This window comes from Micrasema longulum, unplaced genomic scaffold (assembly GCF_059751315.1).
Source record: "Micrasema longulum isolate JH-2025_06_02 unplaced genomic scaffold, ASM5975131v1 h1tg000920l, whole genome shotgun sequence".
NCBI lineage: Eukaryota > Metazoa > Arthropoda > Insecta > Trichoptera > Brachycentridae > Micrasema > Micrasema longulum.
In genome coordinates this window covers 167,363-231,149 of record NW_028278111.1, presented here as the reverse complement: position 1 = coordinate 231,149, position 63,787 = coordinate 167,363, and the positions used below count along the sequence as shown (strand labels likewise).

The 63,787-nt window shown below is 33.4% G+C and overlaps 2 protein-coding genes and 3 long non-coding RNA genes across 5 annotated transcripts; 2 read left to right on the top strand and 3 right to left on the bottom strand.

Annotated features, from left to right (window-relative positions):
- Positions 1–11,107: 11,107 nt before the first annotated feature.
- On the top strand, positions 11,108–13,317 carry LOC148278177 (uncharacterized). Its single transcript, XR_015823258.1, has 3 exons — positions 11,108–11,351; positions 11,752–11,842; positions 12,672–13,317. It is a non-coding gene; the product is annotated as an uncharacterized LOC148278177 (long non-coding RNA).
- Positions 13,318–15,266: 1,949 nt separating this feature from the next.
- On the bottom strand, positions 15,267–19,092 carry LOC148278176 (uncharacterized). The gene is made up of 2 exons (XR_015823259.1): positions 18,622–19,092; positions 15,267–18,532 (listed from the first exon to the last, which is right to left on the bottom strand). It is a non-coding gene; the product is annotated as an uncharacterized LOC148278176 (long non-coding RNA).
- A 15,895-nt stretch (positions 19,093–34,987) lies between these two features.
- On the bottom strand, positions 34,988–37,349 carry LOC148278175 (uncharacterized). The gene is made up of 2 exons (XR_015823257.1): positions 37,240–37,349; positions 34,988–36,771 (listed from the first exon to the last, which is right to left on the bottom strand). It is a non-coding gene; the product is annotated as an uncharacterized LOC148278175 (long non-coding RNA).
- A 4,892-nt stretch (positions 37,350–42,241) lies between these two features.
- Positions 42,242–43,389, bottom strand: SmD1 (small ribonucleoprotein particle protein SmD1). The gene has a single exon (XM_088231798.1). The coding sequence runs from the start codon at positions 43,263–43,265 to the stop codon at positions 42,879–42,881; it is 387 nt and encodes a 128-aa protein (XP_088087924.1). The 5' UTR covers positions 43,266–43,389; the 3' UTR covers positions 42,242–42,878.
- Positions 43,390–44,769: 1,380 nt separating this feature from the next.
- Positions 44,770–50,072, top strand: LOC148278173 (uncharacterized). Its single transcript, XM_088231797.1, has 2 exons — positions 44,770–44,875; positions 48,462–50,072. The coding sequence occupies exons 1-2, from the start codon at positions 44,839–44,841 to the stop codon at positions 48,863–48,865; spliced, it is 441 nt and encodes a 146-aa protein (XP_088087923.1). The 5' UTR covers positions 44,770–44,838; the 3' UTR covers positions 48,866–50,072.
- The last annotated feature ends 13,715 nt before the right edge of the window (positions 50,073–63,787 follow it).

The following is a 63,787-nucleotide window of genomic DNA, read 5'->3' as shown; positions in this document are numbered from 1 at the left end:
ACAATTTTTTTGGTGTGTGCATGAGTGTCTTACTCTAATATACAAAGAAATTGGCAATATATGTGTACATACTGTTTGTTTACCTAATAAAATAAATAAATAAATAATAAATAAATAAGCAAATTGCATAAACAAAAAAAACAAATAAGACAATCGTACGACACTTAATTCCGACATTGGCATTGTTTTAAAGTTGATTTCTACGAGCGATGTTGCACTCTGAAAATAGTTCATAAGCTCTTAAGATACCTGCTTTTGGAAGCATAGTGGAGAGTCCGTAGTATGGGGGTCGAACTCAAACTTTGAACTATGCTATGTATTTCTATCTAAGCCTGCCGGAAGTTTCTCTGCCCCTAAGCCAAGAATGTGTCAACTGGACTTGAAAACATTCCTCTTTGCATACTCGGTCCTGAAATCTTCGCGTTTACCTTGAAGAACAAAGTTATGTGTGTGAAATAGAGCCAGAACACTGGACGAGATAAGTCCGCTTTGTAGTATTGGCGTGTTCGCCTATCACATTTCATGACTGTTTCGGATTCATTTTCTTTTATTCAAGTGTCAAGCCATTCCTTCCTTTGATTCCGGTGGTCCTTGTTTTGAATCCCAATGTACCTACTCCTCCCTGACGGCGAGTCAAGAAAGCAACGCGTGACAACACAACAAAAAACCGTACCGCGAACACAACGAAAACCGTACCGCGAGCGTGACAGTGATTTCGAATCACCAACATACAAGAAAACGTGCAAAGTGACCAGTGCAAACGATAACGGTGTCTTTCTGGACCAGTGCCAAAGGGAGGAAACCGTAAGTCCTTACTCCTTTCATTAATTCCAGGATTGAAACTTAAAACCATGACGTATATTAGTTTACCTAAAATCAAACGTTCCCTGTTTTCTTTGAGCACGCGTATCGCGAGAGGACAGGCCTTGTTAACAGTCCCGAGGTCGAAGGTATCGAGCATCCAACAATGACTTTGCTTAATTTATATCACCTACATACTGAGCCCCAGTGAAATTGTTGCAATTCCAATGTGGGTGCAATACTTTTTCTCTCCGGCCCAATAACACCTGTGCCTCGATTATGAACGCTATCTTCACCTGCATATATCGAAACGGTATACTTATTCTGTATTATCTGTATCTTCCTCGGTATGTTCTACCTACTTGCCATATCGACATCATATGATCGAAACGAACCAATGAATGACCGAAAAAATTAGTCCGCGTTCCTTACTTCATTAAAATTTAAAATGGTTCTCATTTATATTTTAAACAGGCTTCTGTGATAGAAAATTCCCACTTCAAATAACTCATAAACTCCAATAAATCCCAATTCAAGCAAAAAATGTTCACTTAAACATGATTTTAAAAGACTTTTGACATTTGCCAAGACGATATGCTTTATTTCGTCTGTATTTATCTACCGAGCGACTACAAAGCCGGCTCCTTTAACGTCTCAATACGTACACTCCGAAGATAGTAAAACAGACGGAAAAATTGAAAAACTCAATATATTTTTTACGTTGGTAACATTTTACGGCTAGATGCTCTTGTATGTTAATAGGGCAGCATTTAGCTAGTCTAGCCACTGCATCTAGCCACTCGTTCCCGAAACTGACAGCTATATCAGAATTTAATTCGACTTCAAAATTGACTTATTTGTCTCTCATATTTTTAATAAGCTCTTAAGAAAAAAAGTGCCAACCTCAAAACGATTAAAAAGTCATGTTTTTAACTTAATCAATACTTGTTTACAAGATTGGTTATTTTTTTAATCAAAAAGTGGGCTATATTGAAAAGATATTTGAATATTTACTAGAGGAATATTATTTTTTGAAGCATTTTCAATGTGAAACACCTTCATTTTGTTTAACCCTTCCTCCCGGGTGATGTGTAGCTAGTACACATTGCGTCTAATAACTATAATATCTTATAAATATAATCAATATTGTGTTTAGGTTTTCAGTATTCCTCCATTACATATTTACGTATCGACTGAAATAATTTGTTGTTAAACACAAAAAAATCATTTTATTGGAAATCGGGGATAAATTACAAATATCATCAAAAGTATACTCTCAGTCAGTCACGTAGTCCAGTACTATAAAGGTACTTAGTGGCTCTCGGGAAGTGGGCGCGCGTGCACGCTTCGCCCGAGTCATTAGCGATACCCAATGGTTTTTTCATATTTTCAGCAGTTAGATTTAAAATATTATCATCTTTGAATAAAATTATGGTTAATTAAAGCCATTCCCTGTAAATATTCAATTTTTCCCTTTTTTAAATTCTTATTTTTTAATGTGTGGTGACTACTCATCACCGTAACGAGCGGGTGTATTTAGGACAGTAAGGGAAAGGTTAATTTAAGGTGTTTTTTTTCTTATTTGAATGTAAAATTGTGATTTGAAATTATGAGATGATTGGCAAACTCTAAAAAAACATTATTTTTTAAAAATCTCATGTGTTCTTCAATGCTAATATTGAAGCTACGTGACGTTCTTCAAAACCGATAGTCATAAAAAAATCTAATTGATTAAATACTTATATTATTGTATTATTTCAGTTCAAATCTAATCATGGGGTTTTACTTCTTTGTTGCGAGTCTCTGGAATTTTACGCAACGATACAAAGGCCACTTTTATTCGCCATAATTTTAATCGTTTCAGCTTCTTTGAACCTAAAAAGGGTCAGACTAATATCGCATTTTACCCTCATGTTCCAGGAAACGAGGGCCCTTGCCCAAAACATCCAATTAGCTTCTGTTTTAGTGGTTAAATCATATTAGGTTGACATAGGTAAATTCCATTGTACTCAAAAACATTTATATTGCCGAGATTTCTTGGTGAAAACAAAATTGTCAGGCGGTTTCTTCATTCAGTTTATTTTATTATTATAACACTACGAAAAAAAATACGAGTCTTTTTCACTTGGGTAACCTGTTTTAAACAAGGGGGGGCTGCCAATTTTTTAACAAGCGGCTCGCGGGGGTTGGTGGTTGGGAGGGGGAATGGGGAGGTGTATAATTTTTAACTAACTACCAAAACACTAATGCATAATAATTAAAAATACTTAATAAGCACATCAAACGAAAAAATATAGATATGACTTGTTTTTTTATGGTAGAGAATTGGCTGTGCATTTACTTTAAATATTAAGTATTGGCTTAAATGTTATTTATATGTGTAATCATTTGTGCCCAAAAACAGTGCTTAAATAATTTTAAACATTTGATACATTTTTGAAAAACGAATTCTTACACAAAACGCACCACTGTTGGCAAGTAGCGCAGTTTGACATTTGCAAAAAGAATTCTGTATTTGTAAATGAATTGTTTTATGTTTTGGAATTCAACCATAAACAAGTACCCAGATCCCTAACTAAATTCAATATTTGAAAATTATTAATTGTTAGTTTTGGAGTTCAATCATAAACAAGAACCTAGGTACCTACATATCAATGAAAAGTCTTTTTCCATTATTCGGACAGTTTTTTAGACGCGTTTTCATGACACCGTCATTTTTCTTTTCTTTTCGTCTCCAATACCAGTGTTTCTGGTCCAAGAAGATTTTTTTTTAAAATATTTTCGGGCGTTACCTAGTATGTGAAATAATTCAATCAGATGAATCTATTCACAACAATAAAGGTTTCAGCTATTAACCTTAACTAAAATCAACAGATGGAAGAAATATGAATGTTCAAACATAAGCAAAATGGTAAATATTACGCAGTGTGTAAGGTGGCCACTCAAGTAGTATATTCTTACATGTAAAAATATATATTTTTAAATGTATATTGTAAAGTGTCCTCGGCAGTGAGGTCACATTATTTTCATTATTAATCTTTGTTTACTATGTGAAAAACAAAAAAAAAAACAGCCAACGACAGGTCATAAGCCTTGTGAATGCCTAGACTTCCATATTCCGACTTTTGCTCAGAGATATCTCTCATTTATCGCACCGAGAGTGATCAATATTTTAGAAGAGCGTATTAAGCTCTCAAGGACAAAAACTATTTTCAAGAGAGGATTAAGGACTGGATTTTCCCTTAGTGGGAGGGATTTAAGTAGGAAACTCCTTCAATATGTTTATTTTATTGTTTGATACCGTGTTGGATTTGTTCTGACGATTCGGCTACCATTGCAGGAGCCACTCTCGGGGTAAACTGAGTGTTTTGTAGAAAAAAGTGTGTGTTTAAGTACTAGTAATTTGTACGGTGTCGCAGTCGGCAGTAGGCCCATTCCTATTATTTTTTGTAGTATGTAGTGCCGGGAACCATGTTGAGTTTAATTTAAGCCCGTCGTCTTTGTTTATGTTATTTGGGTGTCTGTGTACTTCAATTGCCTCTTTTATTATTCGTGCACTGTTATTACTGGGGTTTTGCAAATTTTCGGTTCAATGCGAAAAAATGTCCGATGTCTATAAAGTGTTCCGCTATTGCAGATTTGTCAGGATGCCCAAGTTTACACGCTCTTTTGTGTTTATTTTATTTTATTTACATAAACGGCAAATCTGCCTTTTACAAACATTTATAATAATAACATATTTGGCATAATATTTTTTTTTTTTTAAACATGAATTTCCTTATACACAAGATTTAAAAAAAAAATTAAACCCAAAAATTATACAAGATTTATATTTCAGTAATAAACCTAAAAATTATACAGCATATTCAGTAGAAAGTTTAAATAATAAAACATTCTAAAGTAATACAACAAGAAAATCATAAGTACTGTTTCATACAGCTGGGCAAAGTGAACAAAAAACTATATATATTATGAACATAAAAATAAACAACGAAACTCTTAAAGAACAAGAACATGTGACTTACCCAGGACTCACAATGGACAGACAATTGAAATGGACAAAACACATAGACGGACTCACTAAAGTAATGGCATCACTACATAGCCTCTTCTACAAAATAAAAAGATTTTATACCAAGAAAGGAAAAAATTATGATGTACGAAGCCTATGTCAAAAGTAAATTGAGTTACATGATCGGCTTCTGGGGAATTGGTAACAAGAATACAAAGACAACAAAATTAATTTCTTAAACTAACATACAACCTACCCTACCTGACCTCTACGACTGAACTGTACAAAAAAACACACCAGTTTGACATAAACTACTTGACTAAAATTGAGACCTTAAAAATTGTGCACAAAATAACACTGGGAAACATACAAAACGACGACATAATATTAGTCAAAAATGCTGACATACACAAATATAACACCAGACAACAACAACACTATCATATTGAAAAAGCAAAGACAAACACAGGACAGTCAAAAATACTACATTATGGACTTAAACACCACAACGACTTACCTTACTACTTGAAAACTTTTACTGGAGACAAATTTAAAATCAATCTGAAAAAGCACATGATGACTGAACTAACTAGACTAGACGAGACATAAAATGACTAGACAATATTAAATTTCTAATGTTACCCTAACGGGTTTTTTAAAATTGTAAATAAATAAAAAATAAAAAAAATGCATGAATAAATAAATATAATTACCTTTCACCATCTTTAAAAAAGTTCAAAAGGTTTGTTCTATAGGAACAATACCCTACACTAAATATATCAGATACGTGGGAATAACTATTGCCGAGTTCATGATGTCTATTTAATACGGCATTACAAGTATACACTGTCCGTGAATTGTTGCTACCAAACGGTGGCACCTGTCTAGTCATTCTTCCAAGCACCCATTTTGTACACTTTATCACATCCTTTGCAACTTTGCTACAATTGCAAGATTATAAACGGCTTCCGTTCCCAGGAAATTCTTATATTTTAGGCTCGATAAATGGTTCTTTATTTTTAAATAGATTAAATAAGAAACTCCTTGATGATTTTCCGAATGTTTGAGTTTACTGTTTACCATATTTACCAAATCCTATTTTATTTGACTACTCAATCGGTAACACTGCATTGGATTCAGTTACTGAGATGCGGGATTTGGGTGTTGTCTTTTATCAGTCACATTAATGATATTAGTAGTAGATCATTGAAGACGCTTGGGTTTATTTTGCGCATCACTAAGGACTTTAAAAATATAAACACTTTAAAAATTTTATACACCTCCTTGGTGAGAAGCATCTTGGAGTATAATTCTACAATATGGAGCCCTTATTATGCCTCTCACCAAATTACCATAGAAAGAGTTCAGAATAAGTTTTTGAGATATGTTAATTTTAAATTAGGAATACGTAAAGAATTTCGTAGCTATGATTATTTATTAAATATATTAAATTAATGGACAGGAGAACTATTAATGATTTATTAGTTCTATTTAAAATCGTTAATTCAGTATTGGACAGCCCTGAAATTTTGGCCCTCATTGGTTTTAAAGTACCAGTTAGAGTGACTAGGCTAGTTCAACTTTATCACTGCAACAATCGTATCTCAATATATTCTAGCAATTCAGTACTGAATCGTCTACATGCGCTGGGTAATAAACATTCGGATTTAGGTGACATATTTTTATTGAAATTTCCAGCTTATAAACAATTACTTGCAAAACATTTTAGTGTGGAATCAATATTTTAATTATGTTCTTTCTAAGTAAGCATTGAAAAAGTTGTTACTGTATATACTCCACTGTAAATACTTATGTATGTATGTAATGTAAAAGGTGCTTGTACCGTTAATTCTTGAAAAATAAAATATTGATATGCCATATACATATTTTTTTAAATTATTTTTTGTGTTTCTGATCCTATATTTGTGGTGATATACTCATGTGTCCGTGTCAACTAATTGCTCGACCCATCTCAACACAGGACTTTTAGTCCCATGGAGTTGGGACTTATGTCTCAAATAATATACAGTTAACTTATGAATGTAAATAAATAAATAAATAATCCCTTCTCTGGAGTGTTCTCCATCCCTGTTGTAATTAGTTGGTGTGGGTTTGTTTGTTTTTAAACTATTTTTGTGGTGTGGGAATTTTTATAATTTGTTTTAAATATGCTTTTAATTTATTTTCTGATCGTTTCACTCCCTCAAAGATGAAGATTGAAAAGGCAAGAGACGGGATGGCATTTGATGTTGGAAACAGCGCACAATGCGTCACACAGGCATCGATAATTCTCAAAATGTTTCGTGCAATAAGCCGTGAATATGATTAATTTGCCGATTTCATTCCACAACACAACAACAACAAACCATCACGCCGTTTCCCCGTAGAGGTAGGCCAAGAGGATAAAATGCCATATCACTCTGTCTTTGCATACAGACCTCGCTTCCTCCACATTCATACATCTTCTCATGCACGCACTCCAAATATTCCTACTCTTGACATGTCCATCTCCAAGTATTTGATGGACTTGATCGTGCCATGTCTTTCTCGATCTTCCTCGTTCGCTGCCTCCAGCAACATTCGCATCGCAGATCCTTTTAGACGTTATTTCGCTGTCCATTCGCTCTACGTGTCCAAACCAACGCAGCACCCCTTTCTTGATTCTGTCGATAATGCAAGTCTCAGCCTTACATAGTTTACGGATCTCGACATTTGTGCATCTATCATACAAAGTTTTACCACACATTCGCCTGAGGGATCGCATTTCGACAGCATTAAACCTACTTTCATCATTATTTTTCCAATTCCATACTTCGCTCCCATACATTGGAGTAGGCACTAGAACTCCATTGTGAACTGCTAGTTTTGCCTCCTGCGATAAACATTTGTTTGCCAAAGTATATTTCAGTGCACGTGAGCATGAATCGTGCACTGAAACAGGAACTTGCCTACTCCTAGGCGACTTCTCTTATTAGTGGGACCTTATTTGCTCTTGACTGTTTTAGTGCGGTGAACACAATTTCGGAATCAGCCATATAGTGTTCTCTTATATTTTATTCATATATTTATTTTTCTTTCCAGACTCACAAACTTTGTATTTTATTTATTTTATTTAATAATTATATTTTATGTAGATTGAATAATAACTTAGCGTCAAACAGCACCCCGAGATCCCTGGACGTCGACGCTCGTTCAAGCTTTACTCCATCCATGATATAACGGAAATACATTGTTTTGGACGCTCTTGCGTACGACGACGTGACAAAACATTGAGAGACATTAAAGAACAGTTCGTTTCGTTTACTCTAACTAACTAACTAACTAACTAACTAACTAACCATCACGCCATTTCCCCGGAGGGGTAGGCAGAGAGGATAGAACGCCACACCACTCTGTCCTGGCACACTTCCTTTGCTTCCTTCACATTCATACATCTTCTCATGCACGCACGTCGATTATTCCGACTTTTCACATGACCACTTTCAAGAATTTGTTGTACTTGATCATGCCATGTCTTTCTCGGCCTTCCTCGGCTTCTACAACCAGACACATTCGCATCATAAATCTTTTTAGCCGTTCTTTCATCATTCATTCGCTCCACATGACCGAACCATCGCAAAAGACCTTTCTTAATTTTGTCGATAATGCTTAACTCAGCCTTGCATTCTGCTCTAATTTCGACATTAGGGCACCTATCATACATTGTTTTTCCGCACATTCACCTCAGGGATCGCATTTCAACAGCATTCAGTCTACTTTCGTCCCTTTTTTTCCAACTCCATGCTTCGCTTCCATACATTAGGGTTGGTACCAGAACTCCATTATGAACTGCTAATTTAGCCTCTTGCGATAGACACTTATTTGCTACGACAGACTTTAAGACTAATAATAAATGTCAAATTATTTACGTTTCGGGTCGTATAATCCTGCTGCGCAATCGCATTTTTGAATTTCACCGGTGTAAATATGGAAAATATTCTAAAATTGCTATTTTATTTATTTATTTATTTCTTATTTATCATGCTATTTATTGCATTTAGCCAGCGTTTGGCAAGCCTAATGTCAAGAAAAGCAGTCGCCATGGTAATTGTAATTTAATTTTCACTTTTTTGTATTAGATACTCCTGTCTTTTTTGCAAATGAAATATACTGTATTATTTTTTATAGTAAACACCGATTTTTCGCCAATGAACTGTATTTATTTACGAGGATAACAAACCGACACGAGCGTTGACTAAGAGATTACACACGCGTTGACTTATGACTGCGATAACTTAAGCATGTTCATTATTCAACAATGTTTGAGTATGTCCAAATGCTTGCAGATGTTCATTGTTGTTCATTGTGATCGCTTAAATGCTTAGCATGTTTTTAAGCGCGTCTATAATTATTTGTGATTAAGCTACTGGAGGCGTCTGGTAATATCCACATGATCCACTTAGAATCGCATGTGGAAAAAGAAGAAGAATATATGTATCACACTAATAACTAAATCTTTATTTCAATACTTGCGGACCCGACAGGCATTTTCCTGCCCGAGCGTTGGCTTGCCTGCTATTTATTACCTTGGAAAAAGACTTTTCATAGATAAGTAGGTACCTCATACCTAAGTACTTGTTTGCGATTGAATTCCAAAACGAATTTAAGTAGGTACCTGGGTACTTGTTTATGGTTGAATTCCAAAACATAAAATAAATATTTTTTCAAATATGGCATTCTTTTTGCAAACGTCAAACTCCGGTCTTCTCACCAACAGAGTGGTGTACTTATGTATAAATACAATTTTTAAATGTATTGAATTCGATATTATTTTAGTATTATCAAACATCCAGTAAAAAGAAATAAATGGGAAGAAGTTAAAGGGAATTTAAGAAAAGAACCTGATTGGAATCCATAAAAAGCAAATGTTGTTTATAAACATTCAAAAACAAACTTTTTTATACACAAAAAATCAACATCTTTCCATTTTTTTGTAATGCATTCTCCTCGAATGTAACCCTGGTAGATCGATGAATAAAACATTTGTGCTCCTAACTTCTTTTTTACACATTAAATTGGATATATCTACGAACACGACAGGGCAAAGATCTATATTTCTCTGAAAACCGCACGTAGATCGGTTAAGCCGTTTAGGAGTTCGGTGACATCACACGTACAGAGGAATTATATATATAAAGAAAATATTAAAAATTAAATATAATTTGAGATTTATCTACTTGGCTTTTCGGGACTTCAGTGCGATAGCTCGTTAGTGGCGAACTAATGCTTTTTAAATTATCCCTTTTATATGCTCCCTTATATAAATCGGTTAGGCGGATTATGAAGCGTGTGCTTACGTCACAGAGGGTTGGTTTTATGGTGTGTTCGTGCGATACAATAGAGCATTATTATTTACATGAATGACTAATAATAATTTCTTTATATCAAAAACATTTTTCACTTTGTGGTATGACATTTAATTTGTTTATAAATTTGTAAAAACCACTTTTACTTTTAAGTTGCACGTCGATTGGTTTAGAGGGAACTTCTTCCTTATCATCAGGACTTGACAGGTTATATACCTAAATTAATAAATTTGAAATTGTACTAAATGAATGAGTCGAATCAATTAATTTAATCGATTGCAAATATCTGGCCGGCATTCTGGGGGGAGTCCTATAAATGGCTAGACATCTATATTCCATAGTCTCAAATGTTATCCATCTCTGTTGCAATAATATGTGTAGCTGACAAAATAAAGTCTTTATTGGGGAGGTGGCATTTCGTGTTACATATACCGAGGTTTCTACACTATGCATTATTTAAGAGGTCCCAGGAAGGGCTGCTGAGTCTATACGACGTCCGTAACAATATGTTTAACTTAATAAAACTTTTAGGGGTTCAATCAAATCTTTGTCAACGAAAATTAAAATAATGTAGATATTCGTGCTTCATCTCGACATCATTAATCGAATCCATCCAATGAATGACCCCGAACATTTAGTCAGCTTTCCCGACTTCATTAAAATTTAAAATATTTCTCATTTATATTTTAAAAAGGCTTCTGTGATAAAAAATGGCCACTTTAAAGCGATTATTAACTCCAATAAATCCCAATTCCAACAAAAAATGCTCGCTTGAACACGGTTTTTATGGCTTTTGACAATTAAGCTATGGTTTCCTAAGACAGCGGTACCGTCACAAAGCGGCCGTCACGGGACGGCGGATGACGTCATTAAAACGTTGACTATGTAAATCAATGGCGCCGGTTTCCTAGAGAGCGTTGACCGTGAACGTAACGTCGAAGCAACGGTGCCGCCATTTGCAGGACGGCCGTCACAGCGGTGCGAACTGTTTTCGAACGGTTTTTGTCGCGAAGCGGTTACCGTTTAGCTGTCAAAATGAGTGCAAACGTGGTGCGGAATGTTGAAAATGACGAAATATTGATTAATTTTGTAAAAATCATGACGATTTATGTAATGGAAGGGCAAAGACTATTAAAAAGTCGAGTTGAAACAAAGTTCGTGAAGAAATATCGGGACAACGCTTGAAATATCAGGTATGTACTAAAATGTAAATAACAATAGAATCATATAAAAATAACAGAGCAAATGTTTATAAGCTACAAGAAAAAAGCTAAGCATCTATCATAATGTTATTTTTCTAATTCAAAACATTTATTATAACATTGTTTATAGGTAATAGATTCCAAGGAATCCTAACCTATTTATTGTGTCTGCAGATAATTGGTTGAATTCTATAATAAAATTTCGTAAGGTATCCAAAGTAAAATGCTTTTATTGGATTCAATTATCCTTTTATTTTTTTTATTTACAAGGGTGTAAAATGTGACGCATTTTGTCTTGTAAGGACATTATCAAACTTTTTATTAGGTTACCTTACCAAATCCTAACCTATTTTGAAGTTGACATTTTATGAAATAACACAAAACATTTCAGATTAAAAGTCACATGGGTGTGATTTAAAATAAGGAGTTCTCCATGAATATTAAAGAGCCAAGAAAAATGCCTGGAACATAATCTTAACAGAGTAAGTTTGATGAATTTTAAATAAAATATGCCCTTTGAACATGAAATGAATACAACAAATTTGTCGATGGATACAAATAAGTATACCAATGTAATTCTTGTATAAACATTACTATAATATTTTTTCTGCATTAATTATTACATTTATTTATTCTAGAAAGCTACAAACACCAAAGAGTAGTCACCAATATGAACAATTTTTGTTACAACTGAGAGGGAAAACATTTTTGAGAAGGGAATACTGAATTTGCGTCGTAGGTGAATTGGTTCAGGCGAATAAATCTCACCCAAATGATAAAAGTTTCAGCTCTTTTACTTCACAAAAGAAAACAGATGGAAGAGTTGAGGAAATGTGATGTTAAAACATAGGCAGAATGGAGAATGTTACAATGTGTAAAATGCCTACTTAAACCAGCCTATGACAGAGCATAAGCCCTGTAAGTGCCTAGACTTCCATATTCCCTTCTCGAAAATGTTTTCCCTCTCTGTTGCAACAAATTTAGAACTAGATAACTCCCTAGGGAGGAAATCCAGCCTGTCTGCAAACATTTGGACATACTCAAAACATTGTTTTTAATGAGTAAACTTATGGCACAGAAAAACGATTAAATGTAGACATACTTGGGACTTATTAATACATTTGTTCCAGGATTCTTATCACCGAATTCAATTAAATAATATGGTATGTAAATAAGCTCCCATTTATATTTGAGACAAGTTCAAACTAGTTTTATAGCAACTCCATAAACACCAGTAATAAGTTCTTATTTAGATACATAAGGTAGGTTGCAATAACTTTCCTGTATATTCATTGTGAATTTTATTTTCAGAATAAGTACATACTACAAAATTATTTTCACCCAAGTGCAGATCAAGATACGAGTAGTGAGAGGGTAGATACTCTCCCGATAGTACTACTAGATTTGCTGTGCGAGTCGAACTCAAATGTTTGCCAGCAGAAATTACTAGGCTCCCGAGCGATTTCTTCACTGCCTCAACATGCAAGGACAAGGGGACATTCGTCAACGACCTACGACTCAGACTCGCAGACATCAGACATACACCAGGCATCCACCACAGTCCAAAGAAAACCTTTATCCACAAAGAACTTCTCAACACGAGCCACGTATTTATATTTACTGACTGCCACAGAAGACCATTCCAGAACGCCATACAATGTAGAACAGATGGGAGACAAGACTTTCTGAAATCTACCTTCACTATTGTGATGGAAAAATCCAATGACACCATACCCACAGCAGTACTTACTTCGGACTCACCAGATCCACCTCCAGGAAGGCAGACACTCCCCTGAAATGAACACTTCCCAGAATAATACTGATCATAAAAACAAAAATGTACTAATAAATATGAGCAAACTATTTTTACCTGGATGCAAATTATGTTTTAAATACCTCTTATGAATGTACACATTATTGTAATTCCATTTTGTATTATAATTTTATATGTATTCTTCTCCGTTTTTTAGATCATGAGAAATGTAGTTTATACTCACATAATATATTTTCTATTACATAATATTTATGTAAATTTAGGATTATAATGAAAAATCCTCAAGTATGCTATACTAAAATGATTTCGTGTTTAGCATTAGGTCTTATACTCATATATATACATATAACTCATAAAATATTAGTTCTTTATACAAATATGAACCAAACTTTTCTTCTTTAAATATCTCTTTGTAAAAAGAGATATTTAAAGAAAAAAAGACAATAAATTTAAGTTAATTTAAAAAAACATCTTAAAAAAATAATAACATATTGTGGTAAAAAAAGCAATATATTATTTTTAAATGCTATTCTAAAAGTAATTCAAATAAGTTTAAAAATATAAAACCAGCAGTGGAAAAAGAAAGAATAAAAGTCTTTCAAGTGAAATGTAAAAGAGCATCAGAAATTCAAATATATTAAAAAAATATTTTGTACTTTCTCCAGCCTGTCAATATAAGTAATGTATTGTGGATTCCAAATTATGGATGCAAATTCTAGGTGAGTACTTACATAGCTATAATAGAGTAATAATGAATTGATTACAATGTCTGCTTTGTAATGACAAATGTATTCTTTATGTTTGTTGTTACTATGTAAAATACTATATTATATTTTGACAGACTAATAAAATGAATTTAATTATGATTCAAAGAGGTTGGACATATACTTGTATGATAGGGAGCAGATGATATTCCTAAAGAGTTAAAAGTTATACAATACTGTGTTGTGGGGTACATAAATTATTAGTTAAACGCTGAAGACATTTTGGTTTCGAACTTACAGTTTGTAGTTATGTATATTATTACATATGAAAGTTATAAGTATATATTATGGTGTCTGTAAGAAGTAAGTGTATAATAATTGTAATTTTTCAGAAGAAATCTGTACAGTTTATATATAGTAAGCAATATTAAGTTCTGATGTTCCAGTATAAATTGTTACTACAATTATTACAAGTTTATATATGTATATTAAAGAAAACGTAAAGTAAAGTGAATTCTGGTTCTTTTGTTTTACAAAGAGATATTTAAAGAAGAAAAGTTTGGTTCATATTTGTATAAAAGTACAAATATTATATGAGTTACATATAATAAATGCGTATAAGACCTAATGCTAAGTAATCTCACGAAATGTAAGAAAGCATCAGAAATTCAAATGTTTTAAAAAATATGTTGTACTTTCTCCAGCCTGTCAATATAAGTAATGTATTGTGGATTCCAAATTATGGATGCAAATTCTAGGTGAGTACTTACATAGCTATAATAGAGTAATAATGAATTGATAACAATGTCTGCTTTGTAATGACAAATGTATTCTTTATATTTGTTGTTACTATGTAAAATACTATATTATATTTTGACAGACTAATAAAATGAATTTAATTATGATTCAAAGAGGTTGGACATATACTTGTACGATAGGGAGCAGATGATATTCCTAAAGAATTAAAAGTTATACAATACTGTGTTGTGAGGTACATAAATTATTAGTTAAACGCTGAAGACATTTTGGTTTCGAACTTACAGTTTGTAGTTTATTTATTTATTTTATTTTATTAAATATTTGGGTAAATCATAAGAACGCAAATATTTCTTTTTTAAAAAAAATAAAAAATAAGTATTAAAAACAACAATTTTTTAACATAAAAAGACCAATTAAGTTTTCACAAATTAAAAAGATATAAACATTAAATGTGACAAAAAAATAAAAAATATATAAGAATTTTAAGTGAGAAAAGAATAATTAGTTTTGTATATTATTACATATGAAAGTTATAAGTATATATTATGGTGTCTGTAAGAAGTAAGTGTATGATGATTGTAATTTTTCAGAAGAAATCTTTAGAGTTTATATAAAGTAAGCAATATTAAGTTCTGATGTTCCAGTATAAATTGTTACTATAATATTTACAAGTTCATAAATGAATATTAAAGAAAACATCAAGTAAAGTGAATTCTGGTTCTTTTGTTTTACAAAGAGATATTTAAAAAAGAAAAGTTTGGTTCATATTTGTATAAAAGTACAAATATTATATGAGTTACATATATATGGGTATAAGACCTAATGCTAAACAAGAAATCGTTTTAGTATCGTTATCGTTTGAGAATTTTTCATTATGATCTTAAATTTACATAAATATTATGCAATAGAGAATATATTATGTGAGTATAAACTCCATTTCTCATGATTTACAAAAAGGAGAAGAATACATATAAAATTATAATACAAAATGGAATAACAATAATGTGTATATTCATAAGAGGTATTAAAAACATAATTTACATAAAGTTTTGCATACTATAAAACAATGTTTCCTAAATAAAAGAAAAAAATATTTCTTTCTCTTATTTCTGTTTACATGATATCATGATTTGTTCACCAAAACACTTGAAATTGGCCCTGTGAAGGAATAGAACGCACCAAGATCAGTTACAAATAAAAATGTAGTTATTGCATATATTATTTTTATTTAATCAAAAACATACACCTTTTATTTTATAAATTATTATGTAATGTATTTTTTAAAATTATTTGAGTATGATCTTCTTCTTCTCTGGTCTCAATCCTGGGATTGGCTGGCAGCAATTCCTTTCATTCTTCTCCTCCATTCCTCCCTGTCTTGTGCGGCTCATTTAAAGTCAACATATGATGAGCAGCGCACGTCCTCTAATAGATCCTCCAGGTACTCTCGGCGTGGGCATCCCCTAGAATTTGTTCCCTCGGTCATCCCCTCCATTGCACATGCAGGCCTTCTTGACGTATTACATGACCGATCCATCTCGCTCACCTTTCGGACAAGGTCCTGAGCAGGTGCCTTCCACCTTCGATTCTTTGGAGAACCTCCTCATTTGTAATGTGGTCTCTCCAGGAAATTCCTAGTAGTCTTCTATAGGACCACATCTCAAAAGCCTCTAGTCTCCGTTTATCTCTTTCGGATAGGCACCATGTCTCGCAGCCATACATCAAGATACTCCATAAATAGGTCTTGATTAGGAGTATTCTTAGTTTTAGGTCTATATTATTTGATTCTTTTATTTTGGACCTTTTATTAAATGCAAGTCTAGCTTGATGTATACGGCTGTCGACCTCGCTCTTAGACCAACCGTCCCAAAGTTATTTTGCTCCCGAGGTAGAGAAACTCCTTGGTGTTCTTTAATGGTATTCCCGACATCACTACTCTTATCTGGTGTTGCATTCGGCCTACAGTCAGTAGCTTTGTTTTGTCTTTATTTATCTTCATACTGTAGTTATTTTGAAGAATGCTTTCCATAGTTGTAAGGGCTCTTGCAGTTCTTCTTCACTTTCAGCAACCATAGCAATATCGTCAGCAAACCTTATCATATCCCATTTAGTATGATATTAATAACAATAATTACAGGATTAAATAAACTAAAATTAGTTATTATATAGATGTGATTATAAGTAATTATGATATTTTACAAATTGCAAATATTTATTTATAAATCCAACATACTCAAGGAATACTATTTAAAAGTTTAACATATAACATCAAATCAGAGAGACTAAACATATATTATATAAACTATAAATCATATATTTGTTTTTACATTATAAATTTAAGATGTTTCTATCCACTTGTATCAAACACACACTCACCCTTTCCACAAACCCACCCTCACACTCATATACACTAACTCTCATATTCACATACCTACCAAAACCTCACTCCACTCCAGCAATATTACAGCACATTTAAATCAAAGCTTTCTCTCACTCTCTAAGACTTGCAAATAAATAATACAATAATAAGCTCCACTCGTTTGACGATAACAGCCGAACCTCGCTTCTAAGTTATCGTTTTGAAATTTACTCAAGAGTAAATATTCTACTTTATGCATGGAAAATATATATAGGATCAACATTGAAAACGCATCCAATGTAGTAATGGGGGATTTAAATTTTTGTACACCTAGAGACTAACTCTCAGGTATTGAGAGTCTCCAAGTTTTTAACCAAAGGGACATGTTTCTTAGAAAATTTTTATGATCTACACTATCTTCTCTAATGGGTTCCTTGTGAAGATTGTTGAATCTCTGAAATTCAAATACACTTTACCCATTTACAATCTTCCACCATCTACAAAATATACTTTTAAAATCTAGAGTACTCTCGGGTTCTACAAACAGTTCTGGATTTTTAGGCGCTACGCACTTTAAACCCACCAATTGTTTTCTCATTAAAAACTTTTAACTCTAGGGATACATTTTGTTTTAGAATGTTGCTTGGATATAGGACTTTGTATGATATCATGTGCCCAAATTTGATCAAGGTTTTTTTTTCAAGATCATTAATGAATTTCGAATGTTGAAATTGAGCATCTAATATTATACTGAAATCATTTAAATGAGGATTATTTTGAATTGATCCAATTATTGCAAACACACTTAATTAAATGTAAGTACAGGATCAAATTTGAAAAATAAAGTTCTACTTTTATCTAAAGGGTGAGGTAAACTAGGGAGTAATATTTTATCTGTTTGAAACAATTCAAATGCCTTTTTTGTTAATAGCATTATTATCGGATATCAAAGATATTGTGAAGTAGGCCTTGTATACAAACTCCTGACGTCACTGCAACCTGTGAAGATCTATTATGATGGATTAAATTAATTAAAAACAACTACTGCACAACATCATTATACTTACAGAGGAATATTTTTCTTTAATGAAATGAACAAAGATAATAAAAAGTACAGTCAGGAATACAATATATTTAAGAAAGAAGTAAAAAATTACATCTATAATTCTTCTTTATGTAACACTGATTGAAAACATCGTTAATATCTTTTTTGTAATTTATTTATGTTATTCTAAAATAATCTATTATAAGACGTCACTCCCCATTATGTACACAAGAATTGTTTATTTCTTTTACGTAATGGGAAACGTTAATGTAAATATATGTAATTGAAAAATGTAAAAAATTGTATTTAATATTGTATTTAAATTTGTTATTAATAAATTTAAAAAAAAAAAAATCTATTACACCTATAACTTTAAGAAATCCTCTCATACAAAATAAGCCGGATATAACTACATTTGTTCTGGACACTGGCTTCATTATAATATAGTCCGGTGTTTTTCATGCCAATTGATGTTGATGTTGAAATAGTTTGGTGACTAAATTCGTGTATATCAGCAGAGTCGTCTTGAATCTGGAAGATTTATCAAAAGTTAATATCTATAGGCATTAAACATTTACGTATTTAAAATTGTCAAATGAATTGACAGAAACGATACTTACATATTGCCAAAATTATTATTCATTACATACCTCACCCCAGTACCGAATAGCAAATAGGCCCTGGAGTTCTACTGGTATTTCCTCATCTCGTTTGTGTCCTTCCAAATCGAGTTTTACTAGAGTAATTATGCGCCTCATATTTTCCTTCGAAAAACAGTATTTCTCCTTGAATTCACTGTCTTAAAAATCTTAAAAAGAGTTGACTCTTTTTTTAATACAATTTTCGTGCACGAGAAGGTCGCATGCCTTCGAAAATGTTTAAAATTAAATAAAACTGTGACAAACTATTCATAAATAACGACAAATATGACAGATCGCATTCTAGGGCATATTTTTGACAGATAAGCTGCCGTGGCCGCCAGATATGACAACGTTTTCCTAGGAAACCACTCTCTAGTCACCGTTTCGGCGGCCGTTCACCGCATCACCGTTCGTACGGCCGTTAAGATATCGGCACCGTTTTCCTAGGAAACCCAAGCTTAGACGTTTTATCAAATGACCGATTACAAAGACGTCTCTTTTAACGTCTCGATACGTACGCTTAAAAAGATAGTAAAACAGATGGAAAACATGTACGTAAAATAATTCAATGAAATTAATCTCACCCGCATAAATAAAGATTTCAGCTCTTTAACTTCACAAACGTCAACAGATGAAAGAATTGAAGGAATATATATGTTCAAATATGGGCAGAATGATGAATGTTACGCAGTGTGTATAGTGGCCACATTATCCAGCCAATGACAGGTCATAAACCTTTTAGATGCCTAGTTAGAAAAAATAGGTACCTGAATTAAGTTTTCTGTGCCGGTACGTTTTCTGTTTTTCAAAATTATTTACCACAAGCGGACCCGACAGACGTTGTCCTGCCCAAACGTTAGATTGCCTGTTATAAGCTGGTTCAGCAAACATTTTTTCCTAAATAAGAACACACGTTATTTTTTTTTGCTTTTTTTTAAGCTATTTATATATTCGTAATAAGGGTAAGTTTTTCGTTGCATCTCCTCATGTGGTTAGCTAAGAGGCCTTGTTGTGCTCCAATCAAAGTCATGCAAAAATCACTACTCTAGTGCCATAATCCAGGGAGAAAATACGGGAATACGTGCTAACGACAAACAGTCTGACCACGAAATATCTGAGCCTCTAAAATTATGACACTCAACTCATACTCAACGCTAATTCTTTAACCGCCAGCCAGATTTTACGATATATTACGTGTTAATGAAGAAAAGTCAAACCACTTTTCCCCTGAGCGTTCTAAAATTATGACATTCAACTCATGACCGACGCGTATTTGGTCATTCTCGAACCACCGTCCAGGTTTTGACGTGACATTGACATTTAATTCGAAACCAAAAGAAAAGAAAAAACTAAGATAGACCAGATCTTGTCTCGAGGTAGATTTTTTTTGTCCTAGCTTTAATTTTATTTCGTTGTATTTTATTTCATTTGCACCTGTATTAAGCAAAAGAAAATGTGTTTACCATTGTTGGAATGGACTGTATAAGTCCGTCAGTAAATAAATAAAAACAAAGAATAAAAGAAAAATTACTGTATAGTGAAATCGTGCAAAAACTTTCCGGATAAAAGGAAAAATACTTTTCATTGATATGTAGGTACCTAAGTCCTTGTTTGTGATTGAATTCCAAAACATGAAATAATAATTTTTCAAATAAAGAATTCTTTTTGCAAATGTCAAACTCTACGCTTCTTACCGGCAGTGGTGGATTCTGTGTAGAAATCCGTTTTTCAAATATGTCTCTAATGTCGGTTATTTTTTTTTAAACGTTACTAAAAATCCATTGAAAATATGTTAACGTGTAGAAATTAATAAATCGCTAGGAAATTAATGAATTCAGTATCCATTGAAAATAATTGATGTTTGTAAACGTTAAAATACAAACTTTTTTAATTTACAAAAAAATAACATTCTCCAATTTTTTTGGAATATGCATTTCAGTCGAATGTAACCCTGGAAAATCGATGAAAACACATATTTGCTTCTAACTTTTTTTTTCTACTTATTGATGATGTTATTGTTTGAGTACGTAAATTAGAAGATTTGGCGAAAGACCGCACGTAAATCTGTCAAGCCATTTTCGAGTTTTTGCGAGACACAACACGGCGATTCATTTATATATATATATATAGATTTATAGATATATCATATTTGTATACTGTACCTCCGAAGACGGCAGTTAAAACTAGTTACTTTTATGGGTTTTTGGATGGTCCTAACTACCATACAAAACAATTTATCAAAAAACAAAACAATATGGACACGCCGATGGTAAATATCTATAGTGTGCAAAAGAATCACTTATCTAGTGCCATAATTCGGGGAGGAAATATAAGAATACGTTTGTACGATAAAAAATCTGACCTCGTTTCCTCTTAAGACTTCTGGATTTTTTTTCTCTGATGAAAAAGCCATTAATCTTGATAAACACCCTACAATGATTTGGTTAAAACAAACAACAACAAAACAAAACCGTAAGGGTAGGCAGAGAGGATAGAAAGCCATATCACTCTGTCTTTGGATACAGGCCTCGATTCCTCTATATTCATACATCTTCTCATGCACGCACGCCGATTATTCCTACTTATGACATGTCCATCCTCAAGTATTTGATGGACTCGATCGTGCCATTTCTTTCTCGGTCTTCCTCGTTTTCTGCATCCATCAACTTTCGCATCGTAGATTCTTTTAGCCTTTCTTCCGCCGTCCATTCGCTCTACATGTCCAAATCATCGCGGCACCTCTTTCTTGATTCTGTCGATAATGCACTCGGCCTTACATGCGAGTAGTTCACGGATCTCGACATTTGTGCACCTATTGTACACCGTTTTATCACACATTCGCCCAAGGGATCGCATTTCGACAGCATTTAACCAACTGGAATAGTCCAGAAACCGCATACACACATCAAACAGAAGGCGAATAAACTACTCATAAAAGAGTAGTTTTACGTTTTGACCCATTAGTTTCTTTGTAGATGTCGCTCAGTACGCAGCTCCCGATTTGAATTCAACTATGCCTTATTGTGTCATTTTGAAGTGAAGAAATACTGCTGGGATCTTTAAAAAACAGGATGAGATCACATTTCATGCGTAATTAGCAAATACATGTGTAAGTAAAAAATGCATTACTTAAAAATTGAATTATTTTTCCATCTTTCAGATTGTCAAAGAAAACAAAATAAGCATTCCGTTAGTGTGCCAAGGTGGTATTTTTTTACCCTACTTTGCTCATTTAATGAGAGAACTAATGAAAATTGGATCTCGGATTAAAAAACGCCGTGGTGGACATTTGACCGACATTATCTATAAAACATCAAATATTATTTCACATGATATAAAAATATCCGTTTTGTGTAAAATATTTTTTTAAATATTTTAAGTTTAAAATTCATCAATTCAATTACTCTTATTAAATGACCCTTTAAACTTTACTTATCTACTCTGTTGTGTCAATCAATGTTTCCGCGTGCACAATAAAATTTTAGAGAAATTAACAGATTGCTTTTTTTACCTTACATTTGTGTTATGATTACATTTTTTCGCATCTGGCAACATTACGCGGCGACTTCGCGAATGCGCGCGGCGAAAGTGGGACAAAGTGGGGGGAGTTTTGGACACAGTTCGATGTTTTCAAATATGATTCTGCGCTCCTTCTGGACTATTCTTAATTCTATGTTCGCTCCCATACGCTAGAGTAACTCGAATATTATAATATACAGTTCAGTCAATCTTTGAACGTCCCATAAACCACGTACAGGGGTTTTACAATAACCTATTTTTGGGCAAAAGGAAATCTTTTGTGCGTCTTTCTGAATAAGTAGGTATTAGACTAATGTGATCCGTGTATAAAGGGTTCTTTGGGGAAAATCTCCAAAGGACGGCACAAAACGGAAGCACAGATATCTGACACACGTGAATAATAACGTCAGCTCCGCGCAAAAGTTGCCTATCTACGTTACAAAAAGAACACTTTTTTTCTTTTATTTTTTTACTATTTTTATTAATCGAAAACCTTTATTTAGCATTAAAAACGATACGTAAAGAAATACAAAATAGAACAATTCGGGTTGAACTTGCCAAAAAGAGTCAGGCTCTTGAATTCGGGAAGTTTTAAAAATAATACTTTTTTATTTATTTATTTTACTATACGGCACAAGTGCCTTTTACAATATAAAATATACTAAATAATTAGTTAGTTTCAAAAAAAAAATAGGAATTAATAGATGAATGATAAAAATAAAATAGGAATTAATTTATTAGTTACGTAAACCTTGACAAAGAGGCTTGTTTGCTTTGAAACCGGTCGGTGAAAAAAAAAATTTAGTGGTTAAAAACAAAGCTGTTTTATTTATTTGCTTACAATGAATAACCAAAAAGTTACTGCTTCAAATATAAACTTTATATATGGAAAATAATTATATTTGCATAAACATTTAAAGTATATTCTTGTAACTAAATGTTACTAAATATTTGTATTTAACCACTTACCGACTTTTCTGTCTACCAGTTTCGAGATGTACCCGTCTCTTCGGCAGGACACCAATTAAACCATCATGCAAAACCCACTAGACACCTTCACCATAGTTGTAGCACAAAAATATAAAACCAACACGACATGCATTTTATAAGCACATGCACTAAAATGCACAATAAAAAGGTAGAGGGGATGGAGCATGTTGGTTTAGTTGGTGTCCTGATGAAGAGACGGGTACGTCTCGAAACCGGTAGACATAGAAAAGTCGGTAAGTGGTTATATATTTAGGTCTACCAACAAACATACCAGTCTTGATTTCTTTAATGACAAGTTGTTTTCTTTCAAACTATCACTGAATCAAAATCAATTATAAACACCTCTCTCCCGCTTCCACTCCCACTAAGTCTACTATTTACGATTGAGTCTTTCTATGTTTTTTACAATAATTTTCTATGTATAAATATGTCCTTAAAAATGCCCATTGGGCGTATATATAAATAAATATACATTGATTTAATAATATTTAGTAAAAATTTTGAGCACAAAGTTGATGCTTTAAATATTTATAAGTTATTCTTATTTTTAAAGGGAGGGGTCTGTGCTATTCAAGCTCCTGACGTCACTGCGACCTGTGGGAATCTATTGTGACGAGTCTCCGATATATTTTCACTTCCCATTGCAATCGGGGCTCAGGAATAATATCAAAAAATGCTTTTTTTACTCAACAAGTGACATCAAATAACTCATTCAAAAAGTTCACTTTTACGAAAATGGGAGATTTGTAACTTTTGCACTGACTTGGCGATATATGGTCTAAATTTGCGTTCAAACAACCTACGTCATACTGTCGGGGTCCACGTTCATGACGTTTGTGGTAAGAGGTGCTGCGCGGAGGAAACTCACCGCTCCCGCGTCTTATACCCGATGGGCCCTTGCCACTAGTGCTGTTCATGCCACCTTAATGTGCGTAATCGACATTTTGGTTTCTAGTAAAATACATTTTTTTTTTTTTTTATAAATATTAATAGTATATATTTTATAATATTGTATTATTCTTAGAGATGGGTGTCAGTTCTATACAAGCTCTTGACGTCACTGCGACCTGTAAAAATATATTGTGATGGATCTCCATGAATGGTTTTCGCTCTCCAAACCCAGCTGCGCAAACACCACTGATTATTGACGTGCTTAACATGCTAAGCATTTGAGCGATCACGTTGAACAATAATGAACATATTTGAATTTATTTCAACAGAGAGGGAAAACATTTTTGAATAGGGAATATGGAAGTCAAGGCATTTACAGGGCTTATGACCAGTCATTGGCTGGTTTAAGTGGCCACTTTACACACGTTACCACGTGATAAAGGTTTCAGCTCTTTTACTTCACAAAAGTCAACAGACGGAAGAGTTGAGGAAATATGGATGTTAAAACGTGGGCAGAATGGTGAATGTAACACAGTGTGTAAAGTGGCCACTTATGAGCCCTGTAAATGCCTAGACTTCCATATTCCCTTCTCAAAAATGTTTTCCCTCTCTGTTGAAATAAATTAAAATATGAACAACTCCCTAGGGAGGAAATCCAGCAAGTCTGCGAGCATTTGGACATAATCAAACATTGTTGAATTACTTCCTGGTAAAAGAAGAAGTATAAAAATTGGAAAATTGTTTTCAGTCGTTGCCTAGTAGATGATTTGGTTCGGCCGAATGAATTTCACCCACGTGATAAAGGTTTCAGCTCTTTTACTTCACAAAAGTCAACAGATGGAAGAGTTGAGGAAATGTGGATGTTCAAACATGGGCAGAATGGTGAATGTTACACAGTGTGTAAAGTGGCCACTTAAACCAGCCAATGACAGGCCATAAGCCCTGTAAATTCCTAGACTTCCATATTTCCTTATTTAAGGTATTCTCCATCTCTGTTGTAATTTGTTAATCTTAATGACTCCCGAGGGGGTGAAATCCAGTCTTTTGTCTACGAACATTTGGACAAACTTAAATATTGTAATAAAATAAACCTAATTATTAACGACGTTTTCACAAGGTTACATCATTTTGCAAAAACGTTAGAGATGGACAAATTGATCAATGTAAATTGATCGAATAAAAAAATAATTCATTTGATGTTGTTCATGAAAAAATGTTCAAATAAAATAATTGGTTGTCTTAAATACACTATAATAGGCTTGTTTTTGCGTTTTTATATCAATTTTCGGAAACAGAGTTTTATGTTTGCATAAAAAAACTGATAAAATCGATTTGATCAGTGATCAGTAATTTTCCGGCACTATTAACATTAGTTAGGCAGCTGTCATTTTAATCAAGGTATATTTTAACGACTGTAAGTCAACGCTCGTGTCGGTTTGTTTTTTGTTTTCCTCGTAAATAAATACAATTCATTGGCGAAAATCGGCATTTACTATAAAAAAATAATACAATATATTGCATTGCAAAATCGTAAGGAGTATCTTATACAAAACAGTGAAAATGGCAACACTATCGGATTTTTCCCGCGTTCATAAACGTGGAACCCAACCGTACATATCATGGATTTTCATTTATATAATAATTTTGCTTTAAAGGATCAAAACTTTTTGAAAAGGGTGTATATAATGGATGTCCAAAGCATTGACATGACTTATGACTTCTCATGGCTCGTTTAAGTGATGGCTTTCCACTGAGTAGCATTCAGTATTTTGTCCATTTTTTGTATATTTTGTTTATTATTAATAAAACCATATGATACATGAATAAGATATTATACTCCCAGGAGTTGTACAAAAAACTCATTTGGGACGGTACATAAAAAAAAACATTTTTGTGACAATACATAATATTTGTTAATTATTTTTATTATTTTATTATTTATTCATACAAATGTATATAATATTATGAATATTAGGAAAAAATATAATAACGTATCCCTAACTCTATAGGGCCAAGGGCCCTGTGTTGAGTTGGGATACAACATAATAAAATAGCATGGATGCTTGGACTAGAGAGAGATAATTATTCTTATGCTGAAATAGAGTCAATGTTAAATATTTCTAGTCTACAAAAACGTAGAACTAATATTGACTCCATATATATGTTCGGCATACTAAATGGTATAATCGATGTTCCATCATTACTGGGACAAGTAAAATTCAATATTCCGACTCGTAGATTGAGAAACAATGAAGTACTGTTCATCGATCAGCATAGAACAAACTATGGCCTAAATTCTCCAATGACGCGCCTTTGTCATATTGTTAACTCAAGACAGGATCTGGACTTTTTTGGTTTAAGTTTACAACGATTTAAACGAGCAATAAATAAATAGTCCAGATCTTGTCTCGATGTCCCTTATGTTTGTCAATGCTTCTTTCTTTTTTTTTTTAAATGTTTTAAACTATTCTTTTATTGTAATATTTAAACCTTATAAATTGTATACATGGACCATGTCCGTTAATAAATAAATAAATAAATAAATAAATAAATAATGGAAAGTGGAAGCACGAACATAATTGAATAATAGCAAAAATAAAAGTATCATTACATGAACACTTTAGCTTTATATTTCAATAAACACCTGGACAACACGCTTAATAGTCTCTTGCCTTAGACAAATCCAATTTTATATTTATTTATTTACACTCTTTATCAATATACAATTTTATGTTCACTATGCCCAGCTCACAAGGGTACTTAAACCAGTACTTAAGCCACTTAAACCAGCCAATGACAGGTCATAAGCCCTGTAAATGCCTAGACTTCTATATTCCCTTTTCAAAATTGTTTTCCCTCTCTGTTGAAATAAACTTAAATATGAAATCATTCAAATTACAGGTAAACCGCGTACGAGCATTCTACTGGGATCTAGATTCAATCACAAATAGTAAGAAAACATATTATAAGAAATGTTAAACATAATTTCATACACTATTTATACACGGCCTTCTAGGGCCAGACCGCGAAACTTAAAAAAATAAAATAATTTAATGATCTCAAAATGGAGAAAATCTTTAATTTCTCGGTCTGGCATATCTTCAGTAAATTTGGTTGGTTCGAAGAAATCGCCATTGACTCTTGTGTGGCTGTGATGTCACACTAGTCGACATAGGACACAAGACTTGATATATCTCTCTTATTTTTTAAAATGATGAATTCGTATTTTTTGTAATCTTCAAATGGACATTTTCACACCGGATTTGGAAAGTGAATTTTGTACAACTATGCTGGATGTTAATACAAAAAAATATTTATCCTCGCTACGCGAAAAGGAGTGTCCGCTAATTCAGCAACACATATGTATAAGAAAGAGCACGAAGATAGAACTCATCACAAGGAAGACAGAAACGCTGTTCTATGGCAGGTGTTAGTGTGAAAGAGACAAAAACAAAAGTAAGTAAAGTGTAAAATAGATTCAGATTTCAGCCGGTTGATAACAGTGATGGGAAACGCACGCGCGTAATCTGAGCGGCGTATTTATGATTGTTAATTTATTTTACTATAACAGGGCTAAATTATATGTTTATTTGCACAAATAATGGAAAAGGGATTATTAAACAGTATGTCTCCATGTTTTTTTTTTTTTCAATTTTTGAACTTTAAATTATTCCGTCTTTTACTAGTGGTAACACGAAGTTACATCACCGCGCGCAAAGGGATTATTTATCACAGTCTTTTAAGAGTTAAGTCCGCCGATGCACAGATATATGTACAAAAAGATAAATATACCAATCAACAATATTTGGGGATAATACTTGATTCAAAATTGACATTAAATGCAAATTTTGAACACGTTAATAAAAAAATATCAAAAAAATATTTTTCCTTAGTAGATTGAGAAATAAATTAAATTAAGATACTGCAGAACTAATTTACAAAACAATCATTCTTCCACATATGGATTACTGCTCAACAATATTATTTTTAGCAAACGAAGGAAATTTAAATAAACTAGAAATTTTACAAAATAAAGCGATGAGAATAGTTCTTAAGAAAAATAAATATAGCAATGTAAAAAAAATGAGAGATGAACTAAAATGGTTATCTGTAAGAAGGAGACTTAAATTGAATATGTTGATATTTATACATAATTTTTTTTTACGATAAATTATCAAAATATTTTAAGGATAAAGTTGTCTTAAACAAAAATTGTCATGAATATGCTACTAGACAAAAGGATAAAATAAGACTACCATTATTGAAAAGAGCTGAGTCGCAAAATTGTTTGATGTATAAGGGTTTAAAAATGTATGATGAGATGCCTGAATGTATGAAGAATGAAAAGTGTCTGAAAGAATTTAAAAATAAATGTATAAGTTACTGTAAGGAAATGTAAATATATATAGATGATGTAAATGTACATAATAGTTTATATTAGTTTTAATATAAGCTAACTTAAGAAATAAATAAAAAATAAAAAAAAAAAAAAATATTTTGAGTTTGTCAAAATTTTTGTTGACAAGGACTGGATTCAACTCGCTGGGGAGCTGTTAACATTAACATCTTACAACAGAGATAAAGAACATTTTAGAGAAGGTAATATAGAAGTATAGGCATCTACAGGGCTTATGACCTGTCAACGGCTGGTTTAAGTGGCCACTTTGCCATTGACAGGTCATAAGCCTTCTATGAATAATATAGAAGTCTAGGCATCTACGAGTCATTAAGATTAACAAATTACAACAGAGATGGAGAATACCTTAAATAAGGGAATATGGAAGTCTAGGCATTTACATGGCTTATGACCTGTCATTGGCTGGTTTAAGTGGCCACTTACACACTGTGTAACATTCACCATTATGCCCATATTCGAACATCCATATTCCTTAAATTATTTAATCTGTGGATGTTTGTGAAGTTAAAGAGCCGAAACCTTTATTTATGCGGGTGAGATTCATCTAATTGAATTATTTCTTATTATTTATATTATAGATGAATCTCACCCGCATAAATAAAGGTTTCAGCTCTTTAACTTCACAAACATCAACAAATGAAAGAATTGAAGGAAAATAGATGTTCAAATATGGGCAGAATGGTGAATGTTACACAGTGTGTAAAGTGGCCACTTAAACCAGCCAATGACAGGTCATAAGCCCTGTAGATGCCTAGACTTATATATTACCTTCTCTTTATCTCTGTTGTAATATGTTTATATAAACAGCTACCCAGGGAGTTGAATCCAGTCCTTGTCTACAAAAATTTGGATAAACTCAAAATATTGTTGATACTTGATACAGTTAAAATCAATCCACCCCAATTTTAACGTGTCGTATGTTAACCTGTGTAATATAGGACTATGTAGAATTCTTAATAAGGAATCGGGAGTAAACATTCCTTCCAAAGGACTCTCGATGTGTTTGCTGAGTCCTTCCTAGTCTATATTAAATATCGTTTCGTCCTTTATTTAGTATTTCTACATAGACAACCCCTTTCAGTATTTGCTCTGTCACTGCCTCGGAAGCTCAGAACAAATAAGAGCGAAGGCAAATATACAGCAGATCACTTCATTTCGCATATTTCGACAAGCGCCATTATTATGACTTATGATAAAATGAATATACATTGGTGTGGAAAAGTCTTCGAACCGAGCTCCGCAATCATATTTATTTTTATTTATTTGACACTTTATATACATATACAATAAATATACATATAAGGGCGGGCATATTGCCTTAAGGCAATTTCTTCCTACCTACCCAAACCGTGCAGTTTGAGAAAATTATAAATACATGGACATATTGAATCTTACAATTTTATTCAAAAATTAAAAGCAAAGATTAACAAAAATAAATAATACTATACTATGAAGAGAGGAGAGGGGATGGGAAGGAAAGAAGAAAGATAAAGGAACAATTTAAATATTTAGATAGTGACATTTCAATCTTGACTTAAATGTAGATAATGAAGGGGCGTCTCTAACATTAGTGGGTAGATTATTCCACAATCGAGCGGCTACTACTGTGAAAGAGGAGGCAAAAAAATTGGAGCAATGACAGGGTATTAAAAGGGTTCTCTCGTTACTAGAACGAAGAGATAGTCCGTGTTGTGAAAGAGGTTGGATGAGCTCTCTCAGATAAACAGGCGAAGCGGGATTATTTAAAATATTGTGAAGAAGTGATAGAATGTGAATGTTTCTTCTATGCCTGATACTGAGCCAGTGTAGTTGCGTGCGATACTCGGTTATGTGGTCAAATTTGCGAAGATTAAAGATATAACAAATACAAATATTCTGCAATCGTTCTAACTTATCAAGCAATTCAGAGTTAGCATCTGGATAACATACATCCGCGTAGTCAAGGAGTGGAAGAAGTAAGCTCTGGACTAATGTTTGCTTAACATTAATTGGCAAGAAATTCTGTAATCTTTTAAGTGAGTGCAAACTGCTATAAAGTTTACGACTAACTTCGTTAACCTGATCGTGCCACTCTAAATGCTTATGAATGATAATACCTAAGTTTTTTCATATTATATAGGATGTAGTTATTTTATTTTATTTTATTGAAATAAACGGCACATAGTGCCATATACAATAAAATACATACGTGTATGTGGAATAAAAAGTAAAATATAGAATTTGAAACAAATTATTACTGAACAGTTATTTACAAATAAAGGAGTAAAAAAAAAATACTGTTACGTAGGTACTGCATTTACATTTTCTATACTGGCAACTCATATAAGCTGTAGATATCCGGTTCCTTTCCAAATCCTTCCTATTTTAAATTCTTGTACTTCTACCGTCCTGTGAGCAAGTCACGTGTGAAAAAAGTTGCCTCTCTGATAAATCTTTATCATATCCTGCGTCAGCATATTCTTACAAAGTGAAGTTTAGTGCTGTATAAACAGGCTAAATTATACAGTTCATCATCATCTACACGATACCGGTATCCATGCTATAGAAATAGTGAAGTGCTCCATATAAGAAAAAATCGGAAGAACTTTAAAAGTGAGTAACAATTTCCATACAGTCCACTAAACTCGCTACCCGCTGTCATCAGTGCTCAATGCCTGAAAGGCATTGAACTGATCAAACAGATACACAGTTTAAAAATTATATTACCAGTTATTTTTTAAATAAAATATTTGGTCATAGAAATATTTTGAACCTGTAAAAAAAACTAAGAAAGCAACACATATTAATAAAAAAATCAAAACAATTTTCAATTATTATTATTGTTTATTTTGTAGAACTCCATATTTAAACATATAATATAAAAAATCAAACACTGATTTGAGTCTACTGAACACTTTATTTTATTTTTACAGATATAAAAACAAAAATTTCGTGACAATTGTTACGCCTTGTTAGGGCATTTTAAAACGAATGTGTTTTAAAAAAAAAATTGTTTTTATATTTGTAAAAATTAAATAAAATGATCAGTAGACTCAAATCAGTGTTTGATTTCTAATATTATAATTTTCAATAACACTAGATAAAAAAATTAATTCAAAAAATACGTGTATTCTTATTTAAAACTACTACTTAGGTAACTAGTATAAATATACACATAAAAACATACTGATATAAAAAAGATGAAAAAGATAAATATTTTGTACTTTTAAATAAAATCAAGAAAAGAAAACATTAATAAAGAAATTTAAATCATTTTGAAGAATACTAAATGATAAAATAAATTGTTATCTTGATATATTAGGTGCTAGCTTCTCCTTTTCGTGAAATACAGGAGAAGAGCCGTCCTGTATCTAGCCGGACTGAAGGGGGGGAATTCGAATCCCCTATCACCGATTTGGTCAGTTTAACTTTATGTACATTAGCATTCGGCAAACTAACAAAAAATAATAAAATATACGAATGAGTAAAATATGTGTAAAAACACGTTCATTTTTTAAAAAAATATTTTAGTTTATATTTACACCTGAAGATGGGTAATACTGATTACTCGAAACTAGTTGTGTTATAATATATTAAACTGTGGTAAATTTACTAACTGTTTTATTTTAAATAAATTCAAAATGTTTTTCCACAAGAAAATGCTGAAAAAATAAATAATATAAAATATGTGCACGCGAAAACATCAATTAATTATTGCACGGTCATAAACACTTCCAACGTTTTATTCTCCTGATGCCATATACAAGTAGGCGCGGGGTCGTTTGGTCCCCCGTTCAGATCATGTGTAATTTTTGCTTAGTGAGGGAAAGGTTAACATGCAATGAGTCACCAACGTCTTGGTACTTATTACCTAGAGTGTGAAGTCTATGACCTCTTTATCTTCCCATCATAATCGAGGCTTAGGGTATTCTCGCTCCCGATAAAACATGTCATTCCAGCGGTAAATTTCTCATTGATAAACGACACAACTAATTCACTACCCAAATATTTTTTCTTTTATATCCCAGTTTTATGTAATTGACAGAATTTAAATGAACTAATCCCGGAATTTCTCTATCAGTGCAGTGCTCATTAAGCCAGTTGCTGCATTGTACCGGAAGTAATTATGATTACTTCCGGGCTCGGAAGTTCAATCTCAATCCGGAAGTTGCAAACTGGATCAATGCAATCTGGCGTTAATAACTCGACTAATAATTTGATCTCGCCTGTTTTGAAAGCAGACATTGTACAAGGTTGACCATCCTTATTACTTCTATTTTTTTACATAAAAAATTAAACAAATTAAAAAATGTAAGTGTACTATAGAACGGGTGCGCGTGTGGTGATTTGAGGTTAAATGAGAAAGATGGATTACAATTGAAGTTATTTATTTAGCAGTTGCACACAAGTAACATCCGATTATTTTGTTCAGAGGGAATTCACAACAGCGAACACTTGGCGAGGAGCTGGTGGACGGGCGACATGAAATGTCAATATAAAATGTAAATAATCTTCCGATGCACGACGTTTAATAACTTGTCCAAACTGACGTTGTATCGGATTACGCGGGCCTTAGCGGTATTCGGCTCTGCCAACCTCACGGCTGTTGGTGTTGCTCCACAGTTCAAAGCTTACAAAATATCAAAAACAACAACAAATCATCGTGTCGTTTCACCTGGTTTTACCCTGTTCAATCCATATCGATAGAACGCCATATCACTCTGTCTTTGCATACAGATCTGATAAGCGTGCGTTAGGTATACATTTTGAAGTAAAATCGTGTTTAAATACCACCGGTACGTTTAAACTCATTTATAGTCAAATATTTCGCTCCTATTGCCGCGTTAAAACAGTTAGATATAGCCGATTTAACTGATTTTATTATTTTTCATTGCGCAATTAGAAGGATAGATCCAAGTACGGTTCAAGCATTTGAAATGTCAGTTTGAATTGTAGTACTCCCCTCGTATAATGATTTCATTTTATTTGCCTAAAATCAAGTAAAGAGTTTAGAACGATCAGAGAATTCGTCACATTTCCATAGTAACCCGAAATCTACAAATTCGAAACATTACGCACCACCACAAACGCCCTCTCATTCAAGTTTTAATACGAAAGCATTTATCACTAGAGATAATCAGCGATCAACAAATACTGACGTATGTGAGTTATGCAATAGACATCACGCTCAACTGTACAATTGCACACATTTTGAAAATACATTATCATCCCATGCTCGATTTGAATTTATTATGAACATTTATTATGAACGCAAGATATCAAAGTCAGAATAGAGATGGCGCGAGACTGCTTTTTCGGGATGCGTGACCTTTTTTGCAGTAGAGACTTTAATTTAGATCTCCGAATGCGCATTGCTCGATGTTACGTCTTCTCAGTGCTTTTTTACGGCGTCGAAACGTAGACACTCGCCCAAAACACATCAAAAAAGATCGAAGCCTTTGAAATGTGGTGCTACAAGAGGATATCAAAAATCTCCTGGGTGGATGGAGTTTGAAACGATGATGTTCTCCGACGGATGAAGAAAGATAAAGAGGTACTGAAGACCATAAAGAAAAGAAAACTTAAGTACTTTGAACATGTGATAAGAGGCAAAAAATATACAATTTTACAAGTCATTCTACAGGGAAGGATTGAAGGAAGACGCAGTGCAGGTAGAAGGCGCATCTTTTGGCTTAAGAACTTGCGCGACTGGTTCCACTGCAGCAAAATCGCATCAGAACTGAAATGGATTGTAAAAAAAAAATATTGGACTATGCATAGTCAAACACGAACATATTGAAAGGATTGGAGATAAACTCCTTTGGTTTTGTTAAAAATCCAATTATGTGCCAACCCTGGCCCACAAATCCACATTGTATAGAAAAATTGAGGAAATAGTTGACAATTTTGCCCACCGGTTTTTTTCATTGATTTTATAATGGTGATGCCTCAATGATGCTATTGTTTAAACATAAATAGTTTTTTTCGCCCAAAAAGTAGTAATAAACAGTATGATAATGATGATAAAACCAAAAATAACAGTTATTTACCAAGTGGGCAAAATTGCCAACAAGTGGAGATAATTTTGCCCAGCATGTTTTGTCTTCTGAAATTGCATAAATAAAAGAAAAGCAAACGTTTTGTACTTGTAAAAATGCTCAGAATAATTCGTATCACTATTCAACAAAATGAATAGGAGTAGTCCCATACAAAAAAATTATGATACCGTAAAACGCTGCAACTTTGCCGCAATTTTGACTTTTTTTGTAGATATCTCTGAACCTATTTATTATTATGGCTGTTAATGCGTTTTAGATGGAAGACGGACCTAATGCCTAGCCGTATAAGTTCCAAATCCTTTTAAATCTTGCAAGTTTTCCTAATTACATGCATTCAAAGTCGTAGGCAAAGTTGTGTGCAAAAGGCGCAACTTTGCCTCGAAGAATACCTCAGTAAATATAATGTTTCTCTTTATAGTATTTTTTTTCCATATGCAAGAGTCGCTGTGCTTGACCCCGGCAGTCAAATTATTGCCATTAAGGAAATAGATTTTTATTCACAGCTAATGGGGAAAGTTGTAGCAGGTACCACAAACTTCCCATACAAACATGTCGGTAAGTGTAGGGTTGTGCCAAAAAAAGATTTTTTTTTTCCACTTTTATTTCTATTTTTTCCTAAGTTAAACAAATAATCAGAAGTAAATCTAAATAAAGTTGGTAACAGTAGGTATTAATATCAGTCTATTATATCTATAATAAAAGGTAGTCTTCTCTCTCAAACCTAAAGTTACTTTTTAGGCAGGTAATTAAAATTTCAGCAACACAAAGTAGGAACAATATTAAAAGCTATGACACTAAACAAACATACGTAAAAAATAAAACGAAAAACAAAAATAGCTAACTGTTTAACCAACATCGTTACTTTTTACTTTTAGAAACCACTAAGAATATATTTAAAAAAACTAGATATGCTTAAAACCAAACAAGCTAATAATAGTCTTATTTTGCTGAAAATACCGTTAAGTATAAAATTAGCATGTTTATAACAAAATATCCTATTTGTGAATAGGAACATTATTATATTACTAACTTTAGGTACGGAAACTATAAAATCAAATATTTTGGTACATCTTTAGGTACCCAAAAGAAAAGAAATATTTTCAAAAAATCTCAAACAAAATACAAAATTATTAAAATAATTACTCAAAATACGATAAGGGAAATATTTCGACAGATTGACCAAGACGATTGTGAAAATATTCGTCTGATTTATTAGTTAGGTAAGTAATACCATTTTTACTTATTGGATGTTATACTTATTAAGATTTAAATGAAATATGAAATGTCCTCGTCGGGAAATTTGGGGATCAGGTAATACTGCAATAACATCTTTTAAATCTTGTACAGCACATACATCTTCAATACTAGGGTAGATGAAGACTGATCCCTTATCACGCTTAGAATTTTTGACTTTTCGTGTAAATTTCACTGTGGGAATTTTTTCATTTATTGATAAAACCTTCCCTACAAAGTGCTTAGTGCTCTTTTTCGCAGCGAATTTAGCTATTATCCGGCTGTTTTCTTGAAATTCATGACAATCTTTCACGTCAACATTAATGTCACTCAGTTCGAAAGGGGATATTATGCTTTCTTGTTCAAAGTCTTCTTGTTCTTGTAAATATGACGCAATATAAGTATCAAAATTTTCGTAGTCGGAGTCGTCTGCAGCATGAAAAGAAGTTTCCGACACCGGGCTTGAGTCGCTGTTGTACACATGTTTCTTTTGTTTTCTTATTTTGGATGATTGGCCTTGAGAAGTTCTTTTTCGTTTAGTCATTTTCAAATTTCTGTAGTATTCGTCCATTTCCTCTACTGTTTTTGCAGCACTGCTTCGTTTTATATTTTGTGTTGCCCTTTGTGAAAAATTGTGTCGTTTTAAGAAAAAACGGGCCCAGCGTTCACAAGGCATTTTTCCTTTAAAAAGAGCAGATTTTCCACTTTTTAAAAGGTAGTTGTAAACTACAATACGCAAATCTAAAAGAGAAAGAGAACAACCAAATTCTGCTGAAATATTCACCACGTCCGCTATGTGAGCTTCTTCCTCAGTTGAAAACTCTGTAGGTCGACCAAATGGTTTATTATGTACGCTTTTGACTTTGTTGCTAATTGTCCGACGTGGGATCCCAAACTGCTTTTCTGCTTCGTATGATGAAATAATTTTTCTTCGAACGAGATCTACAGCAACTTCCAGCATTTCCTTCGAGTAATCAGAATAACTACGAGCTCCTACTCTACGCCTTCTTCGCTGTTGATTGTTTGCCATTTTTCACATAACTGCAATAGAATTAAGATTTCCATAATTTTTAGTATTCAATTTGTCCTCGAAATACCGTTTTATCAATAGATTTGAGATATTTTGTAAACTTATTATAACGATCATCGATAGAGATAAACTTTGAATTAAGTTATGTTTCGAACACTTATATAAGTAGTGTGTCATATTTAAATCATAATTAAAAGTTTATTTGTATTACTAGAAATAAACGAAAAAAACTTTATCCGGGTAAATTATATAAAGTCAAATAAATTCAAATTTCGTTTAATAAAAAAATTAAATTAAATGAAAAAATCAAATTTAAGATAAAGCACGTTGACTACTAGTGATAACCCTAGAACCAGGCAAAAAGTACAAATCGTGTTTTCAAAACACTGCACAACATTGCCTAGCAAGTTTTTTTGATGAAATCGTGTACTTTTGATAAAAGTATCAAACAATACGAAAAATATACAGTATTTTCTTACCCCGGGACGGTTTTACTTTTCAAAAACACTTTTGGTTTTTCTTGAACTTTAAAAGTTTTAGGAGACCAAAATTTCACGACTCCTCCTGCCGACATTCATCGCTCAACTGAGAGCGCAACAATGGAGTTGGCGTTATGAAAAATAAAAAAGGTGTTGCCAGGACAATGAAAAATTACTACCAAATGGTAAAAAGTGAGAAAAAGCCAATCAAATGCGAAATATCGTAATCGTAACGAAACAGGAAAAGTTGTGGCCGGTAGGAAAAGTTGCAGCGTTTTACGGTACTGTAAAAGTTTGTTAAAACTGGGCAAAATTGTCACGTTTGACGGTATATGTTTTTATATGTAAATTAATTTAGTATTTTTCTATATACCTACCCATATATACCTATGTTGGTACATTCCCTTATTTTTACTTATTATTGCATCTTTTAGTTTTTCTTATGTTATCTTTAAGTTTAACTAAATGTGCATACTTGCGTTTTACTGCTGCACTTGAATGTATTTCTGATAAATGTAAAAGCCCGTAGGGCGTGTAAATTAATAAATAAAAATAAAATATACAAGAAAAACTGTTTTCTCGTACCGCAAGAGTGGTTCAGCATAGCACCCGGCGCGGCGGCGACCTTTAAAAATAAATTATAATGGCCATAGTCCTTAAAATATAGCTCGATTAGAAGACAGCTGTCAAATTAATTTCATTAGTGATGGAAATTACTGATCACTGAGCAAATCGATTTTATCAGTTATTTCATGCAATCATGAAACTCTGTTTCCGAAAATTGATATAAAAAACGCAAAAACAAGGCTATTATAGTGTGTTTAACACAATTATTCACCAAAAAATAAGACATTTATACTTTTTTTATGAACAACATCAAATTAATTATGTTTTATTCGATCAATTTACATTGATCAGTTTGTCACCTTGTAAGAACGTCGTTTAATTAGGTTTATTTTACTTTTCAAGCTGATTTGATATATTAATGTTGATTTATGTGTCAAGCATTGTATTAAAAAAATTAATTAACACGCCAGATACGAATGATTTTTCGTGTGTCAATATAAATAACTCATTTGACGTTACTACAGAGTTATGTCGTCACTTTTTCTGACAAATGTCATTCTAATCAAGCTATATTTTAAGGACTGTAGTATGTTTACAATAAAATAAACTAGTCGCCGAGTGATTAACAAGTTTGAAATCACTTTTATACATCGATTATCGGTATGTAGCAAATTGTTTACATTGGGCATCGTAGGGTTAAAATGTGTTTCATTAACATTCTCTTTCCGAACCTAATAGTGCATAGGGCACTGCACTGGTACACCAATCGCAGTGTAGCTTCGTCGTTTCTGTTACATGAAGGTAAGATGATCAGTATAACGCTTCAGGTACCAGTCCAGGGACTGAAATAATCTAGTGTAAAAATACCTTTTTTTAAATAAATATTATGAAACATTATTGACATGAGTCAACCATGTCGGGAATCGAACCCGAGACCTTTTACATGGGTAGGCAAACGCGATGACCACGAGGCCGACCAAGTCTCTTTTCGTTACTATTTAGTGCGGAACTTAATTGACATTTCTGCGATAAAATCTTAGATTTTTTTTTGCACAAATTCAACGTTACATATAAAGTTAATATAATATGGATTCCAAACGGTTGATCCATGTTCCATTTTATTTCTGACTAGAGAGTTATACAATTTTATCAAAGATTTATGGTTTTTAAACGGTTTTGTTATAAGATGAATCCCAATATTTTCAGCCATTTTTTTTAGCGATTTATTTTAAATACTAACGGACCCGACAGACGTTGTCTTGCCCAAACGTTGGCTTGCCTGCTATAAGCTGGTTCAGCAAATGCAAAATCTCGAAAAATTCGAATATTTGATAAACTATATACTAAGTGACATTTGATATTGAGATTGCAGCGCCACTTACCGGGTCCTGTGAATCCAAACCATCCAGGGACTTATTCAAACACACAAAAAAATCATTAAAATCGGTCCAGCCGTTTAGGAGCTCAGTGACATACACACGAACAGAAGAAATATATATATATATATATGACCAGATTAATAAAGAAATAAGAACACACGTTATTTATTTTTGCCTTTTTGAGCTTTTTAAATATTCGTAATAAGGGTTGGTTTTTCGTTTTATCTCCTCATGTGATTGGCTAAGAATCCACATCTTGCTCAAATCAAAGTTTCATTTCAACTTTCACCATTCTGCCTATGTTTAAGCATCCACATTTCCTCAACTCCGGCTGAACCAATTCACCTACTAAGCAACGCCTGAAAACAATTTTCCATTTTTTTTTATATTTAACTTTTTGTACATAATGTTATTTGTACATTGGCGGGCTTATTGCCAAATGGCAATTTCTTCCAACCAACCAATAAAATAAAAGTTTTATTTTTATAATTCAAGTTACAGAACATATTCAATAGAAAAAAAAAGATTAAAAGGCTGAAAGTATATAAAAATAGAAATAAACGTATTTGTTTATAAATTACCTTAAATCAAAACTATTACTCAATGGGAAAAAGGAAAAAAGAGGAAAGAGGAAAAAGGAAAGGAGGAGAGATTAAGGAAGAGAAAGGAGATGTTTCTTCAGACGTGATTTAAACAGAGATAATGTAGTAACATCTTTGATGGTGGATGGGAGATGATTCCAAAGTCGAGCCGCATGGACACTATATGAGTTAGAGAAGAAAGAGGAATTGTGTATGGGTATTAAGAGAGTGCCTTGAGAATGAGAACGAAGAGGTAAACCATGAACTGATAAGCGTTGAATTTTTTCACGCAGGTATATAGGAGCGTTAGGACTATAAAGTACATTGAACAGAAGTGAGAGGGAGCGATAGTCTCTCCGCTGTCTAATTTTGAGCCATTTCAGTTGCCTACGATAATCAGAAATGTTGTCATTTATCCTGAGACCAAAAATGTACCTTATGCATGTATTCTGAAGTCGTTCAAGTTTATCGAGTTCATAGAGAATTTTTATACTGTTTCAGTGTGTAAAGTGGCCACTTAAACCAGCCAATGACAGGTCATAAGCCCTGTAAATGCCTAGATTTCCATATTCCCTTCTCGAAAATGTTTTCCCTCTCTGTTGTGAATGACTCCCTAGGGAGGAAATCCAGCCAGTCTGTAAGCATTTGGACGTACTCAAAACATTTATTTATTTACGGTTCCATGAACCTTTTACATAATTACAATAAAACCAGTGAAAAAAATACAACAAAAAATAGCATAATACTAAAAAAGAACAAAAACATCGAGAAAAGTATACAATGGCAAACAGTATTTATAAATAGGTAAATAAAAGAAAATAGCAGTTTATAAAAAAGAGGAAGAAAATTTAAAAAAAGAAAGTGCTTTAAAAGGAATGTCAAAAAGTTTACTTCATGGTTTATATAAATATTAATATTGAACAATAATAAATTTAAAAAATAATTATACGCACAAGAGTAAAGACTTAAAACAAAAGTGAAGAATTGGTTCTGAAGAAAGAAGAAATGATAGGTCATTATTTTAATTTTTAATTGTCAATTCTTTTTCAAAACACAGGACTTGATCATCAGCGGCGTGGTATAAAGTAAATCTAAATCATCACTGTATTGATTTGCAAGTCGCTGCATGCGAATAATTGGTGAATTCAATGAATAATTAGTACCATGATGATGACTGTAAAACAAAAAATTAAGTCTTGTTGGTCTATGTGGAATACGAAAGTTTATTAAAGTTAACAGTTCGGGGCAATCTATTTTATTATTTAATAATTTATAAATAAACAAGAGGTCATTTTATGTACAGTTGAAATGTACTTACATCAATTAAGTAATGCTCTTTCTTGCCAGGAATTGAACCCGACACCAGCCAATGACAGGTCATAAGCCCTGTAAATGTCTAGACTTCCATATTCCCTTCTCGAAAATGTTTTCCTTCTCTATTGCAACAGATTTCAATATGAATGACTCCCTAGGGAGGAAATCCAGCCAGTCTGCAAGCATTTGGACATACACAAAACATTGTTGAAATGTACTTGCATCAATTAAGTAATGCTCTTTCTTGCCGGGAATAGAACCCGACACCCTTTTCAACAATTTTATGTATATATTCGAGAGTAAAATTCTAAATAGTTATTCATCATCCTCATTTCTCCACATCCACACTCGGTTGTGCATACGGCATCGCATTAGTTCGCCAATTGCAGCGTACCTTGATTCCCTTTGTTACATGGAAGTTAAGGCGATCAGCCTTATGCTTGCGTCTAAGGAAAGAGACAATTGCAGGAGACTGCTGCGAGATATTACATAGATTTATATACTATTAAGAGTTTTGTCCAGATGTTTATTGAAATATATGTTTATGTAATAATTTTTTTCTCGGTGTTCCATCATTACTGGGACAAGTAAAATTCAATATTCAGACTCGTAGGTTGAGAAACAATGAAATACTGTTCATCGATCAGCATAGGACAAACTATGGCCTTAATTCTCCAATGACCCGTCTTTGTCGTATTGTTAACTCAAGACAAGATCTGGACTTTTTTGGTTTAAGTTTAAAACAATTTAAACGAACACTGAATAAATAGTCCAGATGTTGTCTTGATGTCCCTTTTGTTTGTCGATGCTTCTTTTCTTTTTTTAAAATGTTTTAAACTATTCTTTTATTGTAATATTTAAACCCTATAAATTGAATACATGGACAATGTCCGTTAATAAATAAATTTATAACTAGCTATTAACTTACATAAAATTTTGAATACATGTTTATTGGGTGGAGACAGGAGAGTTTGAATACCAATAGCGAATAGGACGTTGATATGGGAGAGGTCGGATAGGAACTCAGGATACCAATCATTTATGGGGTATCCAAAAAAAACATGGTTTAAATCTTCAAGACATTCGCACACGGCAGAGTCCCGGACATAGATTGTGAATGGGTGAGAACAACACATATAAAAATTAATAAGAAAAGCAATCCTTCTTACAAAATTAATTTATTTCTAGGAAAATACCTTAAAACTATCTCCTTAAGCAAATTGGAACAATATAATGGTTTACAATTCCATTTTCAGGTTTTAAATAAACATTTTTTTGTTTTATAAATGTAGTTAGATGTTACAAATTAAAACACTTTTTGTTATATTAAATGTCCTTCATTTCAAATGATCCTATTTACTGTTAAGAATGTATTAAATAAACTATATAGTTTAGTAAAGAATTGATTTGAAATGATCGGGGCAGACATTTAAAATCAGGAAGTTATTCAATATGTAATGTTACTATTGCAAGCAATAAACATTTTATAAGAAAACAAAGGGAACATTGTGTTTTAAATATACATTTTTTTTACATATAAAAGAATAAGCTGAAGCAAAATGTACATTTGATTCCGCTCGGACGACATTCAAGATGAACTTAGATCAAAGCACTGGTAGAAAAGTTGAAATGTATTTAAGCAGGTTGAATACTTGAAAATTAAATCGTGATCACAAAACATTTAATGACGTTTTTCTAGATTGTCTTCCCGGCGCTCACTTCAGCGATAAAGACTTCAATCCAACACTTAAACATTGACTTAACTTCGAATATTGAATAATTTACACTGTGATTTGGATTATCGCCTTCCGCGGCCGCGTCCGCCCCCGCGGCTCGCCCCTCGGGGGCCGCCGCGTCCGCCTCGCCCGCGCCCGCGAACACCGCGAGGGCCCGCTCCACGGGACAAATCCTTCTTCCTTGACTTGCCCTTAGGGTTCACGTCCAAGAGCAGAACCTCTAACAGCAAACTGTCCGGCAGAATATAATATCTTATGTTATTGCCTCGGATACTCAGCGTATCAAGCTGCACGGGATCCTTGTTTTTCATCGTCATCTTCACGGCTTTCAGGTGGGTATTCATGGCGACATCGACACCGGTGATGGTGCCATGAACTTGCGTGCCATTCTTCAACTCTATCGTCACCGTCTCGTGACTTAATTTCATCAAAAATCGCACTAGTTTCATGATTATTTGAGTTCAAACAACTACTAACAAAACATTGAGGTTAGGAATTAGAAATCGCAAATGAACGCCGGATGATAGATTTACCATAGATTACTTCGCGCCGGATGATGTTCGTATTTCGTACGTTTAGTATTTTCATCTATGGCGTTTGGTCTTCTTTCTTCTTTTTTTATGACTTTTTCAGTGCCGTACTGGGGTGTTTGTGTTTAGTTTATTTACACATGTGTTAGTAAGTTAGTATTTTATATTTTGTTAATAATAAATATAAGTTAGTGCGTGAGTATTTTATATTTACTCTTACCATCTATACTCTGTATTTACTACTTTATATAAAACGTATTTACAATCTAATGGTCTTAAAGTTCCATTCCCTAGTTATATTCTAACTCTTTTATTTATTCTTACCCAAAAAACACGAATTCAAAATTATATGTAAATATGTATTTATAAATGATATTATGTTGTGGATTAATTAAATATGTAAAGTGTATATAATATTAAACACAAACACACTAACTGGTATTTAAAATTAACACATGTGTAAATATTGAAATAAGTCAAATCTGAAACTTAACACTGGCTAGAACATTCCGATTGGGGGATAAAAAAGCCAATAAAAAACCAAGAAAAAGAAGAAGAACCTTATGGCTATTTCCATAAAGTCTTATGCACATTTTTTTTTCTTTCCTTTATACACGTTTATTGGGTGAGGATGGAAGAGCTCGAATTTGATTAGGAATTTATGGGTAAAAAAACATGATTTAACTCTACCCCCTTTTTTTAAAAAAAAGCAATAACCTGCTAAGCCTTTTTTCTAGAAGCTTCTTAGCAGGCGTGAAAGAAAGGATATGGAAGGAAGTTAAAAATAATAAACCACAACACTCAAACCAATAAATTAAGAAAAAATCTTCGTTAAATAATAACTATTTCAGTTGTGCCCAACGCGCATTAGGTATAATTATGAAGAATGTCTCAATCTTGTTTAAATCACTTTGGAAAACTAAAGCTTTTCTTTTCTAATACAGCATGGCCTCGCTAATCTGAACTCTCCGCGTATGCGGTAATCCTGGCGGATGGAACGTCGGCGTTTGCAAGGGAAGGGGGAGGCGTTTCACCTACATCGAGCGCCGCGCTAAACAATCTGTTGGCAATCGTCAAGACAACTAAATCTCTGTTATTTTAGCTTCGTTTTAAACGCGCAGCCTTCCTGTATATTTATTATTCATTTGCTAATATTGTGGAGGTTTTTTTAAAAATATTAAAAAAATCTTAAGTTCTACATTTACGTTTTATTAACATTCAGGTAGAGCAGACCACAATCTGGATACCATGTTCATCCGCCAAAGTTCTGTTTTTTGCCTGGCCGGATCCTCATTACTGTATTTGATTAACTTTTAGTAATTGCCTCGCCTAGTTTATTGTATCTCTTATTTATTTTTTTAAATTATCTATGAAATCACCAATAACAAATAACCTTCATCTATGGTAGTATTAGTAATCTGTGTCTATGGTTGACGTTTAAACTTTGAACTGTTCGGTTGCCAGTTGAGTTTGAAATAACAAAATTTTAACAATGACGGAAAATGTTGCAAACCAGAGCATCACCCCAGGTTAATAATTTATTTGACTTCTTTGAGTAATCGTAGCATTCTCAGATATGAGAAAATCTCATTATGTATCTTGCAATTATATTTTATTATATATAATCTCCGCTCCTTGACTTTGAAACGTAGATTTAACTCTATTTTCATGACAAGTTGCATATTATATTTAAACATCACTTCTCCGTGCACGATTCTTCCTGGAATCATGTTACGATTATCACGCCATTTCCCCGTAGGGGTAGGCAGAGAGAAAGGACCGCCGCACCGTCTATCCTGGCATACATTTCTACATCAACACATTTTTCTGATCGATTTCTGCCAATCGGTTCTGCCTGCTTTTGACATGACCAGACTTAAGATATTGGTTTATCTGATTATGCCACTTCCTCGGTCGCCCTCGTCTCACGTTACCATTCATTTTTGCCATATATACTTGTTTTACCATTCTTTCGTCATTTCGACACATCCCATATACAACTGTGTAACTAAAAAAAGTAAATTTTACAGGAGAGTGTTTTAAAATTTTTTGAAAAATCAACTCGTGATATTTTGCTGTTCTTTCATAGCAAAGCTGGGAAATTTGGCATAACGCTTTTAATTGAGTTATTAATTAAGATAAAAAATAAATGTTCTTGCTGAGATCACTAGTTTTTGTTTTATCACACATACACACTTATACTTTGCTATGTAGCCTGTCATCAATACTGTAAGTCACCGATTCAGGCTTATTCAATGGGATTTATTGAAATGTTTCACGAGTATCTGCCTAGTCACACAGTTTTACTCTGTACTTCATTTGATATCTTCCCCTGAAATGTTCACTTACACAGCTTTTACCAAAAAATCCTAATCAAATACGGTCTTATATTTGTTTATTTATCGCTGTCACAACATTAATATTAGATCATTTTCATTATTTTGATAAGTATACCTGTGTTTTTAAATTTTTTCAAATTTTTGACGGAGCCTGTGCACTATTCTCTCGCTGTCCGAGGTAGAACTGAGCGACGGGCAGATCTCCGTCGCCGCATTACCCCCGCGTAATAGTCTGTAGCTGGCACGTACTTAATTATTCCTCGAATTTTGTTTTAGATATATGCAGTTAAACATTTTTAAAAAACATGTACCAACTATTTTTTAATATTTTAAAAAATATTTGATATTAAAGTTTCAAAGGTGTAGATTTCAAAAATGCAACATTCGTATAACCGTAGATGAGGCAGTTACACAGTATAATAGGTTATTGTCAAAGCACTCGAAAATGGTCAGCAAATTGACGTTCTTTATACAGATTTTTCTAAGGCATTTGACAAAGTAGATCATAAAATTCTCATGTATAAATTACATGCCTTGGGAATAAGAGATCCATTACTCTCATTTATTAAATCGTATCTAACTGGTAGGACACAAAATGTTCGGATAAATAACTATTTATCAACCAGCATTGATGTTACATCGGGTGTACCTCAGGGTGCTCATTTGGCACCCCTGCTTTTTAAGTTGTTTATTAATGATGTTGCTAAATCATTCTCTTACTCTCGTTTTTGGCTCTTCGCGGACGACAACAAAATTCTCAAAATAATTCAAACTTTACAAGACTGTTTTCTTCTTCAATCAGACATTAACTCTTTTAACCGATGGTGTAATGTCAATAAATTAGAACTAAATATTAAAACATGCAAAATAATGTCATTTCATAGAACAAAACAATCAATTTCCTTCGAGTACCTATTAGAAAACTCCAAAATTGATGTAGTCAAGTCTTCTTCTTCTTCTTCGTTTTTTCGTGGCCTTTTCACATCTCAACTTGGGTGTTCTGGCCAGTGTCGAGTAGTTTTGTTTTTTTAAATTCTCAAAATAATTCAAACTTTACAAGACTGTTTTCTTCTTCAATCAGACATTAACTCTTTTAACCGATGGTGTAATGTCAATAAATTAGAACTAAATATTAAAACATGCAAAATAATGTCATTTCATAGAACAAAACAACCAATTTCCTTCGAGTACCTATTAGAAAACTCCAAAATTGATGTAGTCAAGTCTTCTTCTCCTTCTTCGTTTTTTCGTGGCCTTTTCACATCTCAACTTGGGTGTTCTGGCCAGTGTCGAGTAGTTTTGTTTTTTTTTATGTAGTCAAGTCCATCAGAGATTTAGGAGTTGTTTTGGACTATAAACTGACATACAACGAGCATATAGATAATAAAGTAAATAAATCACTGAAATTACTTGGCTTCTTTAACAGAATATCCTCTGATTTTACTAATGTCCGTACGATCAAAACTCTTTATTGCTCAACTGTTCGCCCTCTTCTAGAATATGCCTCAGTGGTCTGGTCTCCATTCTATGTCAATCGCATAAATCACATTGAATCAGTCCAACATCGCTTGCTTCGAAAAATAGCGTGGATGCTCGGACTAGAGAGAGATAATTATTCTTATGATGAAATAGAGTCAATGTTAAATATTTCTAGTCTACAAAAACGTAGAACTAATATTGACTCCATATATATGTTCGGCATACTAAATGGTATAATCGATGTTCCATCATTACTGGGACAAGTAAAATTCAATATTCCTACTCGTAGATTGAGAAACAATGAAGTACTGTTCATCGATCAGCATAGAACAAACTATGGCCTAAATTTTCCAATGACCCGCCTTTGTCGTATTGTTAACTCAAGACAAGATCTGGACTTTTTTGGTTTAAGTTTACAACGATTTAAACGAGCACTAAATAAATAGTCCAGATCTTGTCTCAATGTCCCTTATGTTTGTCAATGCTTCTTTCTTTTTTTTTAAATGTTTTAAACTATTCTTTTACTGTAATATTTAAACCTTATAAATTGTATACATGGACAATGTCCGTTAATAAATAAATAAATAAATAAATAATAAATAAATAAATAAATAAATAATAAATAAATAAATACTTATGGATAACTTATATAGCGCCATTTTCGTAATATAATACCTCAAGGGTGCTTTACAAAGTGATTATATAAAGATATAAATTTAATTTTAACTTTTTAATTTAAGAAATATTATATTTACATTTGTACGTAGGATGTGTCGATTTATTCGTTCTACGTGACCAAACCATCTCAGAGACCCTTTCTTAATCTTATAAATTATACCTGACTCAGATTTACACTCTCGCCTGATTTCATCATTCGTAACCCTGTCACTATTTTCTGCAGCCCTCTTCAGCTCGACATAAGAGGCGCAGTTAAAATCTTCGCACACTTGCTTCAAATATTCCCGTCGGGGGCGCCCTCTATAATTTGTCCCCTCAGCCATTCCCTCTATGATGTCATGCAGGAGACCCTTATAGCGCATAATGTGGCCGATCCATCGGGCTCGCCTCTCTGAGATGGTTTTGATTAGGTGCCTACCTTAATAGAGACCAATGAAGGACGAGATGCAGGACTTTGCTGCAAACCAATACCCAGGATTGAGACTGCAAAGAAGAAGAACCCTGTCATACATTGATTTCCCACAGATTCGTCTAAGAGATTGCATTTCAACCGCGTTCACTCTGCTTATGTTACTTACTTGGCTTATGTTTAAATGAGTTAGTTTTTTTAATTTTTCAGGCGAAGAAGAAGAAGAAACATTGGAAGAAAAGTGCCAGCGCTTGATGCAGTATGTTGTCAAGATGCGGGTAGTTTACCCTGCCCACATTCAAAAAATAAACAGGGAGATCACAAAGCACAACATGATAACACTGGACAAGCGATTAAATGTAAAATCTGAGTTTGCCGATGAGAAAAAACAAACGACCGCTCTCGGCGATAGACTGATGCGACAGTACAGAGAGCTGGAAGAGAGGGACAGAGATTTGCGCAAGAAACAGATGGAGTTAGACTCTCTGGCGAAGATTGAACAGCAGTTTAAGAATGACATGATTGGAATCATTGTCAGAGAGGGAATCGACTCGAATGTTATTCTTGAGAGAGCCAAAATAAAATTGAAGAACTTGAACAAATTGACAATTTAATATTTTTACTATACATAATATCGCGGGGTAATTACTACAACTAGGTAGCTTCAATATCAGCATGTTTAATCTTTCCCTTACTGTCCTAAAAACTTCCGCGTGTTACGGTGCTGTGTAGTCACTACACATGCAAAAAATGAGAGATTTTAAATCGTAAAAGTGTAATATTCATCGGCAATTGGTTCAATTATTTATAGTTGAAGTCAAAAGTGGTGATATTTTAATCTAATTAAAAAAACATTTATTCATGCTCTCAGTGCGCGCAAAAGAACCGCCCCCAATGAAAGCCGGAAAGCTACTAACGCAGCTAACGGGCGTCAGGGAGAAGTACGAGAAACTTTGCTTTTCGCGCGTGTGACTTATAAAAATTGTCTCTCTCGCTCCCAAATATACCTGTATTATCGAGAGTGAGACATAAATAGTGTGCGAGACAATTATATATTAGGATCAATCTTTTACTACTAACGTAACATGCGACACATTGGTAAACTTTCTATTGTATCGGTGATATCTCCGATTTTTGACGTAACGCTTTTTATGTTCCCAATAAGCATTAATTATTTAATAAAAAAAAAACATTTTTACCGATATGTAAATGTATAATGAAGGAATACCGAAAATCTCAACCCATTATTTATTGTATTAATGGAGATATTAAAGTTATTAGATGCAATGTGTACCAGCCACACATCATCGGGAAGGGAGAGTTAAGTTAACCACTAAAAACATAATATATTTGTACCTTCCTCCATGAACACTACAAATAGGCGAAGTCGTGAATCATTCAATACATAATATTTTGATAATTTGAATGTGTAACTCGTCTATTTGAAGCATTCAAAAGATTAAAAAATGTGTTTTCAGTGGATAACTTACAAATGTCGATTTTGAAGTTACGTACCTAGCCGCAATATGATTTATGATCCGCCACAATAGATCTTCACAGGTCACGGTGACGTAAGGTGCTTATATACCACTGGGCCCCATTTCAAAGTGTAAGAATATAACACAATGTTATTTATTTATTATTTTAACACTTAATATACATATAAGGGCGGGCATATTGCCTTAAGGCAATTTCTTCCTACCTACACAAACTGTTCAGTTTGAGAAAATTACAAGTACATGGACATATTGAATTTACAAAAGTTAAAAACAAAGATTAAGAAAATAAAAATACATAAGATAATAAAAATACATAAAAAAATTAACACTGTACTGTTAAGAGAGGAGAGGGGATGGGAAGGAAAGAAGAAGGATAAAGGATTAACTGAAATATTTAGACAGTGACATTTCAATCTTGACTTAAATGTAAATAAAGAAGGGGCGTCTCTAACATTAGTGGGTAGATTATTCCACAGTCGAGCAGCTACTACTGTGAAAAAAGAGGCAAGAAAATTAGAGCGATGAAAGAGTATTAAAGGGTTCTCTCGTCACTAGAACGAAGAGATAGGCCGTGTTGTGATAGAGATTGGAAAGCTCTCTCAGATAAACAGGCGAAGTGGGATTGTTTAAAATATTGTGAAGAAGTGATAGAATGTGAATATTTCTCCTATGCCTGATACTGAGCCAGTGTAGCTGCGTGCGATATTCTGTTATGTGGTCAGATTTGCGAAGATCAGAGATATAACGTATACAAACATTCTGCAATCGTTCTAACTTATCAAGTAATTCAGAGTTAGCATCCGGATAACATACATCCATGCAGTCAAGAAGTGGAAGATACTTACTAGCTCTGGACTAATGTTTGGTTAACATTAGTTGGCAAGAAATTCTGTAATCTTTTAAGTGAGTGCAAACTGCTATAAAGTTTATGACTGACTGACTTCGTTAACCTGATCGTGCCACCCTAAAATACCTAAGTTTTTGACTGAATTCATGAATAGAATTTCTGTACCATCTATTTTGAAAAGAGAAAGTGTAGAAAAATTCACTTTTGAGTACATTTTTTTACTACCAACAAGTACAATTTGGGTTTTTGTTGGATTTATGAGAAGTCCATGTTTTCTGTCCATGAAGAGATTTATAATAAATTAACAAATATGTGTTAGAATAACCCTGAAATACCATTTAAGGAAATAAATACATAGGTATATTTAAAAGTAATTACAATGCAAATTATTGCCGATTTAGAAATTCTACATCTGGGCCCCGATTACAATGGGTAGGATCAGAAATACTGTCATACGTGAAGCCTGCAGCATATCGTGAGACGGGGCAGGAAAAGGCGACGATTCTGGTGCCGCCATGTGGTGAGAATGGATACCAACAGACTCCACAGGTGATAGCAAACATCATGCCGGAAGGTAGCCGCCAACCTGGAAGACCTTCAAAGAGGAGAGACCTCTTTGAAACAAACAGGCCTCAGATCTACTACAAGATGAAGATGAAGAATATTTAGTTATGTAATGATGGAAAAAATATAATAGATAAATATTTATTACAAATTTTAATGTTTTTTTACTTGCATACATATTAGTTTATTTTATCAATTGCAACAAATTCCCAATGTAGTACGTGATTACTGGATTTATCTCCACTGAATATCCTTATTAAACACACATGCACTCTGTAGTTGCAAGACATGTTGGGATATTAATTGTACAGCGCGTTTGAAATGATTTTCACAAAAATTTCACTATGTAAATGCATAAGGCATATTTTTGGTCTTAGGAAATATGAACTCCTTTCTGATATTGTAGGCAACTGAAATGGCTCAAACTTAGACTGCGAAGCGACTATCACTCCCTCTTGCTTCTGTTCCACTGTTACTTCATAGTCCTAATGCACCATATCTCTGTCAACGCTCATCAGTTCATGGTTTACCTTTTCGTTGTAATTCTCACAACACCCTCTTAATACCCATCCACAATTCCTCTTTCTTCTCTTGACTCATATAGTGTCCACGCGGCTCCACTGTGGAATCATCTCCCATCCACCATCAAAGATGTTACTACAGTATCTCTGTTTAAATCACGTCTGAAGAAACATCTTTCTCTTCCTTAATCACTTCTCTTTTACCATTGAGTAATCATCATTTTCTTGATAATTTTATTACATGAGGGTAAGATGATAAGTCTTACGCATCAGGTCTAGTCCAGGGGACTATGAAATATTTCAGTGTAAAAACATCTTTTTAAATCAATATTTCATGTCGGGAATCGAACCCGAGACCTCATGGTAGGCAAACGCGCTGACCATTACACCACGAGGCTGATTCCATTGGGTAATTGTATTCATTTAAGGTAATATACAAATACAGTTATTTCTATGTATATCTTTGCTTTCTTATTTTCTACTGATGTTAAGTTGCTTGAATTATATAAATTGTAAGACACAATGGGGAAAAATGAGGGATGTTTTTGTTAAATCAAACACGGTTCTCGTTTCCCTCGTATATTATCCAAAGACGAAGGCGACGAGTAAATGCGTATGCGTTACACGGTGTAGTCGATCGGGCCTCGGGAATAGGAGTGGGCGGGCACTTCTTCCTTCTCAGGGCGTTCCCTGTCGGGTGCTCGCCAAAGGGCTGCGTTTGCATCCCGGGTCTGGAACCTTGGTGTTGCCAGCTTACAAAATAAAACTTTTATTTTATTGGTTGGTTGAGGAAATTGCCTTTTTGGCAACGAGCCCACCAATGTACAATTTACAGTATGTACAAAAAGATACATAAATAAATAAAAAATTCTTCAAAATAATAAAGGTGAAGGAATAATTAACAAAACTGTTTTATTTTTTTTCAATAAAAATTTATTTAAGGTACAAAAATAACAACAATGAAATTGCACATTTTAACAGCTTCAATCTAGAGAAATAGAAAGTGCAAAAATACAAAATATTTTTTTAACAAAAAACAGTACTCTCAACAATCAATGTACTCTTCACACTCAATTTACGATTTTGTGTTGATCGTATCGATATACAGGTAGTCATTAAATTATAACTGTTGGACTTTTAAGACCACACTCCGTGCTCGACTTAAGATTTTGGTTTATCTGATCATGCCACGCCTTCCTCGTCTCACGTTGCCGTTCGTTTTCGTCGTATATAGATTTGCTTGCACAGAAAATGCATTGTCAATTTATTATTTAGTTAGTTCATAATGTTCTCCTAATTAATATAAACATTTTATTTCATCACATCACATGACGGTGTCCCAAAATTCACGCAAGAAGTAATGTTGATAGGTTTAATTTTTTTATTGATGCATAAAAATAAATATGTTACCTATTCTAAAATCTCACAATTTTGAATGCCCCTTATATAACTCTCTCTTTAATAGAATTAGCTTATGTAATAAATGAAACATTGTGGATGAATATTTTTATTTAGGTATAACTATTGATTGCTTCAACAATGTCTGAGTATGTCCAAATGCTCGCAGACTGGCTGGATTTCCTGCCTAGGGAGTTATTCATATTTAAATTTTTGCTTGACTCTAGTCATTTTTGAATTAACTACCAGGTAAAAGAAGAAGTATAAAAATTGGAAAATTGTTTTCAGGCGTTGCCTAGTAGGTGATTTGGTTCAGCCGGATGAATCTCACCCGCATGATAAAGGTTTCAGCTCAAAAAATAACACTGCTTTTCACAAATAATAACACCGCTGTATTCCGATCTCTGTTAACTGCTAATAAGTTATTAGCGGTTTACAATCTGCATGCTGTCATGCCATTACCAAAAGGTGACTGCTCGGTTTTCTATTATTCCTCAAAACTAAACGTTCTAAATTTCACAATAACCGATTTAATATAAAAAAAGCACAGATTCTTATGTTTGGGATGAATCAAACGGCCACCGTGGGGCAAACGAACTTGGTTCTTGTGTCTTCAATTATATAGAGAAAAACCTCAATTTATGTTAGCTGCATACATTTTTGCTCTCCACAAATACAATATCGATTCAATCACACATAATTTTTTGATAAAAGGCCATACCCAGAACGAAGTGTGAACATCCGTTTACTCTTTGATCAAGAGAAAAATAAAACTAGCACTCAAAAGTGGGCCAATTTATACGCCAGGAAGTCTTATTTCATTAATAAGAACAGCTAAAAGAACGACACCATTTTCTGTCAATGAATTCTCATTTGAAGGCTTCTTTGATTTAAAACTTTTGGCCTCTGATATTAGTCCTCTGCGTATCCTCAAAAACAGGCAAAATGAACCTGTTCAATGTAAACAGATGAAAGAGATTCCCCTAGTTTGTTATTTTATAAACTATCTTATGGGGAAACAGGATTTATAAAGGCCACCATTATAAGAAAACCCAAGGCATGTTAAAATATTCCAAAGCCTAAGATTTATGAGGCTAAAAAGAATGACCTTATGGGACTTATTGAAAAAAATTTAATACCAAAGGTTTACAAAACTTTTTATGAAAGTCTTTCAATTAAAATAGCAACTGCGCCTTTAGTGTTATTATGGGCACCCACTCTCGCCGCATTTTTACCACTAACGACACCGCGCAAGGCACACCGGAACTGCCCGACGTCGGCACGATCGGAGCTCGCCAGAATCTGCGTGTGCCCGGTCGGTTCAGTTGGCTTTTGCTCTCTCTTTCTAAAACTTACAAATACCCACATCGTGTAAATTCATGTCACGGTTAATTCATTCAGTGTTGTACTTAATTTAATCACATCTTTATATATCTTGTATTCATCATTTTATCTATTAAATCTTAGAACAATGTAAGTAAATCTTTCATTTAATTTCATTCTTACAAGGTTAAGTCATTTTGCGAAAATGTTACAGATGGGACAAATTGATCAATGTAAAATTGATTGAATAAAAAAATAATTCATTTGTCGATTGAATATTATTTTTAAATTTGTTGTTCATGAAAGAAAGTACCAATTTCCTTTTCAATAAAAAAAACAATGTACTTGTATTTTTTATATTGGCAAAACTGAGCACATTGACCTTGTTTTTTGAGACTCCGAGTGTCATCCTGTCAGTACGACGTACAAAAATGCAATATGATTAATCGTGACGTCACGATTCACATTCGTCTACAATGTTTGTCATTTTTGCTTACTATTTGTACGGGCCGTTATTGTCGCGTGCTTTTTTATAAAGGATTTTGACGTTGTAAATTATGTATTAAGTTATTACTGTAAATGAGACTCCGAGTGTCAGCCTGTCAGTACGACGTACAAAAATGCAATATGATTAGTCGTGACGTCACAATTCACATTTGTCTACAATGTTTGGCATTTTTGCTTACTATTTGTACGGGCCGTTATTTTCGCGTGCTTTTTTATAAAGGATTTTGACGTTGTGAATTATTTATTAAGTTATTACTGTAAATTATAATTACTCTAAATAAAGAAGTCATTAAAAATAATGGAAGACGGATTTTCGAAAGCCCAATCAGATAATTTGCCAAAAGTAGGTGCGATTATGTTGGCGTCATTAAGACAAGTAATTATTATAAATATTTACAGATTTTCAGGTCAGAATTAAGGTGTAATGTGTGTAAAGTATAAACAATCTTCTGGAGATGAGAGCATTGTGTCGGAGTTAGAATACAGCCAGCATATTACGAGGAAGGAAGCGACTGAGAAGTCAAAACATCTTGACAAGGAGTTATCCTCAACTAGTAACAAATAGATTCAAGCGACATTTGACTTGCAAAGTCTCGCAAATTCCATCATCTGAAGTGTCGATAATGTATTAAATGAGGAAATTAAATGTGTACTATTTTACAGTCTATGAAAGTGCGCTCCCAAACAGAGGCTTTTGTTGAGTGGTTTGGTTGGCGGAAAACGGGGGGCGGCAAGAGTATGATGACTCATCATTAGATATTTCCGAAACATCTTCTAGTGATGAAATGGAAATAGTTGTCGATGACTTTGTGCTTGCTGTGGTGCACGGGGCTAAGAAAAAGTCGAGCAGGTATAATCGCAAGATGGTTTCAGCGTAAAGTGGCTAGAAACTAGAACAGCAAAATTTTATTTTACACCTGAGGTGACAAATGTTCCAAACACAGATATTATTTTTAAAATGCCTCTTCCTCTATTTCACAGAGAAACAGGACGATTTGCAAATTTATATTCATTTCAGTTTGACTTTTCCAGTAAGGGCCTTTTTCACCACTGAGTAAGGTTTTGATAAGAACTATTCATCGAGTAAAACAAAAAATCTGTTTTACCACCGCAAAGCAAAATTCGGCGAGTAAGTGTCCGAGTAAACTACTCAAAGTTCTTTCCTATGATTAACCGCTGATCATAACCTGGAGAATGGAGAAATAGGACATTTATAATGTCAAGAAATTTGGTGAACTGTATTCCATTCCAGATGATAGCAAGTATCAAGGAACTGCAAACTATTTCGATTTACCTCACCCGTGCGAAAGAATTCCTGAAAATATTATTTTACTTGACAAAGATATACCTCCTTATGCTCCCAATGAAATTAGAATCTTTACGGATGGCAGCCTGCTCGACGGAAAAGTGGGAGCGGCATTCGTTCCTTTTGAGAGTGATAAAGAATTACCAGGCAGAATATTTAAATTAGATAATTTCTGCTCAGTTTTCCAGGCTGAACTACTCGCAATACGAGAAGCTCTCGAATGGTTATTAAAGAAACCACCAGAGAGATGGGTTATTGCAAAAATATTATCAGATTGTCGTTCGAGCGTTCGAGCGTTCAAGCTATAACAGATATTCGGTCGGTAAATCCATTCATTGTAGATATTCAGAGTAAAATTAAGCATCTAAAAATAAGAGGGATGAACATTCAAATATGCTGGATAAGAGAACATGCTGGTATCGTAGGAAATGAGAGAGCGGATGAACGAGCAAGAGCCGCAACTTGTAAAAGAACGGCACCTTTCTTCTCAGAATTTCCCCTTAGCTTTGCTAAACGCTGTATAAAACAAAATACGCAGCAGCGTTGGGAGAATCATTTCCGCGCTTCTTCTACAGGTAAAATCACTAAAATGTTTTTCCCAACGCTGGCTGATGCAGCAAACTTCCGTCATCATCACTAAAGTACTTTCGAAACGACTCAAATTTTTACTGGACACGGAGCTATGAGAAGTTATCTATATAGGTTTAAATTAAGGAATGATGACCATTGTCCATGCGATGATATTTCTTCACAGAGTATAGAACATCTGTTATTTCAGTGCCCATTTTTCAGTTTGCAACGCCATAATCTTGAAGCAGAATGCAGGAAAGATGGAATATCCTTAACAGATATCCACACTGTAGTAAAAAGTAGTTATCACGCGCCATTGTTCTTGAACTTTGCAACAATGGTGATTGGACTCATAAAGGTAATAATCCAAAATCAGTGATCGAACATCCCATTTCCCATACAAACAAAAACGTTTTTTTTTTTTCCCGAGTACTTTAGCCTTGTACATGACACGTAAGGCTACTAAATATACATAAAAAATTATTTTTTTTAAAAAACCTGGAGAAATAAAAATCTGACAAAGAAGAGGATTTGTGTTTCGATATTTTAGTTTGGAATGTGTGTGTTTTTATAAATTAAGGAACTGATAGAGCTTGTGGACGATTTTTATGAAGAGGAAATGATTGAAATTTGGAGAAAAAAGGTTTATAGGCCCAGGGGAAATTACTTTGAGACGTTAGATGAAGTCGATTTCAGGTCAAGATTTCGCTTGACAAAACAGGCTGTCAATGAAATCCATGGTTCGATTGAACATCAAATTCGTTCCAGAAGCACTCGGTTTGTAGAAGTTCTTTACATAATTATGAAGTATTAACTTTTTGTACTCTAGGAACCATAATAATATGAGTTAAAATGTTTTTGATTTCAGGAATAAAGCTGTGCCAACAGTGATCAAGTTACTGTCGACATTAAGGTATTTTGCAACAGGCTCGTATTTATGTCTGCTGGAGATTTCAATGGTGTGAGTAGATCATCTTCATGCCGATTTATAAAAGAAGTTTCCGAGGCCATAGCATTTCTCCGAAAAAACTTCATTCGCTTTGCTCAAGATTTGGGTCCTTTAAAACAGGGGTTTTATAATTTAGCACATTTCCCGAGATGCCATTTCAATATTATCTCATAATAATTAACGATAACACACATAAATGATATAATCATATTATACTGCCTCTAAGAGTATAACAGGTATAGTTATACTGTATAATAAGTGCAACAATAGAAGTGGACTCGAGAGTGACTCAAAGATTTGGGGGCCACATGAACTGAAGTAATCTCTTATGATGGAGAAAATCCAAAAGAAGTTTCTGAGATATCTCTACATGAGAGAGTGCGGGTATTATCCTCGGCTCTACCTGACCGAGTTTCTCCAGGGTATGCTCGGCTACAACAGTTTAGAGACTAGAAGGAATGTGTATTTGACTGCACATTTTTATCCATTGTTGCGCAGTATGATCGATAATTCTGAGATTATGATGAGCATTGGTTTGTATGTTCCTGATAATTACCTAACACAGCGTCAGCATAGATTGTTCCATATTACGATATACGGGAGCGCCCTGCCTGTTGGAAGGGCTACCGCTACGCTGAACAACACCGCTCTGGATGTCGATCTGTTCCATGTATCCGAAGGGGTTTTCCGGAGCAGGATTCTCCTACTATTTTAACAAGAGTTTCTTTATGTATTTTTTGTCTTTTTATAATATGTACGTATTCAATTTTAGTTTGTAATCAAAGTATTAATTAAAATAAATTAATTGAATTGAACAATGCGTTTTGATAAAAATTACCTTTCCTTTAACTACTCTTGAATATTAAATAATATATAATTCACGTCACTGTGTACTCACCTGCACACGAATTATGCTATTTCCCCCATTACTAGATTGATTTATTTTTATCAGTTTCAGGAGAAACGAACGCCGAGGTGTATCGAAACCGAAAAGGAGTGTTTTCGATTAATGTTCAAGCCATTTGTGATGCAGATTTAATCATTGGAGATGTTGTTGCCCGGTGGCCTGCATCCGGCCACGACCAGACTATATTCAATAATTCTTAAATAAAAGCCAAGTTTGAGGCTGATCAATTTAACAACGGCATTCTGTTAGGTGACAGTGGCTATAAAAGGCAGCCTTACCTTTTTACACCTCTTGCACAAACAACAACCCCAGCAGAGAACCTCTAGAATGAGTCACAAATTCGCAGCCGGAATGTTGTTGAAAGGTGTTTTGGTGTCCTCGAGAGTAGCTCTTTTTAACATTTAAGTCTACTTGGATAATTATTGTAAGTTGGTAAGTACATTTTACATTTTGTAATTTTATAAAGTAAATATTCATAAACTAAATATTCTTTATTGCAAACCAGAAGCAAATATGAATTGTTTTTACAGAAATACAATATTTTGTACTAACTGGTTTGTTAATTTATTGAATTTATTTTAAAATGTGTCTGTACTGGGCACCTATTTTTTGTTTTCATGAAACTATTTGATATTTTTGTACATAATCATTGCTTCATTTTGAGGTTATTTATTTTTTAGTCATATGGTACTGAATAGTATATTTTTTGGACAAATATTCTCACCAGTTTTATTACAGTACAAGTACAGTTTTATTCATATAAATTTGGTGTTTTTGTTTCAGATTATTTACAACTAAGTTGGAGATGAGAAACATTAGACCAAAATGAAATGATATTTATTGATAATGCACCCTATCACTCTCGTCAAATTAATAAAATGCCAACGCAGGCCAATAGAAAAACTGTTATCATAAACTGGCTCCGTGACAATGGGGAGGATGTGCACGAGTCCCTACGAAAAATAGAGTTACTGGATATACTGAAAACAAAAAAACAGCCAAAACGGTACGTGATCGATGAAATGGCAGCAGAACATGGCCATATCGTTCTCAGAATTCCCCCATACCACTGTCAATACAATGCTATTGAGCTTATCTGGGCACAAGTCAAAGGACACGCCACTAGAAACAACACAACTCCTCCTTTTACCGCTAAGAAAATGATAGATCTTCTTAAAAATGCGTGTGCTAATGTGACCCCTGAAAACTGGGCGAATGTCGTCGAAAGCACAAAGAAGAAGATATTTTCTGATTGGGATTGTGATATTGCGTTTGACATTGTTAATACAGGAGAATTTACAATTAATGTTACTGAGGATTCAAGTGATGATTCCAGTTCATATGGGGAAGAATCCGACGATTTTTCACAATAAAATTAATTTAAAGTCATCTTTTGTTAGCCTACAAGAAAGTATCAATATTTTTCACTGACGTTTTCTTTGGAAATTCACACAGAAATTTAATATGATAGTGTAGTGGATCGACTATCAGCATTACAGACCAATATTATTGGTCAGAGTCAATCGGGCATCTGAAACGGGGTGAGTTTTTTTGTATCTTGTTGTACTTTGACAAATAATACTAGATAGCGTTGGCTCCTCTTTCCAGAGTTGCGTAGAGCTTTGACCGCTAAGGCGTGCATCACAATTGCGTATTCAGAAATCGATAAGTAGTTTTTAATAAATATTTGATATTTTCACAATATTGAATCAGTTAGACATTTATATTTCATGTAAATTAGTCGTATTCATTATTAAGTGAATAAAAATACTGTGGCTTTCGATAGAAAATTATTTTTTTAATTTCTGGTTTTAATTTAATTCACATTTTATATTTTTTCATGAAAAAAATCAACTTGTATAATCCTCGTTGCATAAGTAGGCTCAATAAACATCGATATCGATAAATATCGGAGCAAAAGAACATGTCGCTTCACTATCGTAATGAAAAAAACATGAAGTATTGCATTTTTCGGTCTATGGTTGCCTGTCAATAATTACGGAACTTTATAGGCGCCCCTCTGTCAAAAGTTAAATAAACGCTTGGAAATACTGTAGGTCTAATCGGTTATTATAGAAATTTTATTGAGAATTTTTCCAAAATAGCTCAACCACTAAAAAACCTTGAAAAGGGACGAACAACAAAATTCTTTTGATGAGTTAAGAAATAAACTCATTACAGAACCTATTTTACAGTACCCAGACTTCGGACTCCCATTCAATTTGACAACTGATGCTTCCAATACCTCTATTGGAGCAGTACTTTCTCAAGGTCCGATTGGCTCAGATCTTCCAATCGCTTACACATCTCGCACTCTTAATAAAGCCGAACAAAACTATGCGACGATCGACGAGGAATTGTTAGCGATTATTTGGGCAACGAAACATTTCAGACCCTATCTGTAGGGTAGAAAGTTTAAATTAATCACAGACCATCGTCCTTTAGTTTGGTTGATGAATTCAAAAGATCCACTACGCGCTTGGTGGCGACTTAAATTAGATGAATATGATTATGAGATCATATATAAGGCAGGAAAACTTAACAGTAACGCCGACGCACTTTCGCGAATCGTACTCGACAATCCAAATGTTATGAATTTTTCGTCTAATCCTGAACCTAATACCTACGAAGACTTTATCAGGTCAACCTACACTGATCGACAGTTAAATATCGATAATATTAGAGAAACTGACGAAAACCTTTTAGCGTTTTTTATAAGTAACGACAAGGAAATGTCACCCGGAATAGCTCGCGAAATTAAGGAAATTATATCAAATTATCAGGAGCTGTTAATAACAGATTCCGCCATATTCAATACTTTAGTATCAAAATTCAAAAGCGACTATAAAATTTACCATGTGATAATCAAACATAATTTCTGGGATAAACAAACTTACAAAGTTTTCTTATTTCTTTACAAAATCTAAAAAACGAACTTCTTAAAAATAACGTTACTCAATTAACAATTCCAAAGCATAACAGAAGTTTTGATAATCTTAAAAGTGGAATAAAATGAAGAAGATAATAAATTTCGCATTTTCTGATACTGATATTAAATTGACAATTTGTTTAAATAAAATCGTCATCCCTAATCAAGAAGACATGGCTACTATTCTTCAAGAATATCACGATAATCCCATCGGAGGTCAATCTGGATTTCACAGAACCTTTAGTAGAATAAAAAACTACTACAGGTGGAAAAATATGAAGACTGATATAAGAGCTTACATAAAAAAAATGCTCCAACTGTCAAAAGAACAAAATTTCTAGACAACGAAATGTTCAATCTCTAGAAATAACTACTACTTCGAGTAAGCCATTTGAACGCTTATCTATGGACATTGTAGTCCCTTACCATTATCCAATTCTGGAAACAAATACATCTTGACTATGTAAGATGACTTGACAAAATTTTCCCGCGCTTTACCTATCTTAAATCACGAAGCTGAGACTATTGCAAAAAACGTATTTGATCATTTCATAAGTGTTTTCGGACTTCCCGATAAAATTCTAACTGATCAAGGACAAGAATTTAATTCTAAGTTAATTAAGGAACTTTGTAAAATATTTCGAATCGAAAAGTTACAAACTAGTGCATATAGACCTCAAACAAATGGAGCTCTTGAAAGAAGTCATGCTACTCTAGCTGACTACCTTAAACATTACATTCATCCTACACAGACCGACTGGGACGAATGGATTCCATTTGCAATTAAAATTTATTTCAACAGAGAGGGAAAAAATTTTTTGAAGGGAATATGAAAGTCTAGGCATTTACAGGGCTTATGACCTGTCATTGGCTGGTTTAAGTGGCCACTTTACACACTGTGTAACATTCACCATTCTGCCCATGTTTGAACATCCACATTTCCTCAACTCTTCCATCTGTTGACTTTTGTGAAGTAAAAGAGCTGAAACCTTTATCACGTGGGTGAGATTCATCCGGCTGAACCAAATCACCTACTAGGCTACGCCTGAAAACAATTTTCCAATTTTTATACTTCTCCTTTTACCAGGTAGTAATTCAACAATGTTTGATTATGTCCAAATGCTTGCAGACTGGCTGGATTTCCTCCCTAGGGAGTTTTTCATATTTAAATTTATTTCAACAGAGAGGGAAAAATTTTGTGAAGGGAATATAATTAATTGGGAATTAATTACTACTAATTAGTCATAAGCCCTGTAAATGCCTAGACTTTCATATCCCCTTCACAAAAATTTTTCCCTCTCTGTTGAAATAAATTTAAATATGAACAACTCCCTAGGGAAGAAATCCAGCCAGTCTGCAAGCATTTGGACAAAATCAAACATTGTTCCATTTGCAATGTTTTCCTACAATACCACTCCACACACGTCTACGAGGTTTTCTCCATATGAGCTTATCTTTGGTGATAAACCTGATTTACCGATGTCAATAACTAAAACACCAAAATTTAAATACATCTATGACGACTATTTAGATGAACTTAAACTTAGATTGCAAATGTCACACAAGATAGCTAAGGATAACTTAATCAATAAAAAGACAATTTCGATTTTTTTTTTACGATAAACGAATCCACAAAAATCATTTTTATGATATAGGTGACCTAGTATTAGTTCAAAACGAAGCCACTAAGGCCAATCAATCTAAAAAGCTTTCTCCTAATTATGATGACCCATATTCTATAATAAAAATCAATTCAAATGTGAATGTCACACTTCAATTTAAAAACTAGGACGTTGTTATACATACTAATAGGATAAAACCTTTTATTTCAGATGGATTTTGCCAACCATTCTATATTCTAATGTAGAGAGAATGCACAAAGAAATTGGCTTGCTCACAGTAAAGCAACAAATTAAATATAATGTGGCAATTTTTATGCATAAAGTAATTAAGGAGATGAATAAAATAAAAACAATAATAAAATTAAACAACAATGTCATACATATGAAACAAGGGGTAAAAAAAAGATAAGATTGCCAATGGGCTCCATGCATATGTTAGAAAAGATGAAAGTAATTGATGATCCTGGAAGAAAATTAAAAACTATTTATTTATTTTCAAGTCTAATTTTATTTTTTAGCCGTTTTTAATTAAAATTTTCGTTTTAAATATTGATTTCTGGCGAATGGATTTCGAACGCATCGTGATTGGTTGTC

Excerpts from the sequence above, each read along its gene's own strand:
- SmD1 (XM_088231798.1), bottom strand. The coding sequence starts at position 43,265 with ATGAAACTAGTGCGATTTTTGATGAAATTAAGTCACGAGACGGTGACG.
- LOC148278173 (XM_088231797.1), top strand. The coding sequence starts at position 44,839 with ATGACGGAAAATGTTGCAAACCAGAGCATCACCCCAG. Across the intron at positions 44,876-48,461 it reads AAACCAGAGCATCACCCCAG|GCGAAGAAGAAGAAGAAACA; the intron begins GTTAATAATTTA and ends TTAATTTTTCAG.